Source organism: Nicotiana tabacum, chromosome 9 (assembly GCF_000715075.1).
Source record: "Nicotiana tabacum cultivar K326 chromosome 9, ASM71507v2, whole genome shotgun sequence".
NCBI classification, from domain to species: Eukaryota; Viridiplantae; Streptophyta; class Magnoliopsida; order Solanales; family Solanaceae; genus Nicotiana; species Nicotiana tabacum.
This window is the reverse complement of record NC_134088.1, coordinates 25,659,182-25,731,270: the sequence shown is the minus strand read 5'-3', so window position 1 is coordinate 25,731,270 and position 72,089 is coordinate 25,659,182.

Here is a 72,089-nt window from a genome sequence, read left to right as displayed (position 1 = left end):
CTAAAATTTTAAACTCAATACCTTATACTTATAAATTCAAACTAAAGACCAAACACTAGCCCAATTTTGTAGTCGGGTCACGACGGCCTTCTATTCCAGACAATTTTCCATTTATTAGTGTCACGACCCAAAATTCGACTAGTCGTGATGACACCTAACCCAACCCGCCAGATAAACCAATTAACCACTAATCAATTTCAATGACTGTTAATAAAGCAATTAAGTAAAGAAATATCTGAATCTAATACATTCCCCAAGAACTGGTAGTATAAATCATGAGTTTCTAAGAATAGAGTTAACAAAGCGGAAATGAAATAAATACATAGTTTGTTTGAATAATACATAAACAGAGTTTTACAGATCTAAAGCTACCACAAACAAAAGGCAGCTATAGCCGAGACACAGGTACATCTTCAATCCAGCTCCCATCGATCACAACAACATCATCAACCAACATCTGCACGCAAGATGCAGAAGTGTAGTATGAGTACAACCGACCCCATGTATTCATTAAGTAACAAACCTAACCTTAGGTTGAAAGTAGTGACGAGCTAGTACCAAGGTCGGGTCCCAACTTCAATAACCAACAATAGTTCATAACAACACAAAATAAGTAATACCAGAAGTAACTCAACAATCAAATCGTTTATCAGAGTTACCAAAAATATGAATAAGTTTGAAAATAATAATTTTCCCAAAATCCTTTCCATAATAATAAGATGTTTCATTTTCTTTCTAGATAACTAGTGTAAAATAAATGCATCACTATGTCCATATGTCAACATGTGTGAGAAATCATGAATGATGTGATACCGTACATCATGAGAAAAATACATCTCTATGCCTGTATGACATGTGTGCATGTCAATGCAATGTAACTCAGAGATAATCATGTACTCACACTCTGAGAGTACTCAATCTCACTGTCTCACACTTTTCACTCATCATGCTCAACCACTCGGTACTATATATATGGCCCACGGAAGATCCATCCCGGAATATATACACCACTGACCCTCAGTCACTCAGTACCAAGGAAGGTCAATCCGGCCCCATGGAGAAGATCCATCTCCAAGTATATAAATACTTCGGACAAGATCCATGTCCAGGGAAGATCCATCCCTCAATATAATCAACCGCGCTCACTGGGGGTGTTCAGACTCCGATGGGGCTCCTACAACCCAAGCGCTATCATAAGCAAGATCCAGACATAAATTAATATATCATGCTATGGCGTGCAGCCCGATCCCATATCTGTCACTCATAATCAGGCTCTCGGCCTCACTCAGTCATCAATCTCTCCAGTCTCACTCACGGGCTCACAATGTCATGAAACTAGCCTGACAACAATGATATGATGTATCAATAAATAACAACTGAGACTGAGATATGATATGAATGCATGAATATGACTAAGTACGAAATATCAATGAAATTAGTGAGATGACAGCAAGAAACGACCACTATGGGTCCCAACAGTATGGGCATAAAGCCTAAACATGATATCTAGCATGATTGACAGCTCAATTACTTTATCACATGGTAAAAACACGGATATCAACAAACTAGGGCCACTATTCAGTGCAATGGAAACAACAGAGTCCCAATTCACATGGTGCACGCCCACACGCCCGTCACCTAGCATGTGCGTCACCTCAACACAAATCACATAACACGTATTTCGGGGTTTTATACCCACAGCTCCAACATTAGAAGAGTTACTTACCTCGAATAAGCTAATTCTAACACCGAGCAAGCCAAGCGATGCTCCAAAATTCCATCTTGCGCGTTCCGACCTCCGAACGACTCGAAACTAATCAAAAATAACTAAAATACATCAAACAATGATAAAGGAACCAATCCCGAACGAAAAAGATCACTTCTTGAATCAAAATCCCAAAATTGCCCAAAAGCCTAACCCGGGCCCGCACCTCGGAACTCGACAAAATTTATAAAATCCAATAACACATTCAATTACGAGTCCAACCATACTAGTTTCACTCAAATCCGACTCCAATTCGATATTCAAAACTAAAAAATTCATATTATGAAACTTTAGGCCAAAACCCCTAATTTCCTCTATGAAATTCACAATCCAATTACCAAAAACGAAGGTAGATTCATGATATAAGATAAATAATGAGTAGAGAACGCTTACCCTAGTCCACAAGATGAAAATTACTCCAAGAATAGCCTTATTCCGAGCTTGAAAATGTTAAAATGAAGCCAAAAGTTGCGAACCCTTGTATTTATCATTCTGCCCAGCACTACCGCATTTGCGGAAAATTTGTCGCACCTGCGACCACCGCTTTTGCGGAAACACCTCGCACCTGCGCTGCCTGGCTTCCTCACCATTTTTGCTTCTACGACTTGCTTCCCGCATCTGCGCCATTGCAGGTGCGGAAATCACATCGCACCTGCGACCTCTACTGACACCCTCCAACTTCGCACCTACGCTCGAGCTCCCGCACCTGCGGTATTGAATATGCGCCCAAATCTCCGCTTCTGCGGTCTTCCTCACCCAGCACTTTTCTCGCATCTGCGATGCCTTTGTCGCTTCTGCGGCCATCGCACCTGCGCAAACCAACCGCAGGTGCGATCCTACCAGAACCAGCAGCCTCCAACTTTGCACATGAAGTGAAAAATGATCCGAACCTCTTCCAAAACTCATCCGGTCCACTCGGGACCCCGTCCGAATATACTAACAAGTCCAATAACATAACACGAACCTACTCGAGGCCTCAAATCACGCATAATCACATCGAAATGACGAATCATACTTCAAATCGAAATCTATGAACTTTGAAACTTCAACTTCCACATCCGATACCGAAACCTATCGAATTACGTCCGATTGACCTCAAATTTTGCACACACGTCACATTTAACATTACGGACCTATTCCAATTTCCAGAATTAGATTCCGACCTCGATATCAAAAAGTACACTCCCGGTCAAACTTTTCAAAATTTCAACTTTCGCCATTTCAAGCCAAATTCCACTATGGACCTTCGAATCACAATCCGGACGCGCTACTAAGTCCAAAATCACCCAACGGAGCTAACGGAACCATCAAAACTCTGTTTCAGGTTCAAATTCACAAAAAGTCAAACTTGGTCAACTTTCCCAATTTAAAGCTTCGATGATGAAATCCATTCTTCCAATTCGATTTCGAATAACCTGAAAATCAAAATCGACGATTCACATAAGTCATAATGCATCATACGGAGCTACTCATACCCGTAAACTACTCAGCGAAGTGCAAATGCTCAAAACGACCGATCGGGTCATTACATCCTCCTCCTCTTAAACAAACGTTCATCCTCGAACGTGTCCAAAGTCATTCTCAAAGCCATCAAACCGCATATAACCTTACCATGCACATACCCGGGGCTGATCCCATGTCACCTTATCCCATACAGGTCCGACAACACACCATAACCAAAATTTCTCAATGCAACCTAGCCCACAAGCCTTCGAATCCAATTTCCAACATCCGAAATTTCTTATAAGATCTAAATCTCGCAACCTACACACTGTATAAGTCTGAACAAGCTGTAACAAAAGCCAAAACCATAACTCAAATACTCAAAACTCAAATACCATATAGCTCAAATGCTCTAAGCAATGATTTCTAATCACAGTAGCTGCTCAAAACAACCCGATGCCGGTAATAAACCTCATATCAAACAAGACTCCATTCTAAAACCTTCGTACAGTATCGATGATGAAAGAAACACGCAGAAACTCGTAACCATTCATCAGATCCACCAGCCGTGGAGCTCCCTCTCCTTCGACAAGAACCATAGCAAATTTCTAAGATGACTTTCGATATTATCCTTCCAAATATACCACAATCAAATCTGATAGCACGCATCCTAGATCCGACGACTCCATCCTATCAAATACCAGCTACTCTACTGACATGTCACACCAATACTATCCAAAGCTGCAACACGTGCAATTCGTGCACCAATAAGCATTATTCCAAATGTACTCAAACACGAAAATGACTCAAACAAGAGAACCATCCCGCAAGCTCGACGGGTACCACCCCAACGCAATGTTGAGAACCCATCACACACCGTAGAACTATAACATATGAATATAACACAAAGAATCATATCTCAACATAACTCTGCCGCAATGTACGACCCCATCCAAACACTGATCCATATGAAATACCTCAGCCACCATGCACAAAATCAATAACTACGCGCAATCCGACATCAAGTACTCACAGTGCATTACCATAACCATGAAAAAGCAAATGGCACAATGCCACACAAACCCAAATGAACATAACCAATGCGCAATCATTCATGCATCACCCAAATACCTATCTCGCACGAATTCTGCTATAAGGCCCCAATAGAACTGCACCATAGGTGCATACAACCAATGAATCACGACCCCTCGTAGCATAGAAGAGTAACTTACAGAACATAACAGAATACGAATAAGCTCCTCTACAACCAAATGACACATCCCTCAACAATAGAAGTATGGAGCCAGCCAATCCGGCTCGATGTAGAATACACATCCTAATTGGGCCTACCAATGGACCCCCAACTCAACTTTGGGCGCCCACACATGGATAAATAACCCTCTGAAAGCCCACAATAACCGAATCATAACGCTTACTATCATCTAGCTAGCTCCGGCCATGACTTCACAGTCCACAACCATGAAAACAATCTGCTCTTGAGAACTCCCAGTCTCAAAATCCATAGAACACACGAATCCCATATCCGATCCCATCTCCACCGCCAGAATGTGTAACACATCTCTCATACACGATCATCCCACGAGAAATACTTCTGAAATTCTTCTGTGCCACATAGAAAAATTTGAATATCGGCAATCGATCAATCAGGAGAGTGCCGCAATATCAATGAAGTACCCATAAATCAAAACACATTGCCTCTTCTGAAATATATACTCTCATCAGGCCAGACCGAGTAGTAATATCATTTACCTTGTCATCTGAAACCGTCTATGCTGCCTACGAATTGATGTCCTTCCCTTCAAAACTGAACTGTGACCTTGCACATGCAAATCTCAATCCCACACCACACACCGCATTTACCATGCCATCATATGAAAAATACGAGAACTTCATAGTATGCTCCGAGTCACAAGAAACTACATACTCAATTAGCCAAGGACCTTCCATTTGATCTCATCTCGGAGAAAATCCCAATATGCAACATATTCCTCACGCCGGTAGGAAATATACTCCTCAAATCGTGGTAAAAACTATTGAGAACTCTTCGAAACCCATTTGCACACAACCAAGCTATCAGAACCAAATCTCTCTAACCCAACCCAGCCATGCAGGTTGCCAAGACCTAAGAGCATTGCCTCGAAACACCTGTAGAGACTAGCCACCTCATAAGTACCCAGAGAACCGATCATACCCATTACTGTGCTAACCCAACCTACTACCACGCTGTCCTATTTCTCCAAGTCCCTTCCAAATTTCCTTCAAATTGATAATTCTCCTTGCTGGAACACCACGATCCTTAACCAAAATTCACCACACAAGAGACCCTAGTATAAAACCACAACCCCCTAAGGCCCATAAGCCACTGACTTCCCTCTTAAGCACCACAAAGTACCACAACCGAGATACCCACTCTAAACAGAACTTATGTGAACCTAAAACTATTTCCTGAACCTTCTTGATACCAAAATGCATAATCCACAATGCTATAAAAATGCCACAAGTCTCGACACCATCCCATGCAAATATCAGATCCTAGCCATATACCAATCCGAAATTCTTAATTTCTATATATAATTCTTGAATCCATTAGAACCATTCTTGAGAGTCATCCACTCTACTCAAATTTCAATAGAACAGACCAAATAGATTGAACGACATGTGCCCCATTAGTACACCAATACCCAAGGGAGTAGTCCACACTCTTAAGCAATCGAGCAAATTCCTACTCCACGTACCCTACATCCTTCGCGAATAACCACTCAATTATTTTTATGATTCCCATATACCCATAGAGCGTAATACAACATATATCCAAAAATTCCTTTACCCGAGTCATCCTCGATCTCGACCTCTGCAAGTCATAACTGATTCACCAGTATACCCCAAACCGAAATCAATACGACACATAATCGTGCAAACAACTCATCGATAGCAAACTCCTCCACTTGGCTCAAAGCCATAGAACAAAATAGTTGATAACATCACGATACCCATACTCTATTACTGCTAGAATCCCGCACTGAAATTCAACTAAATCCTTCGCAAGACCATGTAACACAAACCATATAATACCTCAAATCGTCTGGGCAAATCTCGCATTCACCCTTGTAATAGTCAAGCCAACTTCCACAAGCGATCCAAAATCAAATTTCAACATATATCATTCACTGGTAAAAGAGAACTCTCTACAAAATATCGTAAGGACCACACAACCTCAGGACACCTCGCAGGAGATAACCCTCCTGCTTTGCCTCAACCGATATCTCTCTATACAATTCCACAGTCACGACTACTACGCAATCACTTAATATTCTTGATTCTGTACTTATCAACAAGACACGAGAATCTACTTCACTCCACAACTAAACAACATGAGAGATCCCTCAACACACCCATAACTCGAGACTATACGCCAAATCAAGATAGAAAAAAAACACCCCATAGTCCTTGCTACATATCAAGTAAACTCTTCTAGTCATATTCGAACAATATAAACACATCCCCCAGTCACATCATACTCACCACATAGTCATCTAATTATAAATTCCACTAATAGGGACACCACCAGACATATAAGTCCCAAAGGCACGTGCTCACACAATCACAATCTCCGTGCTCAAGCTACAGTCAAAACCCGGCCTCAAGTCCTCCAGACTGGCCCTTCATCAGCGCACATAAATCACATCTCGCACCTTATTCATAGAAACACAAGACGGCGATGCTCAACTGATACCGAGCGCCCATGTGCGCATACGAATGTGTGGAAGGATTTCAAAGAGTTACGCTTCAAGCTGAATCAATGGCGCATAATAAGAAAAGAAAGATGGGAAGTATATCCTAAATGTCCTGTAGCCTCTCGAAGATAGGTATGGATGTCATCATGCAGATTTGCAAGAATCTACTAGACACTTTCTCATGACTTGAAGAACCTATGAACCTAGAGCTCTGATACCACCTTGTCATGACCCAAAATCCGACTATTCATAATGGAACCTAACCCAACCCGCTAGGAAAGCCAATTAACTACTAACCAATTCCAATAACACTTAATAAAGCAATTAAGTAAAGAAATATTTGAATCTAATACATTCCCCAAGAACTGGTAGTACAAATCATGAGCTTCTAAGAAGAGAGTTTATAAAGCGGAAGTGAAATAAATACATAGTCTGTTTCAATAGTACATAAACAGAGTTTTACAGATCTAAAGTTACCACGAACAAGAGGCAGCTACAGCCGGGACGCAGGTACATCTTTAATCTAGCTCCCATCGATCACAGCAACATCAACAGCCAACATCTGCATGCAAGGTGTAGAAGTGTAGTATGAGTACAAACGACCCCATGTACTCAATATGTAACAAACCTAACCTTAGGTTGAAAGTAGTGATGAGCTAGTACCAAGGTCGGGTCCCAACTTCAATAACCAACAATAGTTCATAACAACAAAAAACAAGTAATACTAGAAGTAACTCAACAATCAAATGCTCAACAAAAACATGATTTCTGAAAATAGTTATGCCTTTCAAGTACTTCAATAAAAACCCAAATCATTTACCAGAGTTATAAAAAATATGAATAAGTTAGAAAATAATAATTTTCCCAAAATCCTTTCCATAATAAATAAGATGTTTCATTTTCTTTCCAGATAACCAATGTAAAACAAATGCATCACTATGCCCATCTGTCAACTTGAGTGAGAAATCATGAATGATGTAATATCGTACAACATGAGGAAAATACATCTCTATGCATGTATATCATGTGTGCATGTGTATGCAATGTATCTCATAGATGGATCATGTACTCACACTCTTAGAGTATTGAATCTCACTATCTCACACTTTCCACTCATAATGCTCAATCACTCGGTACTGTATATAGCCCATACAGCCCAAGGAAGATCCATCCCGGAATATATACATCACTAACCATCAGTCACTTAGTACCGAGGAAGGCCAATCCGGCCCCATGGAGAAGATCCATCTCCAGGTATATAAATGCTTCAGACAAGATCCATGTCCAGGAAAGATCCATCCCTCAATATAATCAACCGCACTCACTAGGGGTGTGCAGACTCCGGAGGGGATCCTACAGCCCAAGCGCTATAATCACCACGGACAACTCACGAGCTGCACGGACAACTCACGTGCCATAATATCAATATCTCATAATCAGGCTCTCGGTCTCTCTCAGTCATCATTCTCTCCAGTCTCACTCACGAGCTCACAATGTCATGAAACTAGCCCGACAACAATGATATGATGTATCAATAAATAACAACTGAGACAGAGATATGATTTGAATGCATGAATATGACTCAGTACGAAATATCAATGAAATCAGTGAGATGACAGCAAGAAACGACCACTATGGGTCCCAACAGTATCGGCATAAAGCCTAAACATGATATCTAGCATGATTGACAGCTCAATTACTTTATCACATGGTGAAAACACGGATATCAACAAAATAGGGCCACTATTCAGTGCCATGGAAACAACAGAGTCCCAATTCACATGGTGCACGCCCACACGCCCGTCATCTAGCATGTGCGTCACCTCAAACAAGCCAATACCAATGTCGAGCAAACCAAGCGATGCTCCAAAGATGCCATCCTTACCTCGAACAAGCCAATTCCAACACCGAGCAAGCCAAGCGATGCTCCAAAATTTCATCCTGCGCGTTCTAACCTCCGAACGGCTCGAAACTAACCAAAAACAACTAAAATACATCAAACAATGATAAAGGAACCAATCCCGAACGAAAAAGATCACTTCTTGAATCAAAAGCCCAAAATTAGCCAAAAGCCCAACCCGGGCCCGCACCTCGAAACTTGACAAAATTTACAAAATCCAACAACACATTCAATTACGAGTCCAATCATACTAGTTTCACTCAAATCCGACTCCAATTCGATATTCAAAACTAAAAAATTCATATTATGAAACTTTAGGCCAAAACCCCCAATTTCCTCTATAAAATTCACAATCCAATTACCAAAAACGAAGGTAAATTCATGATATAAGATAAATAATGAGTAGAGAACGCTTACCCTAGTCCACAAGATGAAAATTACTCCAAGAATAGCCTCAATCCGAGCTTGAAAATGTTAAAATGAAGCCAAAAGTCGCGAACCCTTGTATTTATCATTCTGCCCAGCACTACCGCATTTGCGGAAATTTTGTCGCACCTGCGACCCCCGCAGGTGCGATCCTACCAGTATCGACTTACCAGAACCAACCGCAGGTGCGATCCTACCAGAACCAGCAGCCTCCAGCTTTGCACATGAAGTGAAAAATGATCCGAACCTCTTCCAAAACTCATCCGGTCCACTCGGGACCCTGTCCGTATATACTAACAAGTCCAATAACATAACACGAACCTACTCGAGGCCTCAAATCACGCATAATCACATCGAAATAATGAATCACACCTCAAATTGAAATCTATGAACTTTGAAACTTTAACTTCCACAACCGATACCGAAACCTATCAAATTACGTTCGATTGACCTCAAATTTTGCACACACATCACATTTCACATTACGGACCTATTCCAATTTCCAGAATTGGATTCCGACTCCGATATCAAAAAGTCCACTTCCGGTCAAACTTTCTAAAATTTCAACTTTTGCCATTTCAAGCTAAATTCCACTACGGACCTCCGAATCACAATCCGGACGCGCTCCTAAGTCCAAAATCACCCAATGGAGCTAAAGGAACCATCAAAACTCCGTTCCGGGTTCAAATTCACAAAAAATCAAACTTGGTTAACTCTCCCAATTTAAAGCTTTGACGATGAAGTCCATTCTTCCAATTCGATTTCGAATAACCTGAAAATTAAAACTGATGATTTACATAAGTCATAATGCATCATACGGAGCTACTCATTCCCGTAAATTACCAAGCAAAGTACAAATGCTCAAAATGACCGGTCGGGTCGTTACAATTAGGTAGGGACATTATTTGAATATGCTCTGCAATCTTTATGTAATTTGCTATTCCTCGAGATTTTGACTTTCATTATAAATCCAACCCCCAAAAATTGCTTATAGAGGTACGAATTTCAAAAATCATATAAGGAAACAACAACTCATTCTTTCAACGATGTGGGAAACTCTAAAACATGCCTTGCGTACGCTTCAACACTGCATTCCCTTAATCAATGTTGGAGACTCTAACATTTTAAAACTATATGTGAAGTTACCTTACATTTGTATACCTCTTTAAGTGTGTTTATTTTGGAAAAAGGAATAAGTAACTCCTTGAGCTAAGCTCGAATTTTCTGTTGCACACTTTATCTTTATGGGAGTCTGATTACCCCTTGAACGTTTTTGAAGTGAAATAAATACCACCTTAAAATGTCACAACCAAATCTATTTGACATGTGTATATTTCTTTTAAAAACTATTTTTCATTTTTATTCTTTTTTCCCCTTTATTCCTCTTCTTCTTTTGCTTTTGACTCTTCTTTCTCATGTTTGCGCCGCTGCTCGTCACGCCGTTCCCATCATTTTCTTTCTTCTTTTCCTTTCTCTCCTACTTTTTCATTTTTCTTAGTTCCTGATTCTATTCCCAAAAGAAACTGTTGAGAATTGGGGTTTTGATGATTAACAAAGTGTGTCCAGTAAATGTGCACTGAGAACCAGGTCCTTAAGGTAGCTGCTGAAGTATTCTAAGAACCAGTTTCTCAAGGTAGCTGGTGAAGATTCTTACAAGGCAGTAAATATTTCACAAAGTTACTATGATCCGAGATTGCTGAAAGAAGGCTGTTAATGTGATAGTGTGATAAGGGTCGTTGTCCAAGAAGATATGCTCGCATAAGTGATAGACAAGAGTCACAAGATTTGTAGAGTCCTTGGAACAGTAGGAGTCCTATCAAATGAGAAGTTGACTATGTATAGGACTCCCAAAAGATCTCATAGTCCAGTGAACTTAAATACTTTCCTGATGGACTAAGGACACTATCCTTTTGCACGGTAACTGTGGAACTACATTTTCAATACTCAAGACGATTACTAGTCTTAGTGTTCTTCTTAAGTCTGTTAGTTAATATGTATTAGGAAATCGATTTGTAATCAAGTTGTCATTCATAATATGTTAGTTGGAGGAAGTGTTTGAGTGTGAAAGTTAGAGTAACTTATAATTCATTTAAATAGTTGAAGTAGGAGAACTGTGTGGGTATTGATTTGCAGGTCTTGTATTCAGTACATTTGTGTGATGACCCAATATGTCATCTTTAATTTTAAACATTCACTTTTGTGTTCTGAGACCTCGAATAGTACCTTTCAGCTCTGCTCGACTTGCGTGCACAATCCGTAAATGTTTTTGGAAAGATTTTATGTGAAATTAATTAAAATATAAAATGGAGCTTCAAAACTCATTTGAGTTGACTTCAGTCAATATTTTGAGCAAACGCTCCCAGAATAGTATTTTGACAGTCCCGGTGGATCCGTAACGTGATTTGGGACTTGGGCATATGCTTGAAATTTAATTTGGAAGTCCCTAGCTTGAGTTATCACTAATTATTAAAAATTAAAAGTTTGAAAGCTTAAAGAATTTTTAAGTTTGACTGATGTTTGACTTTGTTGATACCGGGTCTGTATTTTAGTTTCGAAACTCGGTATAGGTCCATTACTATATTCATAACTTGTCTGCCAAATATGATATCAAACGGAAGTGATTTGACGTGATTCGAATGCCCGATTGTTAAAATAAAAATTCTTTAAGTTTCATTGAAAATTTTATTTTGTCTGGTGTCCGATTCGTAGTTCTCACCTTATTTTGGTGTTTTGATCCCGCGAGCGAGTTCATATGAGGTTTTTGGTCTTGTGTGCATGTACGGTTTGGAGCCCCGAGGGCTCGGGTGAGTTTTGGATAGCCTACGGACCTTTTGAACTTTGGAAAAATCTAGTTTCTCTACTGCAACAATCATCTCGTGCATTGTACTCCGCGACACGAAGCCATTGCCGTGATCGCGAAGAGATAATTATGAGCCATGATTTTTACTTTTCGTGTTCGCGAAGATTGACACGCAATCGCGGAAGGTTGGCTCCCATTGCATCGCGAACGCATAGAGTTGATCGCGTCCGCGAAGAGGAAATGAGGCAGAAGCTGGGGCACTCAAATTTGTGCTTCGCGATCACATGAAGAAGTCCGCGATCGCGAATGTCTAAATGGTCATGCTTCGCGTTCGCGTAGTGTAAATTGGCCGCCTGAACAATTTGTGCTTCGCGATCGCGAAGCCATTCCCACGATCACGAAGAGTAAAATGGACCTGGGTAGAAATTGTTCTACGCGATCGCGAAGGGATTTCAGTAATCGCGATGAGTTAATCCCTGGACAACAGAACTTAAGTTGTGGAAATGGAATTTCATCCCATTTTCCATTATCCTCGATTTAGAGCTCGGCTTGGGTGATTTTCAGAGGGTTTTTCACAAATTCGAACTGGGTAAGTGTTCCTTATCCTTTATTGATTATATTTCATGATTCCATACTCATTTAAATCATGAATCCGTAAATTTAATTGAAGAAAATCATATTTTTATAAAATCTTCCAAAAGTGTAAAATGAATATTTGAAAGGCAATCCGATGTCAGAATTCGATAATTTTTATATGGTTGAACTCGTATCGGCATGGGTTTTTGGATTCTGTGATTTTTTGTCGGGTTCTGAAAAGTGGGCCCCACGTTGACTTTTGGTTGACGTTTCCGAAAATAACTTAAATTAAGTTTCTTTTGAAATGTGAATAATTTCTATAGCTCAAATTGAATTGTTGGTAAATAATTTGATAGGTTTGATTGGTTTGGAGAATAATTCGAAAGGAAAAGCCGTGGTCGAGTGATCACTTGAAATTTCAAAATAAGGTAAGTGTCGTGGTTAACCTTCACTTAAGGGAATAGAACCCTTGAATTATTTGTTACGTGAATTCCATGTGTAACGACGTATAGGTGAGGTAACGAGTCCCTATACGTCATCAAATTGATTATTTGTATATTTATCTGAAAATCATAAATTATTTTAAATCATGAATTAATTATTATATTAATTATTTCTCTCATATTCCTTGTCCAATGTTATGTCTTGAATTCATGCTATAATTGCTACATGCTTATTTGACTTATGTGACTTAATTGCTACTTGACATTTAGCATATTAAATATTAAATTACCTAATTTCCATAATTAATTGCTACTTGTCATTACTTGTTTCCTAAATAAATCATAATGATTGTATGCTTTGTTGCCTAAATATTTCTTATTAAATATAGTATTTATTGGAGTATTTTTACATTTAAGAGTTGTTAAATTTTATTGTCGGATCAGGTTGCACGCCGCAACAGATTTTATTTTAAGTTTATTTTGTTGGAGTGGGTTACACGCCGCAACAGAATTTAATTGGAAGATTATATTGTTGGAATGGGTTGCACGCTGCAACAGATTTTATTCTAAGTTTATATTGTTGGGGCAGGTTGTACGCCGCAACGGAAATTAATTGAAGGACTATATTGTGAGAACAGGTTGCACGCCGCAACAGAATGATAAAAGAAACTAATTGGCTATGACTGTTGAATTGACTTTAGTTATTGATATGCTTTAACGGTCTTACCTTTATTCATATTATTATTATTATTATTATTGCGTACAGGTTAGTGTAAGTGACTTGCCTTAGCTTCGTCACTACTTCGTCGAGGTTAGGCTTGGCACTTACAGAGTACATGGAGTCGGTTGTACTCATACTACACTCTGCACTTCTTGTGCAGATACCGGAGTTGGTCCCAGCAGCGTACGGTAGATTTGCTGGGATTCAGCTATCAGAGGAGACTTGAGGTATAGTTGCACGACGTTCACAGCTTTGAAGTCCCCTTCTACTTTATCTTAGCTGTGTGCTTTCTTTCAGACAATTTTATTTTATTCAGGCCCTTGTTTGTATTATTCTAGAAGCATGTACACTTGTGACTCCAGTTTTGGGATGGTATTTAGGCATCGTTAATACTTTGGTTTGTTCATTTAAATTCATATATTATTCCGGTTGTTAGTTTTTTACTATTTAATTAAGATGATTTGTTAAAAATGGTTAAAATTATTCTAACGTTGGCTTGCCTAGCAAGTGAAATGTTAGGCGTCATCGTGGTCCCAGAGGTGGAAATTTCGGGTCGTCACAATTTGGCTAATTTGTTTTAGTGAAGTTGAAGCTAAAATCCTACGTGGTAAGTCGTGATTTTTGTACCTTTGAGCTGGGTGATTTTCCACGTAAAAATTGATGTCTTTAATTTTTACTGTTTATTTTGTTTACGCTTAAGGAGTAAGGGAAAGAACTAAGTTCTTTAGTAATTTAGGAAGGCACTTAATCTAATAAATGGTATCAGAACACGTTCTCTCAAATGTGGTTAACACATAGAGAAATATTGGAAGCAAAATGAGTGCTCCGCCTGGAATTAACGAAGGACAGTCAACTGCTAGACCACCTATGTTCAACAGAAAACACTACAGTTGGAAGAAAATACTACAATTGGTGGAAGGTAATAATGAAGGATTTCCTAACGGCTGAGGACTATGAACTATGAAAAATAGTGAATTGAGGACCACTAACTCCCACCAAACAAAATGGGCAAAATGAGATTGTTCCCAAAGAGCCCTCTGAATTTGTGGCTGTAGAATTTAGGATGATGGAGAAGAATACAAAGGCAAAGAAGATCCTCATTTGTGGACTTGGTCTTGATGAGTACAACAGGATATCTGCATGCTCAAATACAAAAGAGATCTGGGATGCACTTCAAGCTGCACATGAAGGAACTAATCAAGTGAAGAGATCAAGGATTGAGTTGCTTATGAGAAATTATGAGTTCTTCTCTTGTTTAGCTGTTTGTTCTTCTTGACATATGCTTTATTTGATTGTATGACTACGCGAGCCTCTTTATTTATGCTAGAAATCATATTTTAGTTTATGAAACCTTATTTAGGCATGATGGGCTAAACTTGAGATGGTTGCAATACTTGATTTAGTTGTAGTCATACTTTATATCATGAGCATACATCTGCATCTTTATTTTTATTTTCCTCATGCATTTAGTTGGTTATTTCTTGAACATATGTGCACATCCTTTGAGATGGAGATATTGGTATGAATTGATATGATTATGTCATAATTGGACATTTGAGCGAATTGATATTATTATGGTATGATGGTTATTTTCGTGCGGTTATGGTGATCTTGATATGATGTTGGCACGATGGATTTCAATGCGGAACATAGATATGGATTCGTCCCTCTGGAGTAGGGTGATTACTCATGCTATATCGGGCCCTATAAGTCCAGGTGATACGTGTTTTGTGTTGAGTACGTGGGGCGTGCTTGATCATGTTGGAGCACATGAAATGTGCTGGATATTGGTTATGATCGAGCCTTGAGCATGCATGATTATCCTAGACTTATGTAGAAGCATTCATATAGATGCTACTTGGTCCATATCATCTTTATATGTCGTTTTAGAAATTGTATAGTGTTTTGGCCATCTTGTTTAAGAAACATGCTTATCTTATCTCTCATTTTATACCTCATTGTTATTCTTGATTGTTCTCTATGATTTAATGTTATTATACATTGTTCAGGTTGAGAAAGTCAATATTTCGCTTTTGTCAAAATCTCGCCACTACTTCTTCGAGATTATATACTTGATAATTACTAAGTACGCATTATTTTTGTACTCATATGATACACCTGCATACTTTTGTGTAGGTTTTGATACTGGACCTAGCAGCAATCAGGAGGACACTTAGTGATTGTTTAGAGACTTCGTGGTGAGCATCGTTCCCTCTTCGCAACCTATGAAGTCCCCTTGTTTTTTGTTATATACTTTTGTTTGATTCAGATAATATTGTTATATTTTGAATCTCGGTTTTATTTTATTTAGTTGCTCATGACTTATAGTAATTCCGCTTCGGTTATTATTGTAAAACTTATTATGCTTTATCTATATTATGATAACTTACTATATCTTGTTATGCCTTATTTAGATTGATTATCATTGTTGGCTTAACTAGCTAATTGGGGTTAGATGTCATCACGATCATTGGTAAAATTTAGGTCGTGACAAGAATGCTCTTATTTTCCCGTAAAATGATACAATTGAATTTATATGTGATTTCTAGACAAGTGAATTTGATCCTAAAATAATTAAGGAAATGTACAATACTTAGTCTTGAAATGAAGATATAATCATGAAGAATAATGATTCGGGAGCAGAGCTTCCGGGTACAACGGTGATGAAAACGAAGAACAAGAAAGTAAAATTGTATAAAGATTTTTATTGATTATAGCTTATGTTTGCCAAGAAAGTCGCAATGATAATTGATATCACTATTTATAGTTGCACCTAGGGAACAAGGTCTTAGGATCATGTCATTCTTTGATGTAAATTATGAGGGCCATTGAAGAAGGTATAATGGTGAGCATAAATTCTTTGTAATGGACAGCACACTAAATGCTATGAAATATTCTCCATTAAATGCTACCGAGTGAAGAGTATTTATTTCACCTTTAAGAGCGTTATTCTTTCCGGTGAAAGACGGAAAAATTGCCTTCGATTTTAGCTATCGCCCGTTTTAGATTCCATGTGTCCCTCTTTTAGACGGCCACGTAGCATAGCATATTTTACCCTATACAAATAGTCCCCCTGCTTTCCGGTGACATAACTTTGTGTCACTGGGAAGTTGGTAGGAGAACTCTTTTTGGCGGGAATTAATATGATTCCTTCTAAAACGCTTCTAACGGTTGATTAGACGCACGTCTCTCCGCATTTAATTCCCTAAACACGCGTCAACCCATGATTCAGCATAACATTTGCCGGTTATCGAGGTAATCATGGCCACAAACTTAGCTACCTAAACCTTTACTTATACGCATTAACCTTTTCATTCATACTTCATAACTCTCCAAAATCTACTCATTCGACTTGCATCCTGTTCTTCAACCTTTCTCCAATTCTCTTCAAGTGAAAAAATCTTTTTCTTCTTCCATATAATGGCTTCTTCCTAAAAAAATACCAGTTCTACAAAGAACAAGAACAAACCTGAGGAATTTGCTCCTCCAACAGTAGGCACCATCATCCCTAGAAGTCTTGTTACAACAAAAGACTTCGAAGAGAAATTTCCTTCTGCTAGCTCTCGTACATGGGCCGTCAGTAGGTATCCTTCTTCCATTCGTCATTATAGCATTCCTGCTGTGAATGAAGATTGTCACTGCCAGGACCTAACCATTTTTGCTCCCAATCCGATGGAGGGGGTAACCCTACCCAATGAGGGTTTTACATTATTTTACAAGTATCCCTTTACTTTGGGTGCGTTTTCCTTGAGTGGAGAGCTTGACTCCGTTATTGCAGAATCTGCCTCCTATACCGGGTGTGTTTGGCACAAGTAATTCCTTCTATGTGGAGGATGGTTGCTTGCCTTCGGTGTTTATGCCAAGAGACGAGAGAGGAGCTAACCTTAGCTCATGTGATAAATCTCCATTCCCCTAAGATATTCAGCAGGGGAATGATAAATTTCAGCTAGCACGATCACCATGCTCTACTATCTAGGATGGATGACGACAACGACTGTGGATGGATGGAGCGGTTCGTTGATGTTGCCACCAGTGATATCATTCCGGCAATGGCTTCATCCTTTCCAAAATCAGGGAACCGCACTCGTAATCTCCTTATTTAGTATCCCTTTTGCTAGAAATTTCTTCATATTCGCACTGATCCTCCACATTTCGCCTTTTTCAGCAACTCGATGGGTTCCATCTAAGGTTGAGGGCTTGGCCCGGTGGGTGTAGAAAATCTTGGATGTTACTACGCCCGAGACTCGTACATGGAAAGAACTGGTCCTTAAATGTAGGTGGAAGGCCAAAAACCATGGTAACTCAAACTTGTCTCATTTTTGCTTTTCACGTTAAGAAATTGATTGACGCCTTCTCCTTTTTCCCTGAAATTACGTCTACCTGTGGGCTCGGTTGCCGTCCCTGAGGAGGACGTTCTGGCTGACCTTCTGACATGGCGAGGCTACTTCAAGAGGCACTTACTCGAACAGGTGTCTCCGAGCTTGCCTCGGGCATAAATGTTTCTTCACGTAGTCCCCGGCCGGAGAACAAGCAATCAAAAAGAAGGCGTTCCTCTGCGGCCGAAGGAAAAATAAGAGGGAAAAGAGTGATGCCCCCGAATCGTGTCCGGAAGTCGTGGTGACGAGCCCTCCACCTGGGCCGCCCATTGATACCGTGATGATTGACGATGATGGAGAAGCTAGCGAGGACGGAGCTTCTCTACATAGAAGACGACGACATTTCTTAACTCAACAGACTGTTCAATATGTTGAGTTAGTTACACCAGTTGAGGACGATGTCTCGGAGCTCTGGGAGGGGTATGAAATGGTGGAAAATGTCAAATCCCGCTTCCGTGTCCCAATCGTCGCGCCCGATATTTTGGGGCTGAGTATCGGGTCCCTTCTATCCTCTACTGATGAGCAACCAATAACCAGCACTGCGCTTGTTGCAGCTGCTTCTCACTCTTCAACTCCATCAGCTTCTTCCCTATCTTCATCAACACCAGCAACTGCTACATCATCTCCAGCAGCCGCGTCTTCCAGAGAAGAGGGTGTCCCTCTCCCCCAGTCCCCAGTTCATGTGAATTTGAGGCAAAACTATGCTCCCCCCTCAGAAGATCCATAAAGGAGGAGGAGCATTACTTTCTCGGTCTCCACCGGATGCAATTTTCTATCCTGACCGGTGGAACTTGCTAAGTATAAGAAGCCTTTGGCTTCATAGAAAGATCGGGAAAAGATACAGGCTCTCTCTCGAGAGTGCATGTTGAACAATGCCGTGCACAATGCCGAAGCAGTATATTCCTTACTTCCCTTGTTACTGCTTTTGCTTTTGCCTGAAAATATCCTATGTTTGCCTTTCTTGCTTTGTATTCCTATTTTCCTGCTTCCGAGGGCCTCCAAAGATTGATTCGGGAAAAGGAAGAACTTACCTCCACACAGGATCAACTTTTGGCCGAGCGGGAGCAAACGGACGCTCGTGTCTCATAATTGGAGACCAAAGCTGTTGAGGCTATTTTATTGGAGCCTCGTTTGCAGTAAAGCAAGCAAGAAGTGATAACCTTTATCCAAGAGATTGGCCCACTGAGGGTTAGATTTGAATAAGCCAGGGCCAAATGCGCTGAATTCCATAACGCATTATTGCTACAACCAACCGCGAGGCTGCCTCCGCTAAAAGATTGACTAACTTAGAGGCAGCCTTGAACTCCAAAACTGAAGAACTTGTTGTTGCGGTGGCAAAACATGCCCAGTTGGAGGAGAAGTATAAGAAAACTATCGAGCACAATAGGATCTTTAGTTCAGCTGTCTGTATCCTTGATGTTAGCCTCAGATGCGTTAGATCTGTCTGGAAAAGCCTTTCTACCGAGGTAACCCAACTCAAAGAAGAACGTAAGCGCTAATCGGCTTCCCTCGTTATTGAGAAACTTACGCTATGTACAACATGAGGAGAAAAACCTTGGAAGAGGCCAAAGCTGGTATCATTGACTTTGATGCTGAAATTTCTAAGGCCCGTGAGCTCGAGTTAGCCGCTAAAAATTTTCTCCCAGCAGAGCCTGCTACCGGTTCCGAAACTTTGGGAACTGAAAAGGAAGCAGAAGGCGAAGATGTTGAAGGTTGTTGCTCCCAAACGCACACGCAAGTATACGTGGTCGACAAGTAATATAGGATTGTAAGTCCAGATATCGCACCCACAGGGACTTGTGATTAACTATTCACTAAATTAAACTAAGACAATTAATCTACTCAAGCGATTTTCTAAAGTGTGATTATTTAACTACAACTGATCTAGAGTAGCAAACAAAGAGATTAAAGAAAACAAGTTGGCAATATTAAAGACGAATTCAATAGGAGAAAATATTCCAGAGTTATGGGTTAGCTAACAATCCCGTTGAGTTTTCTACTTAAATTGTCTAATTATTTTATTTGCTTTATTGATTGACAGGGTTAATATTGCTCGTAGCCTTCTCCCGAAGTACTACTCGCCTATTCAAGCTAACCTAACGCCTATATTCTTATGGAATTAGGTTTAACAAGAACGCATTAATAATTCCCGTATAATAACCAAGCAAGGTGATTAGGTATATTCTTATCCTAACCGCAAATCCATTCCCGATACTCGAGTTTAAGATCTTGCTCTACTCAATCTTATATGCAATCTAAAATTCCCTCTCCTGAGTTCAATCCTAGATTCGTAGATAGTATTTAATTGGTGATCAAGCAATCAAATAATTAAGCGCAAGATTGAACAAATAAACCAATATGATAAAATAATAAGAAAAATTCAAGGTTCAAACTACAACGTTCATGTAGCACCCAAAAAGTCTAGAACTAATAAACTATGAGATTAAAGGAAGAGAAGAGAAGATAAACTAGTTAGACGCTTCCTCCAAGCGTGGTGTGTTCCTCTCTGTGACTTCACATTCAAAGTATGTTAGATCCTCTCCAAATTAGGTTTAAAGCCCCTTTTATACGAGTTGGGGCAGTGTAGGACTGAAATAACATTGTCTCGGATGAAATAGGAAAACTCGCACACGCAACGTCCAGACTAGCGCGAGGCCATGGCCTTAGCGCCGAATCCAGTACGTTTTCACGTTCAGTTTCTTCGATGCGTTACTTTCATCAATTGCATTCTAAATGCAATTGAATTATATATCCTTTTCTTGTTTTTTCACTTGGGAGGACAAACACCAACGGGTGCCCCCCCCTCCCGTTTCCTCCTTTTTTTGTTTATTTTCCTTCTTTATTTCTTCCGCGCTTTATCCAATTTCGCTCCAAATCTCTTCATCTTCATACCGCTTTATTCCTACACAGTTAAAATATAATATTAAGCATAAATTTATATAGTTAATACTCAAAAGATGATTAAAAGTGTTATAATGTGAGGCAATAATAGTTAAATATATGCATTTCTGACCGAACATCAAAGGTCAAACTGGCGAGGGACAAAATGTTGAGCCATCGGCGGATCCATCCACTTTCCCTGGGGTGAGGACACTTCTCTTCCTCCGGGTTCCGGAGATGAAGCACTTTAGCTTTTCTTTTCTTTTTCCAATTTTTGTACTTGTGCCATTTTGGCATGTTATTATAAATAAAAACATCTTTTTTTCTCAAGTATTGTTTGAGTCTTTATTTCGTTTGAACATTTATGCAAGTTTTAATCTTTGCATTCTCTTCTTTTTTGCTTAAGAGTTTTGTGCAAGTTTTATTGGTTGCGTCTTATTATGTGAAACCTTGTGTGTCGTTTTCATGAAAGCATTTTGATTCCGGGCATAAATTCTTCCAAAATCAACCCTTTTACATGGGGGTTTTCATAAGAGAGGCCCCTCTTATGCTTACGGTGCTCTTGAAGAGGATGTATCATGTTCATTACTGCACAAGCATTTGAAATACTTGTTTAACTTTTAAATGATAAAATCAATTCATCGATCAGAAAAGAAACAAGATGGAAAATAAAAGGAATTTACTTTATTCCTTTCGTTTTCAAAATGTACATAAGCATTCGTTATGTTAAAGAGAAATTGCCATTTCTTGTGGCTAATTTGTACAAATTGTTTCTACGGGGCTGGCCGCACAGTCCCCGATCCCGATGACATAATTATGTTCCCAATTTTCGTGCTCCGGTCGACGTGGCAGTCATTGTTGCTTCATTCTCATATCACCATCCCCCAGTGTTCAAATGCGAAGAATGCGAATTGGAACACTGGGAATCTTGCACCTTCGAGGATCCCACTAATGAATTGCTAGGCAATCCTCCACTCGGTAACAAACTTTGCTTCCCCTTAGGAATTTATTCTATCGAGCAAAGGACTATCTAACAATCCTCTAGTGGTTTGCACTTTTGAACGGTCGGGTAATCTTAACTTTATAGCAAACTTATTTTCCTGGTGGGAATTTTTCTATAGAGCCACCGATTATCTAACCGTTGATATTTAGCTTAAAGTATATATATTTATATGAATATCGCCTCATATTTTTCATGTTTTGTGGATTTTGGATGTGAAATGTATTGATTTATGCTTATTCGTGGTGTTTGTATATGCAGGAATCATCCGGAGGCGATAGGGGGCGAAATGTGCGAGATTATAGTCAAAAAGAAGCAAAACATGAAAAATTGGCCATTGGGGCACCACAAGCAGCGTGGGACACTACCCGTGGCACCATTTTCAGAATGTTTAATTTTCCAGCGCCAGGGCTAGCACCCCATGCTGCCCTGAGCGCTGGTTACGAAAATTTCTCCAACTTTATCCGGGACAAGGTTATTTCGGCCAAGACCTATCGAACGCGTATAAAAGCAAGACTAACCCTATTTGAGCGGAGAGACGCAGCTTTGAAGAAACAAATACACATGAGGAATATCCGGGAGCGAGGATATCTTAGTTTTCTTCATCTTTTCTTATTATTATCAATTATTCAACACTTGTGAGTTTGTTTTGATACTATCATGAGTGGCTAAACCCATAGTTTCGGGGTTGTGATTTAGCCATGAATATTATCATTTAAAGTTGACTTAACCTTGATTACAATTTACCAATATATGGTTATTTTTTCAATCATGTGATTAATTGCTTATTTGTCTGGCCAACAGTTAGGTTCTATTTACTATCTATGCTATGCTTGGGAAAGCCATGTTTAGATTAAAGAAGAATTGAAGAGAGCATGATCTTAACTTTGAGGGGGGCAGATTTGTTGTTAGGATAGGAATATACCTACTCACCGTGCTTAATTGCATATCGTAATCTTAATGCGTTCTTAATAGATTGATTCCATAAAATATAAGCGTTAATCTATTTTGAATAGGCGAGTAGTACTTTGGGAGAAGGCTAGGCGTTAATATATTTTGAATAGGCGAGTAGTACTTTGGAAGAAGGCTACGAGAGAAATTGTTCGATTAATTAGCAACCATGAGTGAATTGTATGAAAGGGAGAGTTAACTAGAGCACAATAGGATTGGTGAATCGATCACAACCCTGGAATATTTGTCTCTACTAAATACGCAACAACCATTTTGTTGCTTGATAATTTAGTTACTTGTTAGAATTATTGTGTAGTATAATCACACTTTTGAACTCGGTAATACTTGACTGAATAATAATCTTAGTGAAACTAGTGGGTAGTTAACATAAGTCATTGTGGGTTCGACACACAACTTATCATTTTGTATTACTTGTATAACCACGTATACTTGCGTGTGCCAACAAGTTTTTGGCGTCGTTGCCGGGGACTTAAATATTGACCACTTTCTAGTTTTTTGCTTTAATTATTTTTTTCGTCAAGTCTAACATTTTTATTGGTTGCTCTGCTCTCAGGAACTTTCATTGAATGTGCAGGGTCAGAAGCTAGGATAGACTTCAAGGTTTTGACCCCAAACCTGAGATAACATTTCACAGGAGGTTGAGGGAAGCAAGGGACACAAATAATCTTCAAGCACTTGTTTCATTTCCTGTGGACATGGCAGAGGAGCAACATATGACTGTTCAGGAGGTGGCGATGCCCAGCATTGCTAATGTCACCTCCAGTATTGTGGAGCCCAGAATCACTGGGCACTTTGAACTAAAACAGAGTATGATCCAAATACTACATGCGAATGGGTAGTTTATGGGTCTTCCACACGAGGATCCACAATAACACATCTTGAACTTCTTGGAGATTAGTGATATTATATCACTAATGGAGTCACTCTAGACTATATGAGGCTCACATTGTTCCCATTCTCAATGTTGGGTGAAGCAAAGTGATGGTTGAAGGTGGAACCAACTAATTCTATTACATCATAGAATGATCTGGCGAGGAAAATTTTGGCAAGGTTCTTTCCTTCAGGAAAAACTACAAAGATCAGAAATGAGATAGTCGCTTTCAAACAAAAATTAGGGGAATCTTTATACTCAGCTTGGGGAAGCTTCAAAGGGCTTCCTTGAGATCGTCCTCATCACAATCAAACAAATGAAGTGTGAGCTCACACTTTCATAGAAGGGCTACATACTGAGACAAAAATTGTGGTGGATGTTGCAGCGGGAGTTCAATTGTTGGAGAAAATCTTCGATGAAATATCAAGCATTATTGAACAAATTCTCCAAAAGAAATTCGGATTGGCAAGGAGAGACGGGTAAACACACAGTGAAAAAATCTACAGGGGTTCTCGAGTTAGATGTCATCTCTGCTTTATCAGCGCAGATTGCCACACTGGCCAACCAAGTCAATCAGATGACCTTGGTTATTAACAAGCAACAAGATCAGTCAGTGCAACATGTTCAAATATTTTGTAAAGTATGTGGAGAGGGTCACATGAGCGACTTATGCCCGGTTAATCCAGAGTCTATATATTTTGTGGGTAATGTAAATAACGGCCAGACAAATAAGTATGGGAACACTTATAATCCAAACTGGAGGAATCACCCAAACTTATCTTGGGGTGGAAAACAAGGTGCTCAGAATCAGTACAGGCCACAAACGCCTCAACAGTAATATAGACCACCTCAGGCTAAACAACCTACAAACCTGACAAGTCACCTTGAGGAGATGATGAAGAAATTAATGGCTGACCAACAAGCTCAAGCAGCAGCCCACGCTGTAGCGATTCAAAATTTGGAGCCACAAATGGGGAAACTTACTAGTGCCCTAAATACTCGGTCAGTCTGAGCTCTTCCAAGTGGCACTAAGGCTAATCCTAAGGCATCTATTAATTCTATTTCATTGAGGAATGGGAGACAGTTAGAAGAATTCCAGTCAAAAAAGAGGAAGCAAGTTACCTTTCATAGAAGTAGAAGCAGAAAAATCAAAGGAGTCAGAGAATCCAGCTGAAGAGGTGGTAACTAAGCAACCCCCACCATTAGTTGCAAGGCCACCACCTCCTTTCCCTCAAAGAATGCATAAAGTGAAGGATAATGTGGCCTATAAAAAGTTTCTTGATATTTTGAAGCAAGTGCAAATCAGCATTCCACTGGTAGACATCTTGCAAGAAGTGCCCAAATATGCCAAATACATCAAGGACATAGTGGCAAATAAGAGGAGGTTGAAATAGTTCGAGACTGTGGCACTCACTTAAGAATGTAGCTCAAGAATTCAAAGAAAGATACCTCAAATATTGAAGGATCCAGGTAGTTTCACTATCCAAATCTCGATTGGTAAGCACACAGTCAGGCGAGCTTTGTGTGATCTTGGAGCGAGCATCAATTTGATGCTGCTATCTATGTTCGGACAGTTGGGGTTGGTCGAGCCGCGTGCAACCTTGGTAATTTTACAGTTGGACGATCGCTCCCTTGCTCATCCTGAATGAGTGGTTATATATGTGTTAGTTCAAGTGGGTTCTTTCATATTCCCTGCTGATTTCATTATCATGGACTCTGAGCCTCATCAGGAAGGCCCATTTATTTTGGGGCATCTATTCTTATCCACAGGCTGAGCTATTATTGATATATGCGAAGGAAAGATGATGATGAGAGTAGGTGATCGAGTGGATGTATTCAATGTGTATAAATCACTCAGATTGCCAACCCACTATGAAGAGCTATCCATGATTTCTGTGGTGGAAAGTGATGTGACATCATTAGTGTCTTATATGATCCTCATAGATCCTCTTAAACGAGCCTTGATTAGGGATGAAGAAGATAGTAAAGATGAGATGATGGAAGAAATTGAGAAAGTACTTGACATGTCTTGCAATTATATCCATGGGTTTGGGAGATTTGAGAAATTAGACAAGCATGTCACTCTGACCCCTTCTAAGCCATCTATTGAAGAAGATCCAAGGCTAGAGCTTAAGCCCCTTCCAGCGCATCTGCGCTATGCTTATTTTGGGAACTATGAGACATTGCCAGTGATTATCTCATCCCGCTTGACCGCGAGAAGAAAAATTGCTCAGAGTACTTTGTGAGAATAAAATGGCTATTGGGTGGACAATTACTGACATCAAAGGAATCGGTCCATCATTTTGCATGCATAAAATCTTTCTGGAAGATGGACACCGACCCAGTGTTGAGTAACAAAGGAGATTAAATCCCATTATGAAAGAGTTCGTGAAGAAGCAAGTAATTAAGTGGCTCGATGCAAGTATCATCTTTCCGATTTCTGACAGCAACTGGGTAAGCCTAGTAATGGAGGGCTTGACAAATACTTTTTAAATCTCTCAAAGCCTGCTGGCACTCTAGGGTCCATTTGAAGTTGTTTTTCATTTTGAGCAGTATAAAGAAACGGTGGCATTTCTCTTATGACCAAGAAATGAATCTACTCAAAGCGGCCAATCTCCCCGTGAGTGTTTGGACATCTTTTATGCTTGACAACTGATCCAGAATGTCTTTGATGGCCTTGATCTTATCCGGGTTTACCTCGATCCCCCTTTGTAATACCAAAAATCCTAGGAACATACCTGAGCTGACCCCGAACGCGCACTTCTCGGAGTTAAGCTTCATGTTGTGCTTCCTTAGGATGTCAAAAGTTTCTTGCAGATGCTTAAGGTGATCACCTGCATTCAAAGACTTAACGAGCATATCATCTATATAAACTTCCATAGTATTCCCTATTTGTTTTTCAAACATCTTGTTTATGAGCTGCTGATAAGTGGCTCCGGCATTCTTCAACCCGAAGGGCATCACATTATAGCAATATGAACCAAAATTCATAATAAATGAAGTTTTTTCCCGATTCTCTGGGTTCATCTTAATTTGGTTGTACCCGGAATAAGCATCGAGGAAACTCATTAACTCGTGCTCGGCCGTAGCATCAATCATTTGGTTGGTGTTTGGCAGTGGGAACGAGTCTTTCGGGCATGCCTTATTCAAATCTTTATAATCTACACACATGCGAAATTTATTGTTCTTCTTAGGAACTACTACTACATTAGCTAACCAATATGGATACTTTATCTCTCGGATCAAATCGATACCGAGTAAGCAATTTACCTCTTTTTTGACGAATTTATTCCTGGCCTTCGCAATAGGGCATTTATTTTGTCTTACCGGAGGGATATTAGTATCCAAGCTTAGCTTATGTACGACCACCTCCGTTGGGATACCTGCCATGTCCAGATGAGACCAAGCTAAGCAATCGACATTAAATTTAAGAAATTCAATAAAGCCAGACTTGAGCTCAGATTGCAATCCTGTCCCCAAGTAGAATTTCCTTTCTAAAAACTCTTCAAACAATGCAACTTGCTCGAGATTTTTTGTTGTGGATTTTGTTGCATCTATCTCTTCTAGTAACTGGAAATACCTTGGCACCTGATAAGCTTCTGACGCCTCTACCCCTGGGCTAACTTCATTCGATTTGGGAGAGGGCGTCGATTCATGTAGTTACTATGCCGCGTGTTCCTTCCCTTTGCTACTGGATATCGAAATTATATTTATCTCCCTTGCTGCGGGTTGATCGCCCCTTATCTCTTTGATTCCCTTGGGCGTTGGAAATTTCAGCTGCTGATGATACGTTGACGATACATCTCTCATCTCGTGCAACCATGGTCTTTCTAGAATAATATTATATCCCATGTCACCATTTACCACTTCAAAAAGAGTCATTTTCATCACCCCCTCGGCGTTCGTGGGCAACATAATTTCTCCTTGGGTTGTCACCCTCGCAAGGTTGAATCCGGTAAGTAGCTTTATGGCCGGAATGATGCTTTCGGGGAGTTTAATGTCACAACCCAAAAACCTGACCTGTCGTGATGGCGCCTATCGTGGAACTAGACAAGCCGACGCATTCCAAAACAAACTGATATTTTCATTTCAAAGAAAATTTCAAGGCTAATGAGCATAAAAACCTTCGTAAAGGAGTTCAAATCAAATCAAAAGTGCGGAAAAGAAAAGCCCGACATCGGGGTGTCACTAGTCATGAGCATCTACTACAGTCTGTCTAACAATATCAAGGCTAACTCAGCCTGAAAAATAGCTAAATACAACTAAAGGAAGATAAGAGGGAGAAGAGCAAGGGCTGCGATCGCCAAGCAGCTACCATGCTATTCCCGAGAAAATCTGCAACCAGAATAATCAACAACCGCTACCGTGTCTAGCTACACCTGGATCTGCACACAAGGTGCAGGGAGTAACGTGATTACACCAACTCAGTAAGTAACAACAATAAATAAAGACTGAGCAGTAGTGACGAGCAATAAAGCATATAATGTTTATATCAGGAAATCTCAGTAAAATACCACATGCTTTTAAAATTAGGATTTGAATCAAAACATCTCGTTTAAACCCAATTCCAGTAAAATCATTTAAAGATATTTTTCAACAGTTTTCATATAGAGACTAAATGCAAAGGTGAGCAAAAATGATGAAATTATAGACAGCCCCTCGGGCAAAACATCACTCATATACAGTCCCTCGGGCAAACCTCACAGTCACTCGTGCCACTTGGGCATACCTCGCAATCACTCTTGCCACTCGGGCATACCTCACAATCACTCTTTCCACTCGGTCATACCTCACAATCACTCATGCCTCCCAGTCACTCAGCACTCGGCACTCGCACTCAATAGGTACCTGCGCTCACTGGGGGTGTGTACAGACTCCGGAGGGACTCCTTCAGCCCAAGCGCTATATCAAGTCAAATCATGGCATAAGTCACCCAGGCCCTCGGCCTATATCAAACATGTTGCGGCATACAGCCCGATCCCTTAAATATCCTCACAAATCAGGCCCTCGGCCTCACTCAGTCATAAACCTCTCAAGCCACTCGGGCATTTTAGTAAAAACAGGGTGCTCAGCCCAAACAACAGTTATATGCATCAAAATCAAGTAATAAAAATTGAGTTATACAGTAAACAGGTTTAACCAAGACTGAGTATAGATTTTCAATCGAAACCAGTGAGAGGATAATAAGAAAAGGCCCCTAAGGGTCCAAACAGCACTGGCACAAGTCACAAACATAGCATTCAACCCAATTTACAGAAACTCTTTCTAAAACATATAAGTATCATATAGTTTCAACAAAATATGCAACTTTACAGTTGCTATGGGATGGACCAAGTCACAATCCCCAACAGTGCACGCCCACACGCCCGTCACCTAGCATGTGTGTCACCTCAAAATAGTAGAATGATACGAAAATCTGGGGTTTCATACCCTCAGGACTAGATTTACAATCATTACTTACCTCAAACCGGTCAAATCTCTACCCCGCAATGCTCTTGCCTCTCGACGCGGCCTCCAAATTCTTTGAATCTATTCACAATCGGTACAATACCATCAATATACGCTAATGGGATGAATTCCATAAGAAAAACTATCAAATTAGCCCAAAACCCAAAATTGGCTCAAACCCGGCCCTCGAACCCACGTCTCGAAATCTGAAAAAAGATTACAAAACTAGAAAGCCTATTCACTCACGAGTCCATACATACGTAATTTATCCAAATCCGACATCACTTGGTCCCTCAAATCCTTAAATTAAACTATTAAAAATTCCAAGCCCTAACCCCTCATTTTTATTAATTACATGATTAAACAACGGGAAATCACCATATATACGAGTATTAGGACTCAAGCAACTTGCCTCACTGATAGCCCTTGAATCACCTTTCACAAATCACTCCAAAATTTTCAAAAATCGACTTGAAAATGGTGGAAATGAACCAAATCCGCGATGGGGTTCTATTTATGGTTTCTGCCCAGGCTTTTCGCACTTGCGGACCATTTTTCGCTTCTGCGCAACCGCACCTGCGGAAAAATCCATCGCGGGTTCGGAACTCACTTATGAGCCCAGGTTCCGCATCTGCGGCTAACCTGTCGCACCTGCGCTTGCTCACTTGCTCGTGGCACGCCGCATCTGCGATGCCAGCCTTCTTCCTTCCTTCCGCATCTGCGCCCTAGGTCTCGCACCTGCGGGTTCGTAGATGCGATAGCCTTCTCGCACCTGCTTATCCTGCTTATCCCAGCACTGCCCGCACATGCAAAACCCCATGCGCACCAGCGGCCTCGCACCTGCGACTATTCCTTCCGCAGGTGCGGAAATAGCAGAAGCAGCAGCTTCACCTGCATTTTCCAACTTCGACAAATCCGCTAACCACCCGGAATCACCCCGAGGCCCTCGGGACCTCAACCAAAAATACCAACAAGTCATATATCAACATACAAACTTAGTCAAACCTTTGAATCACTCAAAACAACATCGAAACACCAAATTACCCTCGGATTCAAGCCTAAGAACTTCTAAAACTTTCAAATTCGACAACCGATGCCGAAACCATCCAAACCACGTCCGAATGACCTCAAATTTTGCACACACGTCACAAATGACACTATGAACCTACTCCAACTTCCGGAATTCCATTCCGGCGCAGATATCAAATTTTTCACTGCCGACCAAAAATCGCCAAATTTTTAATTTCGCCAATTTAAGCCTAATTCTACTACGGACTTCCAAATCACATTCCAAACACGCTCCTAAGTCCTAAATCACCTAACAGAGCTAATGGAACCATAAGAATTCAAATCAGAGATCGTTTACACATAGGTCAATATTCTGGTTGACGTTTCCAACTTAAGCTTCTACTTTAAAGACTAAGTATCTCAATCCACTCTGAAACCACTCCAGACTCGAACCAACTAACCCGATACATCATAATATAGATGAATAATACAAAAAGAAGTAGAAATGGGAAAAATGGGGCTATAACTCTCAAAACAATCGGCCGGGTCGTTACATTTAGCTTGCTCCAATACTATCCATTGTATAATGTTGGCCGAACTTCCTGGATCCACTAGAACACGTTTGATTTTAAAGTCAAGCACATTTAAAGAAATTACCAATGTGTGGTTATGCAGTAGTAACAATACGTTTACGTCTTCCTCCATGAAAGTGATGTCGTCTTCAGCAACTTCCCGGAATTTCTTGCTATGGGTTATTGATACCTTCGTATTTTTTGCTGCCGAGAAGGTGACCCCGTTGATTTCATTCCCCACAAAGATCATGTTGATCGTCTGTCGAGGAGGATCTTCTCTTGCCTTCGAGGGTTCTGCGTTATCCCGATTACGACCGTAGTTATTCTTGGCCCGATCAGTTAGGAATTCTCTAAGGTGCCCATTCTTTAATAGTGTTGGCACTTCTTCCCGGAGATGCTGGCAATCCCCAGTTCGGGAACCGTGCTTCTTTGATGTTTCTCCTTGTCGGCACCAACTCTACTACACTGACATCAAAATTTTATTTTGACAGCTTGGGGTAGGAAGGATCCCGCATAACTAACGCTTCTTTGTCCTGCAATGATCTATTCTTTCGACAGTGATCAATCCTTTTGTCGATGGAGAACTTGTCCGCTGATGGGAAGCCTCTATCGTGGCCTTCGGTCCTTTCATAGGCCGAAAAACGGCCCCTCAAAGATCGTTTGTCCATGTAGAGATCGTCTTTTGATTTTTTTTATTCTTCTCCTATCCTTTTGTCGGCGATGGAAAGCCAACCTGATCATCTTCGATCCTTATCTTTGATTCGTACCGGTTGTGGACGTTCAACCAAGTCGTTGCTTAAAACTCAAGCAGGCTTTCCTTCAATTTATGAGAAGCGTCCGAACTTATCAGATTCAGTCCATTGGTGAATGCTTTAGTCACCCATTCATCAGGAACAGTTGGGAGTAACATTCTTTCCTTTTGGAATCGGGTAACGAATTCTCGCAGCAACTCGAATTCTCCTTGCGTAATTCTGAATATGTCGAACTTTCGGGCCTGCACTTTTCTAGCACCGGTGTGAGCCTTAATAAAAGAATCTACGAGCATCTCAAAAGAATCTATGGAATGCTCGGGTAACAATGAATACCACGTCAAGGCTCCCCTGGTGAGAGTCTCTCCAAATTTCTTCAGCAAAACAGATTCAATTTCACGAGAAGTTAAATCATTCCCCTTCACTGCCATTGTATAGATGGTAATATGCTCTCGAGGGTCTGAAGTTCCATCATACTTCGGCACATCGGGCATTTTAAAATGCTTCGAGATTAATTCTAGTGTCGCGCTTGGTTTGTATGGAAATTGAGTATACTTCTTTGAGTCCGGACCTTTTAGCACCGGTGGTGCACCCAGAATTTGGTCCATGCGGGCGTTTACTTCCCTCATAAACCATGAGATTTCATTCTTAAAGGGATTATTTTTGTTAGTGGGGCCAGATCCGTTCCCCCCAGCCCCATCAGATCCAACTTTACCCCTCGGGGTATTGTTGTCGACCCTATACGATGTTTGATTCGCGAGAGCGACGGAAGGAATCGAACCTCGTCTTTCATGTTATTCAAATCCCCCGGCAACGCCTACTTCAACTCCGTCACAACCCTATCATGTCGCGTGAGGTAGCCTAGAATGATTGCATGTTGTTCTTTGAGGACCTTTACCGCATCAACAACATGTTCCTCTTTAGCATCATCGGGGGTTGCTTCCCGAACAAGTTGTGGGTACCACCTGTCGTGGACTGGCATGGAATCATTTCCCTCATTGTAGTTGTCACTCACTGAATCCTCGAGGTGAAGCTGGTCTCTTTGAACCTCGGGATTGTGTGCGTTGTTAACACCATTTTCTGCCATTTCTTATGAGTTTTTGCTAAGATGAATAACCAAAACACGTTATTAAAAAAGATAAGGATCAACTTAATTACACGTCTGCCTAGGCCCCACGGTGATCGCCAAACTATTTTCCCGTCAAATGGTAAAGTTGAATTTATAAGTGGTTTTTCCAGACAAGTGAATTAATTAGATCATGAAATAGTGAAATAATTAAGATAATGTACAACACTTAGCCTTGAAATGAAGATAAAATCACGAAGAATAATGATTCGGGAGAAGAGCTTCCGGGTACAACGGTGATGAAAACGAAGAACAAGAAAGTAAATTGTATAAAGCTTTTTATTGATTATAGCGTATGTTTGTCAAGAAAGTCGCAATGATAATTGAGATCACTATTTATAGTTGCACATATGGAACAAGGTCTTAGGATCATGCTCTTCTTTAATGTAAATTATGAGGGTCATTAAAGAGGGTGTAACGGTGAGTATAAATTCTCTGTGACGGGAAGCACACTAAATTCTGTGGAATATCTTCCATTAAATGTAACTTGTGTTAAACAAATATACAAAATAAATGGAAAACAAATAGACAAAAAAAATAGAAACGTTAATTAAATTTTTCGAGCCCACATCTTCAGTTAGTGTCTTTAAGGAATTAATACTCTCACGGTACCCAAGGTATTAGATTATTTTCTCCTAGGATGAAACAAATATACTGTTCTTGGAATATCTGTACTTAAATTCCAGCAAACGTCGAACGCAAATATAGTAACAAATCATACATAGACTCTATTTAATTTGTACGCAAATATACCGAAGAAGAGTGCAAAATTTGTTAGAAAAATCTGAGTGTCTCTATATTTATATAAGTAATGAATGGGTGAGATGAAAAGGCAATTCAAGGCAGGTACCTATTCGGGAAGAACATGTGCCTTTCCTGATGTCTCTTCGGGAAATAACTTTCTTCTCTTTATTTCATGTGGGACAATATCCCTTTAATTCCTGTTCACATTCTACATATATTGCAGAAAATAGTAAATGGGTCTGTAAAAATCTTAAAATGGAGCCGCCAGAACTATTTTTCCCATCGTGAAAAGATTAGGTGGAATGACTATGGTAGAGACAAAGTATATACGGTTAAATCCTGGCCCACCCAATTTTACTGTTTGATCGAGATCGGGAGTTTACATCGAATGACAGTCTCGTAACGGAATAGGCCATATCACGAGGATAAGGTACCGAGCTCAGAACCGAGATACCTGTCGAGATCGAGACTAGTAGCGATCGAATCCAAATGAGACAGATATCGAGCAAGATCTAAGATAGCATAAATCTCGGAACTTCCTGGATCTAACAGAAAGGCAAGATATTCGTGGCTGACGGAGGATCATGGCATAAATCTCGGTGACTGGTCGAGGATCATGGCGTAAATCTCGGAACGGATCAAATCAGAAATGATTAATTAGCTTATTATGGGGGTTCTTTCTGTAATTAGAATTGTACCATAAGTGAAACTTCTCTATTATATAAAGGGGGTTCTAATCATTTGTAGGGCACGGTTGAGAGACACAAAAAGCAATATAATTCTCTTTATTGTTCTCACCATTGTTATTCAGCTTGTTATACTTTCATAGTTCTTGCATCAACCAGTTCGAGGGTGTCCAAATTCAAGGGTTACGTTTCATTCTAAAACTGGTTTGCTTTACTTTATTGTTAATTTTTATTACTCATCCTCACATTTATCAATTGGTATTAGGTGAAATCACGTATCCTTATAACCATATTATAATCTTAATTGTTATCTAATTTTTAAGGTAAACAGTTTGGCACCCACCGTGGGGCTAAGGATAATAGTGATAGCTTAATACTAATTTCAATAACACACACTACTTTACACTTGTTCTCGTAAGAATCTTTGTTTTCAGGACAAGCATGTCAAACACACAAGCAGCACCTAGACATGGTGACAAAAACCTTGGATTTCACGGGGAAAATGACAACATAGCTGCCCCATGAATCGAGGTGCCTCAGGCCGACCTCGAGGGGGCACCAATTACAAATCTCGTCGATGCCAGTTCATTGTCGCCCTAAATGCAAATTTGGGCGTTGAGCTCGAAGGTAGTATACACGGGGAAGTTCGATCAGGTGGTTGAGGTACACAGGGCGGAGAAGATGGTGGAGTTAGTCTCCAATTGATATTCGAAATATTACAGGCTCAACATGCCGCTATAGCACAACTACAAAATCAACACCGAACACCGAGTAGGATCGAACCAGAAGTCGTTCAAAGGACCGAGCCTGTGTCGGAAAGGTAGAATGCCAACGAATCGGGGACTGACCCCGCCATTATGAAAATGTTCGAGGAGCTCACTAAACGGATTGAATCGGTAGAAAAGAAAATTGAGGCAAATGACAAGAAAGTAGAGACATATAACTCCCGGGTTGACCAAATATCGGGGGCGCCACCGATTTTAAAAGGTATGGATTCAAAGAAATTTGTACAGAAGCCTTTTCCTCTGAGTGCGGCACCGAAACCCATTCTGAAGAAATTCCGAATGCCAAAATTTCCTAAGTACAACGAAACCACTGACCCTAATGAGCATGTCACTTCTACTGAAGAAATTTGGAAAAACCTTATGGAAAAGAGCAATGATATGGTATCGCAATTTGCCGCCTAATTCCATCGATTCCTTCGCCATGCTTGCACACTCCTTCGTAAAGGCACATGCCAGAGCAATAAAGGTCGTGACTAGAAAATCGTACCACTTCAAGGTGAAACAAAAAGACAACAAAATGATGAGGGAATTCGTATCTCGATTTCAGATGGAACGCATGGAACTACCACCGGTCACAGACGATTGGGTTGTTCAGGCCTTTACTCAAGGTTTGAACGAACGAAGTTCGGTGGCATCACGACAGCTAAAGCAAAATTTAATTGAATATCCAGCGGTAACCTGGGCTGATGTATGTAATCGGTACCAGTCATAGATCATGGTTGTGGATTCAATTGGGGACCCCTTCCGATTCCGCTTATCCAAACAGGCCCATCGGCAGAACTCAAAGGGATATCGACAGAGAACCCCGGTCGAGCAGAGATCGGTATCTACCATACAACGCAGATCGTAGAAACAGTGGCCCAGGACGCAATCCCATCCGAAATGATCGAAGGAACGATCGAAGACAAAGCTCTCTAGGGCTCATGAGCAAAAGTGGCATCTATAAACATGTCAATCCAAGAGAATCACCATGATTGTCAGAATACAAATTCAGCATCGACGCATCAGGTATTGTGTCAGCCATTGGGAGAATCAAAGATACTAGATGGCCCAGACTCCTACAAACTGATCCATCCCAAAGGAACCCCAATCAAACATGCAAATACTATGGTACACATGGTCATAAAACCGAAGACTGCAGACAACTAAGGGAAGAGATGGCCTGTCTATTCAACGAAGGTCACCTTCAAGAATTCTTGAGTGACTGAGCTAAAAACCATTTCAAAGATAGAGATTCAAACAGGAAGAACGAACAGGAAGATCCACAGCACATGATTCACATGATCGTTGGTGGGGTCGATATTCCACAAGGTCCCGTGTTCAAATGCACTAAAGTATCAATCACCAGAGAAAAATGAACTCGAGACTATGTGCCAGAAGGCGCTTTATCATTCAATGATGAGGAAGCATAAGGGATTTCACAACCCTACAATGATGCTTTGGTAATCTCTATCCTTATGAATAAAATTCAGGTTAAATGTGCTTTAATTGATCCAGGAAGTTCGGCCAATATTATTCGATCGAGGGTAGTAGAGCAGCTCGGCCTATAAGATCAAATTGTACCCGCAGCTCGGATTCTCAATGGATTTAACATGGCAAGCGAAATAACTAAAGGTGAAATCATCCTACTAGTAAATGTAGCCGGAGCTATTCAAGAAACAAAGTTCTATGTGATCGAAGGCGATATGAGATACAACGCACTGCTTGGAAGACCCTGGATTCATAATATGGGGGAGGTCCCCTCAACCCTTCACCAAATGCTGAAGTTCCCAACACCGGATGAAGTAAAAATGGTGTATGGGGAACATTATGCTGCCAAAGAGATGTTCGCGGTCAACGAAGTGATACCGGTATCGGCACTTTTGTCAACAAAAGGATCAGAGTCCACAGGAAAATAGGAAGCTAAATAGCAACCACAGCTACCAGCCCCGACTCAATCGGAGAAGCAGGGAACGGACGAGGACGATGATTATTGGATTCCTCGATCCTTAATAATCCCCGAGGATTCTGACGCCACTAAATTGACGGTCGGGGAGCTGGAGCAAGTCGTACTGATCGAGCATCTACCCGATCGAAAGGAATACCTGGGTACGGGGTTAACCCCCAAGCTTAGGGAAAAACTCACTAATTTTTTTTATCAAAAATATGGATTGCTTTGCTTGGTCACATTTAGATATGATAGGGATCCCGCCGAAAATTGCTACACATCGACTGAGCTTGGACCCAAAGTTCTGCCCGGTAAAACAAAAGAGAAGGCCCCAGTCCGAGGTAAAACATGCATTCATCAAGGACAAAGTTACCAAAATTCTCAAAATAGGGTGCATTCGGGAGGTAAAATATCCCGAATGGTTAGCAAACGTAGTCATAGTCCATAAAAAGGGAAATAAACTTAGGATGTGCGTAGACTATAAAGATTTAAACAAAGCATGTCCTAAAGACTCTTTTCCTCTGCCGAATATAGATCGCATGATCGATGCCACGGCCGACCACGAGATCCTTAGTTTCCTCGATGCCTACTCCGGGTACAATCAAATACAAATGAACCTGGAGGATCAGGAAAAGACTTCATTCATCACTAAGTACGTCACCTATTGTTATAATGTAATGTCGTTTGGACTAAAAAAATGTCGGTGCCGCCTATCAACGCTTAGTAAATTGAATTTTCGAAGAACAAATAGGTAAGTCATTATATTGACGATATTCTAGTTAAGTCCCTGCGAGCAGAGGACCATTTGACACATTTGCAGGAGACCTTCGATATACTAAGGAAATACAACATGAAACTCAACCCGGAGAAATGTGCATTCGGGGTCGGCTCGAGAAAGTTCCTCGGCTTTATGGTATCAAATTGGGGTATCAAAATCAAACCCGATAAGATCAAGGCGATCTAAGACATCACGGTCATGGATAATGTTAAGGAATACAAAGATTAACAGGGCACGTAGCCGCCCTAGGCCAATTCATCTCGAGGTCTTCAGATAGAAGTCACAGGTTTTTCTCACTACTAAAAAAGAACAACAATTTTGCATGGACCCCGGAATGCCACCAAGCATTGGAAGAACTAAAGAGGTACCTCTCGAGCCCGCCACTGCTTCATACTCCGAAAGGGGACGAGCAATTATACTTGTACTTAGTAGACTTGGAAATTGCGGTAAGTGGGGTCCTAGTTCGAGAAGTGCAAGGTACGCAATTTCCTATTTATTATGTTAGTCGAACTTTAGGTGAGGTCGAGACCCAGTACCCACACTTAGAAAAATTAGTGCTTGCCTTAATCAGCGCTTCTAGGAAATTAAAACCATATTTTTAGTGTCACCCGACTGTGTGGTGACTACTTATCCCCTTCGCAATATTTTGCATAAACCCGAACTTTCGGGCCGATTGGCCAAATGGGTCGTCGAGATTAGTGGGTACGATATCGAGTATCAACCCCGAACGGCCATCAAGTCTCAAATCTTAGCGGACTTCGTGGCCGACGTTACGCCCGTCTTCGTACCTGAGGTCGAAAAGGAATAATTATTAAAATCATGTACATCATCGGGGGAGTGGACCCTATCCATAGACGGCGCTTCGAACGTGAAGGGGTACGATCTAGGCATCGTTTTGAAGCCGCCCACGGGTAATACAATTAGACAAGCTATCAAAAATTCCAAGTTAACTAACAATAAGGCCGAGTATGAGGCCATGATTGTAGGTCTTGAGCTAGCTAAAGGTTTGGGAGCAGAAGTCATCGAAGCCAAATGTTACTCTCTGCTCGTGGTAAACCAAGTCAACAGAACTTTCGAGGTCCGAGAAGATCGAATGCAAAGGTACATGGATAAATTACAGGTGACTCTACATCGGTTAAAGAATGGACCTTACAGCATGTACCTCGAGAACAAAGCAGCGAGGCCGATGCCCTTGCAAATTTGGGGTCATCAGTCGAAGACGGCGAGATTAACTCGGGGACTGTCGTACATCTTTCAAGGTCAGTAATAAAAGAAGGCCACGCCGAAATCAACTCCACAAGTCTGACCTGGGATTGGAGGAACAAATATATCGAGTACCTAAATAACGGGAAGCTTCTATCGGATCCTAAAAAATTGAGGACTCTATATACAAAGACCGCACTATTCACATTGGCCGAAGATGGAACACTATATAGAAGGATGTTCGATGGACCATTGGCGATATGTTTAGGACCAGGAGATACCGACTACGTCCTACGAGAAATCCACAAGGGCACCTGCGGAAATTATTCTGGTGCCGAATCATTGGTTCACAAAGTCATCAGAGCAGGATACTATTGGGCCGATATGGAAAAGGATACAAACGAGTTTGTTCGAAAGTGAGACAAATGTCAAAGGTATGCGCCGATGATTCACCAGCCTGTAGAACAACTCCACTCAGTCTTATCCCCATGGCCATTCAGGAAGTGGGGAATGGATATCGTCAGCCCTCTTCTATCGGCCCAAGTAAAAAGCTAAATTTATTTTGGTTATGACTGACTATTTCTCTAGTGGGTTGAAGCACAGGCTTTTGAGAAAATTAGAGAGAAAGAAGTCATAGACTTTATCTGGGATCACATTATATGCCGATTCGGGATACCTGCCAAGATCGTATGCGACAATGGAAAGAAATTCGTCGGCGGCAAAGTAACAAAACTTCTCGAAGATCACAAAATAAAGAAGATCCTATCGACGCCGTATTATCCTAGTGGGAAAGGACAATCTGAATCGAAAAACAAAACCATCATTCAAAATCTAAAGAAAGGATTGAACGACACTAAGGGAAATGGAGAGAAATATTGTCCGAAGTCCTTTGGGCGTATCGAACAACATCAAAATCCATTACGGGGGCAACACAGTTTTCTTTAGTATATGGCACTGAAGCTCTAATCCCGGTTGAAGTCGGGGAACCCAGCATCAGGTTTCGATATGCAACGGAAGAGTCAAATCATGAGGCTATGAATACAAGCCTCGAATTGCTATATGAAAAATGGGAAGCCACCCTTATTCGAATGGCCGCACAGAAACAACGGATCGAAAGGTACTACAATCAAAGAGCCAATCTTCAACACTTCAAAATCGGGGACTTGGTTCTGAGGAAGGTCACCCTCAATACTCGAGACCCAAACGAAGGAAAACTTGGCCCAAACTGGGAGGGACCATACAAGGTCCATGATACCATCGGAAAAGGATCCGACAAAATTGGCATGGTGAACGGCGAACAATTACCAAACAATTGGAACATATCACTCCTTAAACGATATTACTGCTAAGGCACGACCTTCTACATTTTCATTTATATTTTATACTAACCATTTGCAGGTGTTTAATCGAAGATATCAAAGGATTCTTCAAACGCGGAGTCCTTAGGTCTGAAAGCACGCGTTACACTCTTTTTCCTTAGACCGGTTTTTGTCCCAAATGGTTTTTTCTGGCATGGTTTTTAACGAGGCAACCATTGTTTGTGCTAACTTAGAGCAATTCGACAGTATCCCAGGATCCTTTACAATCAACCTCGAATACTAGGGGGCATCACCTTCGGATAGTTACAAGGAAAAAACTTTGTGTCGACAGGTTCTCGATAGGTAAATTTTGTAGAGGACCAAACGGTCAAATGAACCGTATCCATGTAGGTTACTCAAACCCTGATGGCAAAACATGTACGCATGTATAATCTATTAAAAGAAGTATTTTTCCTTAACAAATGTTCCATGATTTAGAAAAATTTATACGTTATAGTTTCATATTTATGATCTATTGTGGAAACTGGCTTAAGGGACGAGCACAACTGAAGTTCAAACATTTTACCCGATACTTAAGGACTGCCGTCCAAAACATCGACAGGATTGAATTATTAAACCTCAAAATCGTAAGACCTTAAAAAGGTAACCCTAGATTTTATAGGCCACGGCCACCCCACTCGGGGACTAATACTTCTAAAAAGTTCGAAGTATAATAGGGGAACAAGCCCAAAAGGAGAATCCCAAGTTAAAGGCTACGGCCAAATTAACACGGTTCAGAGACGTCTGATTTTCGTTATTAAACAGGTCTTCTAATATTTTCACAAACCGGTTAAAAAGGCTACCCTCGGCTAAATATCTAAGGGTCTCGATAATATCAACCCTCGAAAACCCTAATGGGTACAAATTCGTTCGTAACTCTCGAACAAATTCTTATTTTATGCTAAGGCATTATGAAACAAAGGGTCTCGATAATATCGACCCTTGAAAATACTAATGGGTACAAAACCGTTCGAACTCTCGAGCAAACCCTTTATTTCGTGATAAGGCACGACATAATTTATATGATTAAACAATAAACATTACAAGACGAAAAGGGGGAGAAATCCATTCTTTTTTCCATAGCCGTATCGGCCTAATTCAAGAGCCTAAAGGACCAGTTTATTTTTGAGAAATCATCCTCACTCAATTAAAACCTAAGGGTCACCCTACTCCGAGTTCGAGTAAGTACTCACTCGATTATAAAAACTACACTAGCTCGACTTCGATCAAATTGCCTAAGCCTCGAACTTATGAACAAAATTTTCATAAGGCATAAATAAATAAACTTTTCACAAGGCATAAATGAAATAAAGGCAAGTCGGAAAGGAAAGAGATCTTTATATATATGAGAATATTTACAACGTCCGATCAAGATCCTAAACAAAAGAACAAAAGTGAAAAATCCTAAGGTTCCTGATCTTCTTCGGGGGCAGCTTCTTCTCCGTCGAGGTCCTCCTCATTCTCGTACCCGCTCTTTCTTCCACCATCATCATCATCATCGGAAGTGGCCAGTGCTCCAGCTTCGGCTTTATGCTTTCTAGCCTTTACTATCTCGTTGGTAAGATTGAAACCTCGAGCGTGGATTTCCTCGAGGGTTTCCCTCCTAGATTGGCATCTGGCAAGTTCGAAAATCCAATATGCTCGAGTTTGGGTGGTCTCGGCTGCCTCTCTCACTTGGACTTGAGCGGTTTCAGCATCGGTCCGGTAGACGGCCACGATCGCATCTGCCTCGACCTTTGCCTTTTCGGCTTTAGATTTGGCCTTGGCAAGTTCAGAAGCCAACCGAGCCTCGAGATCATCTATTTTTCTTGCTTGAGTCAAGATCTTCTCCTTCATACCTTGAAACTGACTTTCAACCGATGATAATTAGTCTCGAGCAATCTCTTTTTCTGCAGCAAAGCGGTCCATACCTTCTTTCCACCCCAAGGACTCTACCTTTATCGTATCTACCTCCTCGCGGAACTGCTCGATCCTCTTGATCTTCTGCTGCAGCTGTGAGATTGAAATGTTAGCCACTGTTCCCGAATTGAGCCCATGAGCTTTTAAGATTTTCATTACCTGCTCGATCAGGTCAGTCTGATCTTTGTGAGTCGTGGCCAACTCGGCTCGGAGGCCCTTGATCTGTTCTTCTTTTTTCTTACTGAGAAGGTTGAGGGAATTCCTCTCATCGATAAGCCTTTGAATGTCGGCCTCGTACCGACTCAGCTCAGTTTGAGACCGAGAACATTCTTCCCGATGAAGCGTTGAGGCCTATGCTTAAAGAAGAAAAGAAGTTAGAAAAAGAAAAATGAACACAAAGGTAATACCAACAAAGGGAATTAAGGCTTACCCTATTTAGAGTTTTCTTCGCTTCATTGAAAAGGCTCGATGCCTCGCCCGAGTCCTTCCTCGAGACTTCCAAGTCACTCAGGTCGGTAGCATCTGCGACCCTAGTAAAGTAATCGCGGAAGGGATCCTCCCTTCCGTGGGCTCCTTCGATGGAGAGGGTCTTCAAGGCCCGAGCCTCTTGAATCATCTCCTCAGAAAATGAGTGGAGTAGCGTGAGCCTCTAATTTCTATTTCCCTAAGTGGATCACTTGGGGCGTTCACCTCATCTCGAGGGACCTCGATATCCATACCCAATGTTGGTTCAGTGTAGTTGAAAGCATCTTCGATCCTCGACCACTCGGGGACTTCGCCCAAGTCTTTTCCCGAGACCCCCTCATCTCTAGACGGAGTCTCCACAGCCTTCACCGATTTAGTAGCCTTTGGGGCCTCGGTGCTCATTCCCGCTCGGGCTACCTGCCCGGAGCCGTCTTCTCCCTCTTCTTCATCCTCCTCCCTTAGATGTCGAACAGACTCTTCGGTCAGGAGGATGATGTTCTTCCTCGGCTTACGAGCCTTCTTCTTCTTCTTAGGTTCTGGATCCTCGGAGGATGAGGTCTTTTTCCTCTTTTTGTCCTTTGCCGGTTTCGGTGCCGGGATCGAAGTCTCCTCCTCACCAGATAGGTTCATAACAGTATCTTTGCCAAGGCCTATATGAAAATAAATTAAGTGAGAAATTCCTTGACAAAAACATCAAACACATGGAAAAGGGGCTTACCATGAGTTTTGGCCTCCTATCGGCCATTTGATAAATCGCGCCATGAGTGCTCAGCGTACGTAGAGGTCGAGGCCAGTTCCCGAACCCAGCTCTTGAGATTAGGAATTGCACCGGGCATCCAAGCAACCGCTACATCACGGAAAGGGATATCGATAAGAAGAAGCAAAGGGGCAAAACAATAAATAAGAACTAATAGTGGGATTATACTTACGCTTCATATTCCATTTCTCAGAAAATGGCATCTTCTCGGCCGGGATTAGGTCAGAATTCCTCACCCGAATGAATTGGCCCATCCAGCCTCGGTCCTTGTCCTCGTCTATGCTCGAGAACAGCACTTTGGTGGCTCAGCGTTGGAGTTTTATTAACCCGCCTCGATAGAGGCGGGGGCTGTATAACCTAATGAGGTGGTCGAGGGTGAAAGGCATCCACTCGACTTTGCTCACGAAGAATCGGAGCAGAATGACAATTCGCCAAAAAGAAGGATGGATTTGGCCTAGGGTTATTTGATACTTACGACAAAAATCAATGACGACGGGGTCGAGGCGGGGCAGTGTGAAAGGGTAAGTGTAAGCAATTAAAAACCCTTCCCCATGGGTGGTAATGTCTTCTTCCGGGGTCGGGATCACCACTTCTTTTCCCTTCCAGTTGCAGTCGTTCCTTACCTGCTTAAGGTACCCTCCAGTTATCGAGCATATATACCTCGATATTGGCTCGCATCGGCCAGGAATCGACGAGGCTTTATCGGTCTTGAAGTCATAAGTGAGAACACACACCCCGGGAACACACTCTTCAGGTCACGGCTCCACATGTGTTTTGTCGCCGGTCGGCCACGATGAAGAAGTGTTTTCCTTTTGAGGAATAATTTTTGATGTTTTTGCCATTTTCGTATAGATTGGAAGTTAAATATAGATGGAAATGATAAGATTTGGTGTTTTGAGAAGATGGTAGCAGTGAAAATCGTAGATTTGCAGATGAAGAAGTTAGAAGATATAAAAAGCTTTGGAGATTAGAAATCTGAAAGTAAAAGTTCGGAATGGTGGAGAGGGGATATTTATAAATTTCACAACGACGGTGCATTATTGGCGGTGGCCGACCATCGACTGACGCTCATTAAATGCCTTGGTAACTGTACCGACGAGACGTTTCAGTCACTTCTGTCGCTTATGGCACAAGGATGACGTCATGATAGGTCGAGGAAGAAAATCAAAGGCTCAATTCGTTTCTTGTCATTACACTCTAAAAATGAGGGGACTATCTGTATACGGTTAAAATCAAGCCCACCTGATTTTAATATTTGACCGAGATCGGGAGTTTACATTGAAGGACGGTCTCGTAACGGAATAGGCCATATCACGAGGATAAGGTACTGAGCTCAGAACCGAGGTACCTGTCGAGATCGAGGCTAGTAGCGATCGAAACCAAATGAGACAGACATCAAGCAAGATCAAAGATAGCATAATAACAGAAAGGCAAGATATTCGTGGCTGACCAAGGATCATGGCGTAAATCTCGGTGACTGGTCGAGGATTATGGCGAAAATCTCAGAACGGATCAAATCAGAGACGGTTAATTAGCTCATTATGGGATTTCTTTCTGTAATTAGAATTGTACCATAAGTGGAACTCCTCTACTATATAAAGGGGGTTATAATCATTTGTAGTGCACGGTTGACAAACACAAAGAGCAATATAATTCTCTTAATTGTTCTCGCCATTGTTATTCAGCTTGTTATACTTTCATAGTTCTTGCATCAACCAGTTCGAGGGTATCCAAATTCAAGGGCTGAGTTTCATTCTAACATTGGTTTTCTTTACTTTATTGTTAATTTCTATTACTCATCCTCACATTTATCAATTGGTATTATGTGAAATCATGTGTCCTTAGAACCATATTATAAGTTTAATTGTTATCCCATTTTAAGGGTAAACAACAATGTAAAGGAGACAAAAAATAATAATAATGAAAAACTAGTTGTTTTCACGCTCTTAAGAGTGATGTTATTCACGCACCATGCCATAAAAGCAATATGTGTCTAATAGGCACATTTTAATTTCGGTTAAGATGTTAAGTAGGTAGAACCCTCAAATTCAATGTTTAAATGAAAAGATTGAACAAGCTTAAGGGTCGTCTATATATTTATCCTAATTAAAATTCACATCTATCAAATGGGAATATATTGGAAAACTAACTTCACATTCCATGAAAGGACATCCTCTTCCTTATCCGATTCTTCTAAGAGGGGAGATGTGTCAACCCGATACGTTGTTTTGAGTATTAATCCTTATTTTTGTAGTTCGAGACCTCCTTTAGCTTCGTTTGCTATTTCTTGATTTGCGTGCGTGGCCCGTATCCCTTTTTGAAAAGTTTTTATGTAAAAATTGGAAAAAAATATGTTTTATAGCTTTAAAAACAACTTGAGTTGACAACGGTCAACATGTTGTGAAAATGACCTCGGAATGGTATTTTGACAATTCTGATAGGTCCGTACCGTGATTTTGGACTTGGCGTATGCTGAAATTGAAATTGAAGGTCCCTAGATTGATTTGACTTATTTTGCAGAAAACTAGTATTTTGAAAGTTTGAAAATTTCATAAATTTGACCGTAAGTTGACTTTATAGCAATGGGGTTTGGATTTTAATGTTGAAACTTGAAATAGGTCTATATTGCTATTTGAAATTTGTCTGCAAAATTTGGTGCAATTCGGAATTGATTTAACATGATTCGGACGCTTAGATGTGATTCTAGTTGGTCTCAAGATTACTTTAAAATTCCATTCATTTTGATGTTCGATCCTTAGAATTAGATGTTATTTTGGTGATTTGATTGCGCGAGCAAAGTCATGTGATATTATTACACATGTGTGCATGTTTGGTTTAAATCCCTAGGGGCTCGGGTAAGTTTTGGATGAGTTTGGATAGTGCAAAGGTTATTGGTGCAATGTCAGTTCTGGTGTCTGATGTAGATCTCGCATTTACGAGGTCTGGCTCATAATTATGAGCCTCGCTTTTGCGAAGAATTGTTCGCATGGGCTGGCCGGGTGAATCTATCATTTACAAGAATTTTGTTCGCTTTTGCAAAATGTGGCCATTCGCTTTCGCGAAGGAAGTGGTCACATTCGCGATCACAGGCCACTTGAGTCTGCTTCGCATTTGCGAAGTTTTTGGCCGCATTTGCGATCTAAATGTCGCATTTGCAACTTCTGGTGTTCTGAGGCAAGGTTCTCATTTGCGACCCTTATCTCACATTTGCGATGTTCGCAATTTCGAACAAGACATCGCAGTTGTGACATTTGCAGCTGGGTAAAAGAGGAAAAATGGGAATTTAGCTCATTTTACACCATTTCTCAACCCTAAACACTCTAGATGCGATTTTCCAAGAGACGTTTCTTCCCAAATTCATTGGTAAGTGACCCTAATCCATTTCCTTTCAATTACCCTTTACTTTTCATGAGAATTCAACATCAAATTTAGGATTTCCATGGTAGAAATTAGGGATTTGGGTAGAATTGGAGATTTTTGTAAAATGGAGATTTAGACCTTAAATTGAGGTCAGATTTCGACACAAATTACATAATCGGGCTCGAGGGTGAATAAGTAATCAGATTTTAGTCCGAATCTCGAGTTTTGACCAAGCGAGCTCATGGTTGTCTTTTGTTGACTTTTTAAAAAATGATCAAAATTAAACTTCTTTTATTGATGGGTAGTTTCTAAAGCTTATTTTGAAATATTTTATCGATAATTTGCTAGATTCGGTTGGTTTGAAGGCTTGTTCGAAAGGCAAGGCTGTGGTTGGTTGATTGCTTTGATTCGAGGAGTAAGGTAAGTGTTGGGTCTAACCTTGACTTGAGGGAATTAGGAATCCTTCAAGTATGTGTTATGTGAATTATGTGCGAAAATGGCATATATGCTAGGTGACTAGTGTATATACGCCGTCATGATATTTGTTTTCATGTTTTCGTTCATTCCATGATATATCTTGCTTCATGCCTTAATAGTTACATGCTTTATTTGACTTCTATACCATAAATTATTACCTGTCATTTAATTATTCTTGTATTAAATTGTTCGTCCCTTCCATGACTCCATACTTATTTGTTATTTGTCTCTACTTTCTTTAATTGCATATCTAAATTTTCACATGCTTTACTTGTCTTATTGTTTGTAATATTTGTTGCCTTGTATAATTTGGTTTCACTTGCATGAGTTGTTTAATTGATAGATACCAATGAATCGGTAAAGTTGAGACTTCGAATTGTTAGAGATTATTTGATTATTATATGGTTATTTATTGCCTCGAACATTTACCCTCTTGATGTAGAAATTCTTATAAATTTGGTTGTTGAATTGTTTATGTTGATTGAAATTGTTTGGGGAGCGGGTTGCATGCCGCAACAAAAATTGAAAGGTAATGAATTGAAATGATAGAATAAGGACGGATTATGATATTGACAGATGTTGATATGTGTGGGATCGGGTTGCGCGCCGCAATGAATTGTATATGTGGTACTTGTTTGTGATTGTTGGATTTGCCTCGGTATTGTGATATGAGACTATTAGACTTGCTCTTTTGTACTCTTTGGTAGTTGAATTTCGAGTTCGTTTTCATGAATTTATCTGCTTTACTTCCCTTTCCTATTTTCTTGTGCTGTGTTGGTTTTTGGTATTTTTAGTACGAAACTCTAAGGATTGGTAATTCTGATCGTCACTGGTTTTCTTCGAAGATTTAGCTATTTTCTTCAGTTAACTGTCTTATTTCGCTCTGTATTTTTCTTTCCTGTCTTTATTTTATATTGCTTACAGGTTATAGTGTAAGTTACCCGCCTTAGCCTCATCACTACTTCGTCGAGGTTAGGCTCGGCACTTACAGAGTACATGGGGTCGGTTGTACTCATACTACACTCTGCACTTCTTGTGCAGATACCGGAGTGGGTCCCAGCAGTGCTGAGTGAGATTGCCCGGATCCAGCTACCTGTGGAGACTTGAGGTATAGCTGCACGGCGTCCGCAGCCCTGAAGTCCCCTTTTATGCAGTGCTATTTATTTTGATTCAAGCAATTGTATTTTATTCAGACTATTATCTATAGTACTCCAAACACTCATGTATTCGTGACTCCAGTTTCTGGGATTCTATTTGGATTACGTCGTTCATTAGTTTATCACTTTATTTCAGACTATTCGGATTTATTGTTATCATTTCATTTGAATTGTTAAAAATGGTTAATAAATAAAGCTAATATTGTCTTGCCTAACAAGTGAAATGTTAGGCGCCATCACGATTCCGAGGGTGAGAATTGGGTCGTGACAGTAGAGCTAGAGTATAGGTGACCGATTTAGTCGCACTCAATAATTTTGGTCCAAATCGTGTAGCGTACGAATTATAAATATGTACAAATTCTTAATTTAGAACCCAATAACTTAGGAGGAATAAAACCTCGAATATATAAGTTTCAAATGTTGATTTCGTGATTCTTCCTTTTCTGTTTACTCTTTCTCCTTTCCTTGGTGCTATATGTATATGTTATGTATCAAAAAATTAGAATTAATAGGGGGGGGGGGGGAAATGAAAACTGTGGTGATTTTGAGCAATTTTTCTTTTAAAAGATATATTCGAATAGAAAATCTGATTGGGCTTGCATATTTATTTGGGAATTTTTTAGCTTTTTTCGACGTGTGTACTTAATAGGATGAGTTCTTACTTCTTAATGGTATATAATTTGTTTCACTATTTGAAGGCACCCAAATATTGTCAACAGTGACGGAAGAAATAATGGGTTCTATTTTTGGTTTCTTTGTGTTGCTCTTTTTATTTTTGGAACAATCTATATCTATATCTATATATTATATTAAAAGTACGAAGACCCTTAGCGAATGTCGTTCGTCTTTTTTACCCTTTAAAAATAGATTTCTTATTGGATTCAATAGTCATTTCATAATTTCCTAATATTAAGAATTTTCAAATCAAAATAATATTTTCTTATTAAATTCTTACTTATTTAAACTAGCTAAAATAATCATAATACATTCCAATTAAGTTACTTTTCCTTATTTGAGTTAGCCACAACGCCCACAACTCTATTGCTTTATGCTTATCAAGTTATCAACTACATTGCTTTATCTAGCTTTAAATTGGTTTGATTATATATTCTTTGGCTTTACTGCAATTAGTGTGGTTTCCTAAGTTCTATGTTCTCTGTTGCTATACCTTGTATATTTGATTTCGGCAAATATCGTTTTTAAACTTTGCGTCGTGTTTTTAATTTTTTATAATTCATGGTATTTTATCTATGTTTTCTATTTCATGGTTTAGAGAATATTATCGTGAAAAAATTGGGATGGCCAAGATAAAGAAACTATTTTTTATGCATGAACATGTATTCACCATGCGAACTCTATTTTCTAGCAAAGTAGAAGCTATGATGGGTGTGTATCTTAAATTCCCTTCGTTGAAAACCAAATTTTGGCATTTTAGATATTATAAGTATTAAACGCTGAGTTAAGAAAAAATATATTTCCTACTCGTGGATTGTTATGGTTTAGTATTTTAATTAAGAAATAAACTTTAATTGGTGTTGCTTTAATTCCAGGGATATGCACTGCTCCGCTTAGGTCTTGAAAATTTCTACTATTGTATCAAGGTATGTCATGCAACACTATAATAACACTTCATGCAGAAATACAATTTGTTTATGCTTGAATTAGTACTATTGTATTAGTTCGATAGTAATTTTAATATGTTGCATTCATGGATTGTTTAATCATTAGGAAAAAAGTTAAAAATCAATCAACCTTAATTCTTCTCACATCAAAAAGTTTCTTCTCTAAGTACACAGATTGTAAAGATTAAAAAGAATGTCACAAGTTCAAACCTTATGAAGGACCATTAAATAAGATGTTAAAAGAGTTTTAACTTATACGGAGTATTATATAAAATAGCAAAATTTTAAATATAATTAGGTCACTTTTATTAGATTACAAAATCTCACTTTTATGGAGTGTTACCTATTAATCTTTTGGATGACCTAATAATATAAAACTTTTTTAAACTATCGGCGTATTCAAGTTAACTCATGTTAAAATTCTTTTGTATGCAATTTAGTTCCAATGTTGTTGCCCGTGGTAATTTGGTTTTTAGAAATTTATGATTCTTTTTTTATACATATGCAGGGTAAGTTTTTGAGATATCGACATTGCTTCGCTATGGCAGACCAACTTTATTATTTACATAATCTATTTGAAACTTTCGTACATGATTCTTTGAGAAAATACAAAACGAGTATAAAATTAAGTAGAAGTACCATTCTTAAAGTGCATAATATCTTCTAACATGTCACTCATTATTCATCTAATAACCAATATAATCAAAAGCTAATGTTGCTAGAAGCCTGTCTAGATATGGATATGGAAAATAATAATCTCTCTATTTCCATATTGATATTTTTATTATATTTCTTATCTTAGAAATATTTATTATCCGAGCTTGATATTTTCGACTACTCTTGTAAAGAAATTTATAGTCTTTTTTCGAATTCTTTTGATTTTTTTGTACTTTTAATAGCTATAAGTTATTAATTTGTACTTCTACTAATACAAATATGCATTTTCTACAAATCTAATAGCAGCTGATTGCACATAATCAAGTAGCCTCATAATATTTGGATTTCAGCATCTTAATAATTTGTTGTGTTATGGCTTTTAAAATTTTGAATCTGTTTAAAATTCCAATCACTTAAAGAATTTCTCTTTGTAGGTTCGTGATTAACTTTTTTTTTTTTTGCTCTGAAGTTATTATTACATTAATACATTTAAATTGTAGCAAATCGCTATCCTCCATTAATTATGTTAAAACTAGCCAACCTTAAGCAAATAATCAAAATGCTTTTCATTCTTCTTCTCCTAGACTTTTTGTACGCACATATATGAAGTATTTCATAAATATGTCGAGTAATTTTCTTTACAATTTTGTCGAGCAGAGAACATACTCTTAAGGAGTGTATGTATTTTTTTAACCTCAATAATAATATACTTATTTGAATATGATTTACCAGTAATTAAGACGATATGTGATAATTGGAGACGAGACGTCTAAATAAAACTGACAGTTGCAGAAGAAGTTTTACGTCGCATTGGAAAATGTGGTTATGAGTATCGTCAATAGTTATATATCGTTATTAAAGCACCTACTTGTTAAGTATGTAAATAAAGAAAAGAAAGTCCCACGTATAGAAATTTGATGAAGAAAAATCGGTAGAATATCTATGGTCTAGATTAGATGCCCAAGATGTTTAGTATTATTATTTTGATGTCGGAATTAGTCTTATGAGGAGTATGTTGAAGAAAACTCTTCTGGAGCTAAAGTGTTTAGAATGGTTATGACTGCTGTGGTGTATTATGTTTGGCGCTAGAGGAATTAAAGGGTATTCCAAAATACAAAGAATGACGTTTGCATCATCATAAAACAAGTTGTTCAAGAGATGCATTGTCGAGGAGTTTTGAAGTGAAATCTTGTTAATTGGCTTAAAAAGCTCAATTTATATCCTATTTAACTCGCTGCAGATCTTAGCAGTATGTTGTCACGACCCCAAATTTCTCTACGTAGGATGTCGTGATGGCACCTAAATAACAATAGAAATCTAAAATAAATGAACTGCAATTCAAATAATTACAACTCCCAAAACCCAGTAGAAATATGTCACAAGCTTCTAAGAATTTATCCTCAATGTATCTATATATCAGGGTCTAAGAAAAATAAGAAAGCGACATAATAATGGTAGAAGGGGACTTCGGAGTCTGCAGACGCTGACAGATATATCTCGAAGTCTCCGTACACAGGTAGCTCACCGATGTCTGTACTGGTAGGATGTACCTGAATCTGCACAAAAAGATGTGCAGAAGCGTAATATGAGTACACCACAGCGGTACCCAGTAAGTGTCAAGCCTAACATCGGTAGAATAGTGACGAGGTCAGGTCAGGCCCTACTTGAATAATAAAAGACAAGGTAAAATATTTAACAATATAATAAAAATAAAATGACAATGGAAATGCATCAAGTAAGTAGTATGTCACCAATTAACTACGCAAAATAGTGGCAAATAATACCTCGTGGAAACAAAACAGAATTCTTTTCAACTTTAAGAAAATCACAACAATAATCAAAGGCAACTGCGGCCATAAATCAATATCAACAAGGGCACTCCTGAGGTACCGCCTCGTAGTCCCAAATCATAAATAAATTCACAATATCTTCTTTTCTTATATCACCGCGGGAGCCTTCACAATTTATTTTAAAAAAAATATTTTTTCTGAAATAACACCCCGCGTTTTAGCCACCCTTATCACACCGCATGACTTTTAGTAGTTCTCCTACCAGCCACGCGTATCAAGCCACCCTTATCCCACCGCATGCGTTTCAACACCCAGACCTTATACCACCACATGCGTATCAATATCACAATATAACACAATCTGCACCTCAACTGCTCAAATATTTCAATTTGCAAAATTAAACAATATCAACAATATTTTTCACAATAGGGAGCTCACGGCTCAATCACAATGAGTACAAACAATCTCACAAAAATATTCGGTAATAAATAACTCAATAAAAATAATATTTCAAAATTTTAATACGTTGCTTCAATATCAAATTTAAAATGTCAAATATTTCATATTAATAATACTTAAATTAAAGAAAATTTACCTTCAAATAATGCACATAATAAAAAGAAACCAAGTTTCAACTAATCATGTAATACAATTAGCGGGAAAGGTCAAGTAAATTTAAAATATAAAAATTAAATCAATGATGAAGTATATAACAAGGTAAAATTATTAAATTAATATGCAACGGTGATCTACACAATTTAAAGACATAATATTTTATATTTAGCCCGTATACACACTCGTCACTTCGTATACATGACTTTCATCACATTACAATTATCACATCAATACCAATCCTGGTGAAATTTCCCCCACACAAGGTTAGGCAAGTCACTTACCTCGACTTGCTCCAATTTAATCCACTAGTAGGCCTTTTCCTCGACTATCCAACTCTAAATGGCTCGAATCTAGCCAAAATAATTCGATACAGTCAACAAAAATTATAGGAATCAATTTCGTAAGAAATACTATATTTTTCAATAAAATCCGAAATTAGCTCAAAAATCGCCCGTGAGGCCCATATCTCGGAATCCGGCGAACCTCATAAAATTCGATAACTCTTTCAATTACGAGTCTAACCATACCAGTTTCACTCAAATTCGACTCTGAATCGACACTGAAATCTCAAAAATTCGTTTCTATGAGATTTCTAAAATTTTCTCAAATTTCAATCTCAAAACACTAATTAAATGGTGAAAACAAATGATGGATTCTAGTAATCTAACCATAATTGAGTTAAGAACACTTACCCCGATGTTTTCTCTGAAAATCTCCCAAAAATTGCCTCTCCCCAAGCTCCAATTTGTCAAAAATAAAAAATGGGACGAAGTCCCCTACTTTATAATACAGTTCTATCCAGGCTGCCCTCGATCCTCGCCCTCGATCATGAGCCTCGATCTTGGCCCTCGATCATGACCTCGATCATGGGCCTCAATCCTGCCCTCGATCATGGCTTCGACATGGCCCTCGACCCTGGCTTCGATCCTGGCCCTCGACCCTGGCCCTCGATCTTGGGCTCGATTTCTGGGCTTCGATTTCTGGGCTTCGAATTTTTCTAGCAGAAGAAAATTGCAGCAGTTGTTTAAGTCCAACTTTTGATCCGTTAACCATCCGAAACTCACCCAAGATCAGGCCCTCGGGACCTCAACCAAATACACCAACAAGTCCTAAAACATCATACGAACTTATTTGAAACCTCAAATCACATCAAACAATGCTAAAATCATAAATCACACCCCAATTCAAGCTTAATGAAACTTAAGAATTTCCAACTTCTACATTTGATGCCGAAACCTATCAAATCAAGTCCGATTGACCTCAAATTTTGCACACAAGTCACAAATGACATAACAGAGCTATGAAATTTTTTGGAACTGGATTCCGATCCTGATATCAAAAAGTCAACTCCCCGGTCAAACTTCCAAACTTAAATTACTATTTTAGCCATTTCAAGCCTAATTTAACTACGGACTTCCAAATAAAATTTCGAACACGCTCCTAAGTCCAAAATCACCATACGGAGCTGTTGGAATCATCATTAAAATTCTATTACGGGGTCGTTTGCATATACGTCGACATCCAGTCAGCCTTTTCAACTTAAGTTTTAAACTTTGGAACTAAGTGTTCCAATTTATTCTAAAATCTTTCCGAATCCAAACTGACTACCCCGGCAAGTTACATAACAGTTTTAAAGCACATAATGAGCAGTAAATAGGGGAACGGGGCTACAACTTTTAAAACGACTGTCCGAGTCGTTACATATGTAGTATTGGGTGTTGTTGATATTTTCGACTAATATTCGAGCTTGATGACCACTAATTAGTCTTTTTTATGTACTTACACCTAAATTTTTATTAATAAAGTCTTTAATACGATGATACACCAAATTCCAAGAACATCATCTATAAAGTATAAGGTCACATACAACAACATGACATATTATTATCTTATATAATAAAATACTTATGATTAAGTATTATAACTAATACACCAAAACTTTCATCTTTGTAGGTTCAAAAGATACCCGATTACTTGAAATTCAACTATTGTGCCAGTGTAATGACATTTTTTAAATGAATGTTGCATATGTCTTGACATCAACTATTATAGGCATGCTTCATTCTTATTCTATATTCCATATATTTTTTTATTAACAAACATAGAATACACGTGTACCACTGTAACTAATATACATAAAAATTACATAGCTGAAATTATATAGGTCAGTGGAATCTTCCGATAGCTGCAATTTCTAGGCATAACCCCTAATATTTTTTTGGATGAATGATGTAGGAAATTATAATTTTAGTCCCTTAATTATTGGAATTCGGGCTAATTTTCATATGGTGATATCATAGTAAACAAAATTTAACCTTCAATAGGCAGAGTTTTATGCTTTTAGTCCCTCCACTAACTCATTTTCACAAATTTTACAGGTTTCTTCACTTGATGAAAATTCGAATAAATTTTATATAAAAATATATTAAATTTACAGATAATTTGTTTTTGCAAGGGCATAAATGTGCAACTCAAATAATTTTAGGTGCAATATGTCCAGTTGAGCCATTACTAGGATCGAAAATGCATTTGCTAATAATTAAAGGACTAAAAATGTAAATATCCCAATACAGTAAAAAGTGAAAGAATGAAAAGAGCAGTAACGCAAAAGAATATGGAAATACATGGGATGTAGGAGGAAAGTAAAATTTAGAGCGTGCGGATATATCCATCGTCATTTATTGAGATTCTATTACCAATTTTTAGGTTGAAACAGGCGAGGGTAAAGATTAATTATCTTTTATTCTCCCTCTGTCCAAATTAATAGTCACGTTTCGCTTCTGGATAGTCAAATTATGTGAATCTTGATTAATATACTAAAATATATTTTAATTTTGTAATTTTATATTAATCTACTCTAATTTCGCTTCAAGAATTAATTAAATTGACTCTCGTGAAGCGAAATATGACAATTAATTTGGGACAAAGGGAGTAAAATAAGACTAAGTTACGTTTTTAAGAGTTAAATGTTTTAATTTTTATCATTCTTGCATCTTAATTTTTTAGAATAAAGATTATGAGAAACAAATTAAGTGAAAGGAATCAACTAAACCTCGCTAAACATTACTATATCATGTTTATTTAATCCCCTCCCACATTATGCTTTATTTTAATTTTGCACAAACTTTCTTGGAAGGGATACTCCACGATCTATTCCAATTTGTAATGATTCACCTCAACTACTTTCAATAATATCTGAGTCTTTATTAGGCAAAAAGAAGAAGGTAAAAAAAGGAAAAGAAACAAAGCATCATTTTACATTAAAAAAAATAATTTTAAAGAAAAGAATTTGGTATTCTTCTATTCTTTTTTGTCTTCCTCCGAGTCGGATCCTAAGGACATCTACTAGAGAATTTGGATTAATTTGATTGTGAATAACTTAATTTTATGTCGTCAACTTCATGTTTTCACATCATTATCATACTAAAGAAGCAATTTCAAAGTCAACAACCATGGAATCAATCTCAATTTTTTTTCTTGTTTCTTATTTTCTGTTTTTTTCCCAAGATTTTTTTTTTTTTTTTTTTTGGCATGGGATTAGAGAATCAAAATGACTTGTGTGAGTACACCTATGTGTGTTGCGTTATAGAATTATAACTATTACAGTACAACTTCAATTCCACGAATATGTAACCTTGTATTTAAAAGAAAAAAAGTAAGAAAAATATTATTAACAGATCACTAAGGTTTCAGTTAAAATATAACAATAAGCAAGAGATTGGGGTATTAATCTAATGGGTTTTGGAATTTTGCTATTAATAGAGATATTGCTTTTTTTTTTGGGTTTTGCAACTAATGTCCCATATTCATATATTTAGGGTTCGAACCCGCAACTTTTAATTAAAGAAAGAGTATTTATTACTTCATCACAACTGTAATCTTGCTTCTATTTTAATAACTTCATGATGATTATAAAAAGAATTGTACCATTTTTTGAAATAACTTGCAATGCAGAAAGATCTCTTGATGTGAATTTGTGACAAGTGTGCACTAGCAGCAATTAGATACTTGTAACAACCCGACTTGTCGTTTTGAGCATTTACATCCCGCTCAACAATTTGAAATCTTGAGCAGCTTCGTAATGTGTATTATGACTTGTGTGAATTGTCAGCTTTTGTTTGCGGATATTCAGGATTAAATTGAAAGAACAATCCTTATTTAGAAGCTTAAAAGAAAAGAGTTGACCGAAGTTTGACTTTTGAACAAACGACTCTGGAATGAAGTTTTGATAGTTTCAATAGCTATGTATGGTGATTTTGGACTTAGGAGTGTATCAGAATATTTATTTGGAAGTCCATAGTTGATTTTGGCTTGAAATGGCAAAAGTTGGAAATGGAAGGTTTGGAAGTTTGACCGGGAGTTGACTTTATTGGTATCGGCGTCAGAATCCAGTTCTAAAAATTTTAAAATAGGTCCGTTATGTCATGTATGACTTGTGTGCAAAAACTAAGGTCAATCGGACTTGATTTGATAGGTTTCGGCATCGAATGTAGAATTTAATATTCGTTAATTTTTATTAAGCTTGAATTGGGGTCTGATTCATGTTTTAATATTGTTTAATATAATTTGAGGCATCGACTAAGTTCGCGTCATGTTATGGGACTTGTTAGTATACTTGATTGGGGTCTCATGGGGCTCGGATGAGTTTTGGAAGAGTTTTTGGAAGAGTTTGTTGTTTTGAGCATAAGCATGTAATGATCTAAAGGTTCATTTTTAGTTCAAGATATCGAAATTATATTTCGAGACTTCCGAGAGTTTGATAATGAATTATATGAATGATCTGGAATATTTGGTCTAATTTTATCAAGTCGCGATTGGGTTTTTAGCGCGAAACATGAGTTAGTTGTTTAACGAGCGAAATTGGTATCGCATTGAGACAATGAGCTTCGAATTAAGTTTCGATTAAACGACTAGGTTCATATTATTATTTGTGACTCATAGGAACAAGAATCGTCGCATTCCGAGTTCGAATGATAGAGTTAGCGCCTTTTTAGTGAAAAAACTAAATTGTTGGTGCAAACAAGTTCTGGTGCGGACCATTAGTGACGTAAAATGGACTTTTAGCGACGGAAAATAAACTTTTAGCGACCTGATTATTGTTTTTATTGAAAACTTTTGTTTTTTTTAGCTCATTTCAACATTTTTGGGCGAAAGAACACAACTTTGGGGTGATTTTTCAGAGAAATTTCACGGGAAATCTTGAGGTAAGTCACTTGTGATCATTGTTAGTCAATAATTGTCACGACCCGAAATTTCTCACCGATGGGACCGTGATGGCGCCTAACATGTCACTTACTAGGCAAGCCAACGTTAGAGAATCATTTACCAATTGCTTATTTTCGTTCAGTAATTAGCAATAATTAACTAAGATGAAATATAACAAGTGCGGAATATCATAAATCTGTATTAACTACTACCACCCGGATCTGGAGTCATAATTCACGAGCATCTAGAACTTACTACAAGTAATAGTCTGAAAGAAATACAATTGTCTGAATGAAAGAAAATAGTAGGACATAAAAAGATAGACGGGGACTTCAAGGTCTGTGAACGCCGACAGATCTACCTTGAGTTTCTGGACAGTGGACTAATAGCAAATCTCGATCAACCTGAAGCGGTATCAAAATCTACACAGAAAGTGCAGAGTACAGCATCAGTACAACCGACCCCATGTACTGATAAGTATCGAGCCTAACCTCGATGAAGTAGTGACGAGGCTAAGGCAAGGCACCTACAATCAACCTGTACAATTTAACGGTGTATACGCAAATAACAGGAATGAAGAACTAAACAGGAAATGTTGGGAGGGGAGACATACTAAGGGGAATATAAGATAAAGAACTACAACAAAATGATCACCGGAGCAGTCAATATACCATGAATTAACAGGAATAGTGAATACAGTAAAGAAGAATGCACGGCATCACCCTTCGTGCTTTTACTCTCAATCTCACCATAAAATTTATAGAAACGGCACGACATCAACTTTCGTGCTTTTACTCTCATATCATGGCACGGCATCACCCTTCGTGCATTAACACTCACAATATGGCACGGCATCACCCTTCGTGCATTAACACTCACAATATGGCACGGCATCACCCTTCGTGCATTAATACTCACAATACGGCACGGCATCACCCTTCGTGCATTAACACTCACAATATGGCACGACATCACCCTTCGTGCATTAACACTCTCCCTTACCATAATGCAATGCATAAATAACAACAGGGAGATAGAATAACAAGTACAAACCTTACTTCAATATTTGGTTCCATAATATCAATCTTAACTTTGAAATAAAAACTCAGTTATCACCAGAAAATTCCGTAAACATGATAAGAACGATAATTTGAACAACACTAGTATAACACGTAGCAATTTGGCATAGGAATAAGACAATATCAGAAAAATAGAGAAACATGAAAAAAACAAGTAAATTGGCGGCGCATAGGTACTCGTCACCTCACATATACGCCGCTCACATGAATTTCACTTAGCAATTAATCTAAGGTTCCTAATTCCCTCAAGCCAGAGTTAGCCACAACACTTACCTCGCTCTGAAGGCCATTTAATTCTCAATCACAACTTTTTCTTTGGAATTCACCTCCAAACCACTCGTATCTATTCAAAAATGACTCAATAATATCAAATATTGCTAAAGGAACCAATTATATTGCATAAATTAAATTTCCCAAATTTTCCTCCAAAAAGTCGAAAAATTGACCCCCGGGCCGCTTGGTCAAAACCCAAGGTTCGGACCAAAATCCTTTTACCCATCCACCCCCGAGCCCGAATATATAATTAGTTTTGGAATCCGACCTCAAATTGAGGTCTAAATTTCCAAATTCCTGAAATCCCTATTTTCTACCCTAACCCCTAATTTTACCATAAAAACTCTAGATTTTAAGTTGAAAATTCAAGAAATGTAATGGGTAATTGAAAGAAACGAGTTAAGGAACACTTACCTATGATTTGGGGAAGAAAATGTCTTTGAAAAATCGCCCTAGGCCTCCTATCCTTTTGAAAACGAGAAGAAAAATAGCTGGAGTCCGAATTAAATACTCACTGCCCAGCGACCTTCACACCTGCGGTGCTTTGGTCGCACCTGCGCATCCGCATGTGCGGACGGGGTGTGTGCTTCTGCGGAAAAGGGCTGGGCCAACTAGGGCCGCACCTGCGGACAGGGTTCCGCTTTTGCGGTCCCGCTCCTGCGGAGAAAAGTCCGTATCTGCAAAAAAATGAAGTCCAGGCCTGGGTCGCATCTGCAGGGCTTTCGCTCGCACCTGTGACCAAAGGCTCGCAGGTGCGGGCACACCAGATTTGGTGCACCAACAGCCTTGTTGAGGTTTGAACTCAACTCGCACATCGCCCGAATGGTACCCGATCCCTTGGGGCTCCAAACCAAACATGCACGCAAGTCTAGAAACATCATACGAACTTGCTAACGCGATCAAATCGCTAAAATAACACCTAAAACTCTAAATTTAGCACCAAATCAAATGAAATTCTCAAGAACACTTTAAAACTTCTAATTTCTCAACTAGACGTCTGAATCACGTCAAATCAACTCTATTTCTCACCAAATTTCACAGACATGTCTTAAATATCATAATGAACCTGTATCGGGCTCCGGAACCAAAATACGGACCCGGTACTAATAATGCCAAACATCAATCAATTCTTAAAAATAATTAATTTTTAGACTTTTAATTTTCATCAAAAATTCATAACTTGAGCTAGAAACCTCCGAATTCGATTCCGGGTATACGCCCAGGTCCCACAATTTGATACGGACCTACCGGGACCGTCAAAGCACGGATCCGAGCCTATTTACCAAAAATATTGACCGAAGTCAATTAAAATCAACTTTTTAGGCAAAAATTCTTATTTTCATCAGTTTTCAACATAAAAGCTTTTCGGAAACCTGCCCGGACTGCGCACGCAAATCGAGGAGGGTAAAAATGAAATTTTTAAGGTTTAAGAGTGCAGATTTGAGTTCTAAAACATAAGATGACCTTTTGGGTCATCACAATAATATTGAATTATCATCGAATATTACGACTAGATTACGTATTTTTGAGGTGTAATTCGAGAATTTGGGAGGGATTTGAAAATAAGATTTAAGGATTTTAAGGTCGAGTTAATGTCGGAATTTTGAAAATTTGGTATGGTTAGACTCGTGGTTGAATGAGCATTCATATTTTGTAACTTTTATCGGGTTCCGAGACGTGGGCCTCACTGTTGACTTTTTGTTGATGTTTTCAAATTTATTGTGAAATTTAGCATTTTTATATGGAATTGATTCCTACACCTCATGTTGAGTGTATCGAATTATTTGTGACTGGATTCGAGGCGTTCGGATGTCGAATCGAGAGAAAAAGGCTTATTGGAATAAAAAATTGCACGGTTTAAGGTAAGTAACATTTTTAAATTTGGAGCTAAGGGTATGAATCCCTGAATTACGTATTATATAAATTGTTTGGAGGTGACGCACATGCTAGGTGACGGGCGTGTGGGCGTGCATCATGGAAATTTGTGACGTAATTGATTCCGTAGAATTTTGTAATCAAATAATCTTGGCATTATCCATGTACTTTCATGTGTTAAAAAAATTGAGCTGAGAATCATGTTAAAAATCATGCTGAGGCTATATGCCGCTATTATTGAGACCCACAGAGGCCATATTATTGTTGAATTATTTGTTTAAAATGTAATTTAATACTCAGTCATGTTCATTCATTTCATATCATATCTCAGTCTCTGTTGCTAATTATTGATACAGCATATTATTATTTTGGGCTGACTTTCATGACATTTTGAGCCCGAGAGACTGGAGAGATTGATGACTAAGTGAGGCCTAGGGCCTGATTGTAAGGATATTTTATGGATTGGGTTGCACGCCGCAACATGCCATATTGACTTTATATACTTTATTATTATGGGATCGGGTTGCACGCCGCAGCAGACCAGATTGGCTTATTATAGCGCTTGTGCTGAAGGAGCTCCTCCAGAGTCTGCACCCCCCACAGTGAGCACAATAGATATTATATTTGGGATGGAGTTCCCTGGGCATGGAATTGCCATATATATTCACTTTTGGGATGGATTTCCCTCAACATGGAGTTGCCTTATTTATTTATATTCGGGATGGAGTTCCCTAGGCATGGAGTTGCCGTATTTATTTATATTTGGGATGGAGTTCCCTAGGCATGGAGTTGACTTATTTATTTATATTTGGGATGGAGTTCCTAGGCATAGAGTTGCCTTATTTATTTATATTTGGGATGGAGTTCCCTAGGCATGGAGTTGCCTTATTTATTTATATTTGAGATGGAGTTCCCTGGGTTGGATTGGCCATGTACAGTACTGAATGACTGAATGTAAGTTATTATGTATATATTCAAGATGGATCTTACCTCGGTTGGATTGTCCATATAAAGTGAGTGTGAGTGATTGAGGAAAAATACTTATCAGAGTACTGAGTGATTGAGTACTTAGAGAGTGTGAGTACATGAGTTCATCATGTGCTACATTGCATTAGACATGCATACTCGATATGTAGGCATAGAAAAGTATTTTCCTCATGCCATCTCATAATTTTATACGAACTGAGGATTTTATTATTGAGTTATTACTTGTGATGTTTTAAATTATATTGTTATGAACTGTTGCTAGTTATTGGAGTTGGACTCTGACCCTTATCCCAACTCGTCACTACTTTCAACCTAAGGTTATGTTTGTTACTTATTGAGTACATGGGGTCGGTTGTACTCATACTACACTTCTGTACCTTGCGTGCAGATTTTGGATGTTGATGCTGGTGTACATGGAGGGAGTTAGCATTGAAGATGTACCTGCGATCCAGTCAAAACTGCATCTTGTTCTAGGTAGCTTTAGAATTTTTATATATTTTTTAATTTGTTCATGTATATTTCAAAGAGATGACATATTTTTATTTCACACATGCTTTCCAAATTCTAATCTTAGAAGTTCATGATTTGTGCTACTAGTCCTTGGGTAGTGTATTAGAGTGTCACGACCCGAAATTTCCACCTTCGGGACCGTGATGGCGCCTAACATTTCACTTGCTAGGCAAGCCAACGTTAGAATAATATTAGCCATTTTAAAACAATTTTAAGTTAATTAATAATAAAGAAACAAATGCGGAAGTAAAGTCTGAAATGTAGTGAATAATCCATAATAATAACGATGTCTAAATACCATCCCAGAACTGGAGTCACAAGTACACGAGTTTCTAGAATAATACAAATAAAGGTCTGAATAAAATTTAAGTTGTTTGAAATATAATACACAGCCGAGACAATATAGAAGGGGACTTCAGAACTGAGAACATTGTGTAGTTATACCTCAAGTCTCTACTGGTAGCTATATCTGGGTAAATCTACGGCACACCGCTGGGACCAACTCCGAAATCTGTATAAGAAGTGCAGAGTGAAGTATCAGTATAACCGACCCCATGTACTGGTAAGTGCCGAGCCTAACCTCGACGAAGTAGTGACGAAGCTATGACAAGACACGTACATAAACAACCTGTACAAGTATATACAAATACAAAGTAACCATAATACATTAAATAATAATTTATAAATTGGGAGGGAACATGCGAAGGGAAGGATATAATAATTTCAGCAGGAGATGCATCACTTAGTACTCAATTAATTCATCAACAATAAAATGAACAAATGATAATATGAAAATGACATGGCACCACCCTTCGTGCTTTTACTCTCATTTGACACGGTATCACCCTTCGTGCTTTTACTCTCACAAATGGCACGGTAACACCCTTCGTGCTTTTACACTCACAAATGGTACGACAACACCCTCCGTGCTTTTACACTCTTCCTTACCATAAAAATGATAATATAAATTCGGAAGAGTATTTAAATGTAGGGATATACATTTATCTACCAATCAATTCAATACCAAAATACCGACTTCACCTTTCAAAATATTCAACAATAATTAAATGAATAAAAATTTCATGAATAATGATCAAATAATCAATAATACTTAAACAGGAATATCTTTAATTAAAGAGACAATTATTCACAATAAACAAATTCCACCCGCATGCTTTGACTCAACCACAACGCATAAGTATTTGTCAACTCAAATATACCTTGTACCCGCACATTAAATCATGTAGCAAATAGACAAATAATTCCTACTCCCTCAAGTCAAGGTTAACCACGACACTTATCTCGCTTGCAACCAAAATCAAGAATCCAATAAACCTTTGCCTCGCGAATTCGTGTTTGAAATCCTCAAATCTAGTCATAAATAATTCAATATACTCAATATAAATCGTAGGAATTAATTCCATATAAATTTGCTAATTTCCGAATTAAAATTAAAAATTCATCTCAAAAATCAATAGTGGGGCTCACGTCTCGAATTTTGGAAAAACTTATGAAATCCGAACACCCGTTCCGAGACGAGTCCAACCATATAAAAATTACCAAATTCCGATATCGGATTGGCTTTCAAATCCTCATTTTACATTTTTAGAAGATTTTATAAAAATCTAATTTTTCTTCCATAAATTCACGAATTCATGATGTAAATGAGTATGGAATCATGAAATATAATCAATATAGGATAAGGAACACTTACCCCAATAATTCCCGTGAAAATCGCCCAAATATTCGCCTTACCCGAGCTCAAAATGACCAAAATGAGAAAAAAATCTCGTAAGCCTTTGTTTTTAACACTGCCCAGATGCGCATGAAGGAGTTGCAGAAGCGGTGCTTTCTTCATTTGCGATGGATGAGCCACAGAAGCGATACCACACCTGCACTCCAAAAGTCGCATGTGCGAAATACCAGAACCAGAACTGGTAGTTTTTGCAAAAATGATCTGAAACTCACCCGAGCTCCTCGGGACCTCGTCCAATTATACCAACCAATCTCGTAACATAACTCGGACTTACTCGGGGTCTCAAATTACATCAAACAGCATCAAAATTATAATTCACACCTCGATTCGAACTTTTGGGTTTCAAATTTTTCAATTTACAAAACTTATGCCGAAACATGTTAAATGAATCCGGAATGACTTTAAATTTGGCACACAAGTCATAAATGATATAACAGAGCTATTCTAATTTCCAAAATCGGATTCTGGCTCCGATATCAAAAAGTAAACTCCGTAGTCAAACTTGAAAATCTTTAGCCTTTAAATTTTTAGTTTCTATTAAATTGCCATAACTTGAGTTAGGGACCTCCAAATTAAATTTCGGGCATACGTCTAAGTCCCAAATCATGATACGGACCTACCGGAACTGTCAAAACACTGATCCAGGTCCGTTTGCTCAAAATGTTGACCAAAGTCAACTTAATTGAGTTTTAAGGCTCTATTTTAAATTTTAATCCATTTTCACATAAAAACTTTCCGAAAAATTATACGGACTTCGCACGTAAGTCGAGGAATGATGAATAGTGCTTTCGAGTTCTTAGAACACAGAAATAATTATTAAATTTAAAGATGACCTTTTGGGTCATCACATTCTCCACCTCTAAAACAAACGTTTGTCCTCGAACGGAATTAGAAAAAGTACCTGAGCTAGTAAAAAGGTGCGAATATTTACTCCGCATGTCCAACTCGAACTCCCAGGTAGATGCTTCTATCGGCTGACCTCTCTATTGTACCCGAACTGAAGGATAACTCTTAGACCTCAACTATCGGACCTGTCGGGCTAGAATAGCTACCAACTCCTCTTCATAAGTCAAATCTTTGTCCAATTGGACTGAGCTGAAATCTAACACATGGGACGGATCACCATGATATTTCCGAAGCATAGACACATGGAACACCAGATGAACTGTTGATAAACTAGATGGTAGTGCAAGCCTGTAGGCTACTTCACCCACCCTTTCAAGAATTTTGAAGGGTCCAATATACCTAGGGCTCAACTTGCCTTTCTTCCCGAACTTCATTACAACTTTCATAGGTGAAACCCGGAGCAATATTCTTTCTCCAACCATGAATGCAATATCACGAACTTTACAGTCGGTATAACTCTTTTTCCTAGACTGAGCTATGCGAAGTCGATCATGAATAACCTTGACCTTATCCAAGGCATCCTGTACCAAATCAGTACTCAACAACCGAGCCTCTCCCGGTTCAAACCAGCCAACTGGCGAACGGCATTGCCTTCCATATAATGCCTCATATGGAGCCATCTGAATGCTCGACTGGTAGCTATTATTATAAGCAAACTCCGCAAGTGGAAAGAATTGATCACAAGAACCTCCAAAGTCTATAACACAAGCGCGAAGCATATCTTCCAATATCTAAATAGTGCGCTCTGACTGTCCGTATGTGTGTGAATGAAATGTTGTACTCAACTCAACCCGCGTACCTAACTCATGTTGTATAGCCCTCCAGAAATATGAGGTAAACTACGTACCTCGATTTGAAATAATAGACACGGGCATACCGTGAAGGCGGACAATCTCACGAATGTAAATTTCAGCTAACCGCTCTGAAGAATAGGTAATTGCCACCGGAATGAAGTGTGCTGACTTGGTCAACCTGTCCACAATGACCCAAACTACGTCAAACTTTCTCTGAGTCAGTGGGAGTCCAACAACAAAATTCATAGTGATACGCTTCCACTTCCACTCAAGAATTTCTAACTTTTGGAGCAAACTACCAGGTCTCTGATGCTCGTACTTAACTTGCTGACAATTCATACACCGAGCTACGTATGCAACTATATCCTTCTTCATTCTCCTCCACCAATAATGTTGCCGCAAATATTGATACATTTTGGCGGTACCTGGATGAATAGAATACCCGGAACTGTGGGCCTCTTCCAGAATTAATTCACGAAACCCATACACATTAGGCACACAAATACGACCCTGCATTCACAGAACTCCATCTCCCCCACAATAACCTGTTTGGAATCACTGTGCCGCACCGTGTCCTTAAGGACAAGTAAATGAGGATCATCATACTACCGCTCTCTGATGCGCTCATATAAAAAAGACCGAGCGACTGTGCAAGTTAGAACCCAACTAAGTTCCGAAACATCTAACCTCACGAACTGATTAGCCAAAGTCTGAACATATGCAGCTAACGGTCTCTCACCAACCGGAATATATGCACGACTGCCCATACTCACATCCTTTCTACTCAAAGCATCAGCCACCACATTGGCTGTCACGACCCAAAATCCCACCACAGGAGTCGTGATGGCACCTAGTCTCTAAGACTAGGTAAGCCGATTCCATTGCATTTTTTTGAAGCCATTTTTTTTTGAATTAAATAAATAATCAAAACTAACAACGAAAATAATTACAATATACAACCTCCCAAGACTGGTAGTACTGAGTCACGAACTCTAATTGAAGACATAGAATGATCACGAGGATCGAATATACAATACTATTTGATTACAAATTAACAGTACAATGAAATGAAAAGACTCCAAGGGACTGCGACAACCAAACAGCTCTACCTTGAATACTTACGATCCCGCTTTAACTCTGCTCAAGTCCGTTATCTTCAATACCTGGTTGTGCACAAAAATGTGCAGAAGTGTAGAGTGAGCACACCACAGCGGTGCCCAGTAAGTATCAAGACTGACCTCAATGGAGTAGAGACGAGGTACAGTCAAGACACTCACTAGTCTAATAACCTGTGCAATATAATATACAAAATAATAGGAAAACAATAACCATAAAGGCAGGATAAAACAACCAGTGATATGCACAACAGACAACAAGAATACCATTAATATCACTCAACAATTAATGAACACAATTACACCCAATTAAATCAAGCCCTTCAAATAAATGTCTTTCACATAGTTCTTCCAGATAACTCTCTTTCAAATATAATTTTCTCAAATAATTATTTTTCAAATATAATTCTTACAATAAATCTTTTCAAATACAATTTTCTCAAATAAATATCTTTCAAAATACAATTCTTTTATATAATACTTTCTAAGTAAATATCCTTCCAAATAAATATTTTGAATATAATTCTTTCAATTAAAAAGTCACCATGTGACACCTCATTTCAAAATCATCAAAATACAGGTCTCGGCCCATTTTCATATTTTTCGTAAATACGGGTCTCAGCCCATTTTCATATTTCAACGGCACCTCGTACCTATAATTAAATCATCATATCTGCCCGGCACCTCGTGTCCTCATTTCACATCACAACTGCACGGACAATTCACGTGTCACGACCCAAAATTCCCACCTTCGGGACCGTGATGGTGCCTAACATTTCACTTGCTAGGCAAGCCAACGTTAGAATAATATTAGCCATTTTAAAATAATTTTAAATTAAGTAATAACAAAAAAATAAATGCGGAAGTAAAGTCTGAAATGTAGTGAATAATCCATAATAATAGCGATGTCTAAATACCATCCCAGAACTGGAGTCACAAGTGCACGAGCTTCTAGAATAATACAAATAAAGGTCTGAATAAAATTCAAGATGTTTGAAATATAATACACAGTTGAGACAATATAGAAGGGGACTTCAGAACTACGAACGATGTGTAGTTATACCTCAAGTCTCCACTGGTAGCTGTATCCGAGCAAATCTATGGTATGCTGCTGGGATCAACTCCGAAATCTGCACAAGAAGTGTAAAGTGAAGTATCAGTACAACCGACCCCACGTACTGGTAAGTGCCGAGCCTAACCTCGACGAAGTAGTAACGAGACTATGACAAGACACGTACATAAATAACTTATACAAGTATATACAAATACGAAGTAACATAATACATTAAATAACAATTTATAAATTGGGAGGGAACATGCGAAGGGGAAAGATATAATAATTTCATCAGGAGATGTATCACTTAGCAGTAAATTAATTTATCAACAATAAAATGAACAAATGATAATATGAAAATGGAATGGCACCACCCTTCGTGCTTTTACTCTCATTTGACACGACATCACCCTTCGTGCTTTTACACTCCCTGAAAATGACACGGCATCATCCTTCGTGCTTATACACTCACAAATGGTACGGCAACACCCTTCGTGCTTTTACACTCACAAATGGCACGGCAACACCCTTCGTGCTTTTACACTCACAAATGGCACGACAACACCTTTCATGCTTTTACACTCGTCTTTACCATGAAAATGATAATATAAATTCGAAAGAGTATTTAAATGCGGGGATATACACTTATCAATCAATTCAATACCAAAATACCGACTTCACTTTCCAAAACATTCAACAATAATTAAATGAGTAAAAATTTCACGAATAATGATCAAATAATCAATAATACTTAAACGGGAATATCTTTAATTAAAGAGATAATCATTCATAATAAACAAATTCCACCCGCATGCTTTGACTCAACCACAACGCATGAGTACTCGTCACCTCACATATACGTTGTACCCGTATATTAAATCATGTAGCAAATAGACAAATAATTCCTACTCCCTCAAGTCAAGGTTAACCACGACACTTACCTCGCTTGCAACCAAATTCAAGAATCTAATAAACCTTTGCCTCGCGAATTCGTGTCTGAAATCCTCAAATCTAGTCATAAATAATTCAATATACTCAATATAAATCGTAGGAATTAATTTCATATGAATTTGCTAATTTTTCGGATTAAAATCCGAAATTCATCTCAAAAATCAACAGTGGAGCCCACGTCTCGAATTTCGAAAAAACTTACGAAATCCGAACACCCGTTGCGAGACGAGTCCTACCATACAAAAATTACCAAATTCCGACATCGGATTGGCTTTCAAATCCTCATTTTATATTTTTGGAAGATTTTATAAAAATCTGATTTTTCTTCCATAAATTCACGAATTCATGATGTAAATGAGTATGAGATCATGAAATATAATCAATATAGGATAAGGAACACTTACCCCAATTTTTTCCCATGAAAATTGCCCAAAAATTCGCCTTACCCGAGCTCAAAATGACCTAAATAAGAAACAAATCTCGGAAGCCTTCGTTTTTAATACTGCCCAGGCATTTCCGCACCTGCGGCGCCTGAGCTCGCACCTGCGAGCTCGCATTTGCGAGAAAAATCTCGCATCTGAGAAATGGCTTGCCCAGTGTGTGTCCACATCTGCGGAACTTGAGCCACATTTGCGGCTGCGCAGATGCGCATGAAGGAGCCGCAGAAGCGGTGCTTTCCGCATTTGCGATGGCTAAGCCGCAGAAGCGATACCGCACCTGCGCTCCACAAGTCGCAGGTGCGAAACACCAGAACCAAAACTTGTAGTTTTTGCAAAAATGATCTGAAACTCACCCGAACCCCTCGGGACCTCGTCCAATTATACCAACCAGTCCGGTAACATAACATGGACTTTCTCGGGGGTCTCAAATCACATCAAACAATATCGAAATTACAATTCACACCTCGATTTGAACTTTTGAGTTTCAAATTTTTCAATTTACAAAACTTGTGCCGAAACATGTTAAATGAATCCGGAATGACTTCAAATTTGGCACACAAGTCATAAATGACATAACAGAGCTTTCTAATTTCCAGAATCGGATTCCGGCTCTGATATCAAAAAGTCAACTTCGTGGTCAAACTTGAAAATATTTAGCCTTTAAATTTCTAGTTTCCGTTAAATTGCCATAACTTGAGCTAGGGACCTCCAAATTAAATTTTGGGGCATCCGCTCAAGTCCCAAATCACGATACAGACGTACCGAAACTATCAAAACACTTATCCGGGTTCGTTTGCTCAAAAAGTTGACCAAAGTCAATTTTATTGAGTTTTAAGGCTCTATTTCATATTTTAATCTATTTTTCACATAAAAACTTTTCGGAAAATTATACGGACCGCACATACAAGTCGAGGAATGATGAATAGTGTTTTTCGAGGTTTTAGAATATAGAAATAATTATTAAATTTAAAGATGACATTTTGGGTCATCACATAGAGTCAGTTATATATTAATGAAATCGAATTGTTGTTATTTAGCTTACCTAGCGGGTGAGATTATTTGTCATCACGACTAGCTGGATTTTGGATTGTGACAATACCATTTATATATATTGCTTTATATAGTGTTATATGAAACGACACATGGCTTACATTTCCACCACTATATAGTGGATATATTTTTAGTGGTTTCTTCGTAACACTTTTGGAATGCCTCGCTCATTTTGTTGCGTGCTTATTGTACCACTTTCAAAGTTATTATAAATTTGTTTATTTTTTGTGTCAATTCATCAAAAAGAAAAAAAAACAAAAGGTGTCCAAAAGTCATGCCCATTATAGTCAGGATATTTGTCCCGAAGAGTTCCAAACTATTGAACCTAACCTTCTAATTCAAAGGTGAGTTAGGATTTAAACTTTATAAATTTGAGATACTAATCCTTTTAAGTTATAAGATTTTAAGTATTTTAACTTAATATATTAATTAAAACAAATATAGCTTTTGGACCAAATCTAACTAGCTCGTAACCTTTACTCTCTTTTAATTTATTTATTGACCAAATACATAAATAACCTCTTAAAGTTCTTCGTGTTCAACAGGAACTGGCATTAATTTAAGCTGTCAAAATGAAAACGGAAGCCTACTTCGATAGACACTTTAGCACTAATTTCAACATTTGTTTATTCTAGCACTTAAAAATCAAAAGCTTATCTTTTGATCTTCGCAAGTCAATACGAGTCATATCACTAATCAAGATGCTATTGGACAATATAGGAACATTATTTAAATGTATTTTTACTAATCTCAAGTTAATCATAGATAGATTTGAATGTTATTCGTTGTCATCTTTCCAAAAAGGTTAGCGTCATGACTTTATCAGCATAATTTTATTCTTCCCATATTTCTTGTGGAATTTGTCGACCAAATGACTTTTAAGTGTTGTCCAATTAATGAATTATCATTAACTTATTGTAGTTGCATGCACGATTGTTTAATCTATATTACATAATGCTCCATTACACTCACACACACACTCT